Below are 72,089 nucleotides of genomic sequence, written 5' to 3'. Positions count from 1 at the left end.
TCTTTGATCTATTTTTTTTTCCTAATGTATTGAGGAATTTTTTCTTTCCCAGAAAGAGTGGGGGTGGGGAAGGGTTGTTTGAAATAATGCAGTCATTTTTAGAAAGCAAGAATATAAAACTTAAATGCAAGGCATACAAGTAATAGTGTGAAATGTAAGGTGCCAAATACCACTGACTTTCATTGGTTTGGGGGTATACTGCAATGAGTTTTCATCCTGGTATATATTTCCAGAGACTTCTCAACCTGATACAAACCTCAAGCACAGTAGAGCATAGAGGGCTTGGGGAACTTTTGTGTAGATCATTTTAAAGGTACGACTCATAAGTAGAGCCGTTTTAGAGTCCCTAAGAACTTTCTAAAATCAGACATGAAAAGAATGTCACACATCAATAAAAATATATTCCCAGGTAGACAGAGCAATAATCTGTGTCCAGATGCATGTATCTTGAAAGCTTCAATTAAAACAGAACTATGAACCCACCTTGTGATCCCTTAATAGGAAAAGAATTAAATAATACTCCCTCATAAATATCATGAAAATCAAATATACCTCTGATGGCATTTAAGAAAACAACTTTGTCTTGGTTTTCACATATGAGTTCTGTAAACTGATATACAGTGATATAGGGGGTGTGGATTCCAGAAGATACTATGGAAAACATGAATTCAGCCCCAAAGTGCCTTTTCTTAATTTCACAAAAAAAGAGATTAGTTTCTCACGTGCAAAGGAACATCTGAACTGACTAACGACCTTCATCTAGCCTCTGTGCAGACTCCTTTTGCAGATTATCTGTGCTCTACTATCCAGTAGACCGTTAGTTCTCAGATGCATTCTACCTTCTCACTCAAACTCACTTCACCGAACTGCTTGGTTTTAAAGATGAAGGAAGAGAGGTCTGATAACTCACAAGGCCACAGTTTTAACACATGCAGAAGTAAGCAAGCATCTAACATTCTCGATTTGCTAAAAATTTCCCCAATATCTCTTGATTTTGTGTCATTCATACTGTAGGGCCAGGCAAAAGTAAAATCATGATAGCTGATGTCAGTAGGAGAATAATAAACAACTGTATAGTTCACTTTGTCCTTTAATGTTTTACTAGCTCTTTAGATTTTATTTGGAGACAATTTGCAGATAGAATGAGGATTTTTGAGAACTTTGTATCTCAGCTCATTTCATTTGAGAAGGATGGTGTTTTACATGTTGAAAGCAGTGGCGTAAGAGAAGAGGCTATTGTTCTTACTTATTTTAGTATTTATCTGGGAGGCAGATGTGTTGTTTGACCTACTAAAGACAAAATCATATCATGATTTCTAAACTGCCTCCTACCTCCAAAAATTTCCTTTTAGGTGCACTGTTTACCCTTTGATATGCAATCTACACATCTTGGAGTATAGTTTTGTCACTATCCAGGACATAATCTTATTCTCTTATATAAGTAGATGAGAAGCTTTAAAAACTAGTGGAAATGTTTCCTGTTAGGTTTTTCCTAATTTTTTTTGGAAAAGGGTATTTATAAATTATCCAAAAACATAATATCTTCAAAGAGAGCAGCAAATCTTTTCACAAAAAAGAAAAAAAAACACCAAAAGCATATTTTAGGAAGTATTGAGAATCAAAAGAATCTTGTCTTCCCATGACTAAGGATGCTATAAAAAGAAGAGAAAGAAGTAGAAGCAATTGCTTTAAGGAAGGCTCTCCCTACATATCCTTAGCTGTTCTCAAACTCAAAACCCTTAGCATTTATGGAGTTCTTTTTAAAAGCAATACCTTCAAATACACCAAAATCTATCCACTCACTTCATACCAAGTCCAACAAGCCATTTATTATTTAACAACAAATTCAAACCATGTCCTCCAAAGACTATATGAAGAAATATTCAGCTCTTCCATAATCCCACAGAAACTGAAAAACAAAAAATGACACCCTTAAGCTGGCAAGAATCAGCGCCTTAATCACAAAGTGGGTGTAACCAATGCTCCTATCTGGTCATATTAACAGTATCCAAGTCATTCATCAAAATGTAAAACTTACTCCTTGTGTTCCTCTTACAAGAGGATAACCAAGCTAAGATCACAAGACACAAAGGAGGAAACAGTACAAGTTCCCCTGAGGGAAAGGATCAGCCAGGAAAGTTCCCAGAAAACTTGGTTGAACCAGAGTCACAATCCAAACAACATAGATTCAGGTTTTCTCTTGCTAATTTTAATCCATAAAAGAAAAGACACAGAAGTTTACTTTACTTTGCCTGGCACTACAGAACACAGAGATGTCAGGCAAAGAGAATGAGAACTAAGTAAACCAGGGTGGGTGGGGCGTGGGGCTTAGCAAAGCCTGTTCAGATTCTTGTTTGGGTCTCGGTGTCTTCAGACATACCACTCTCTTTCCTCTGGGTATATAGTTAAGGAATCTTTTCTGTGAAAGCTTCATGAATTGCTTGAGGAAAATCCTGTTGCAGACATAAATCTGTGGGTGAAGTGTTTGCAGAACAAGTCTGGCAAACTGAGTTTGAGCCCCCAGAACCCACGGAAAAAATGCCAAACAGTGCATCAAGCATACACAATCCTTGTGTGCCCCTACAGAGAGATGGGTGGTGGAGACAGGAGACTCACCATAATAAGGTCATACACTAGCCAGTCTGGCATATGAAGCTGTGAACAAAAAAAGGAACCTGCCTAAGACGAGGTGAAAGGCAAAGAATGACATCCAGCATTGTTCTCTGATCTTCATGTGTGCTCCCACTCGAACATACAAACATATCACACACATGCACTGCACACACACACACACACACAATGTATAACCTGCTTTAAGGAGAAAAGAGATTGATATTCATGCCTCTGCGCTTTCCTTAAGCATTATGATGTCATATTTTAGCACCACATTCCTGAATCTCAATAGTTAAAAAAAAAAAAATCTCTCCTTTAGTCACCTTTATACTGTGATATCTTTTACTTTTGATTCTCAATACTCCCTAAAATATGCTCCTGGTATTTTTCTTTAGGAAAAGATTGGCTGCTCTCTTTGAAGATATCATCCAAATGGATAATTTCTAAATACCCTTTCAAAAAAATTAGAAAAAAAAAAAGCTAACAAGAAACATGTCCACTGGTTTTTAAAATTTCTCATCTCATCTCACCATCTAGTCTTACTCTATAATGAGAACATCATGTTATGTGTACAATTTTATAACTTCCTTTTTGTTCAGTTAATGTTGACATAAATATCACTTTATTTCTTTAAATACTCTTTCACTCTATAAAGTTGAATAAATGCCTGTAGATGCTACTTGAACTGCATTTTAAAATTAATCTTAAATTGTAGATTTGGTTACTTTCAATGTTTTATAAGCAGAGTCTATAATATGGGGTTCCATGATTGCTAGACAAGCATTCAACCACCAGAACACATGCTTCTTTCCACATATATTTTAAGACAGGTGTTTTCTGATACTAAGTAGTATAGTCTGGTTTAAAACTTACTATATACCAGGCCAGTGTGAACCAATACTTTTCTCACCTCAGCCTCCGAAGTATCCAGAATTGCAGATATGCACCACTGATCTACCTTTTAAACCATATTTTTTAAGTTATGTCCCATTTTAATGCTCCTCATATTTTAAAGATCTCACCAGCTTAGGATTCAATATGCACATACTGGACATATGGCGCTTTCTTTCAACACATCACACATCTGGGCATACATTCCAATTATTTCTACCATAGACCACAGAAACAGAAAACTACTCAGTGAAAAATACAAGTTTTCACAGGTGGTATGCGATGTAGGTTAGGGAATCCTCCATAGAGGCCAGACAAGTTTGCCTGATCTGTTTTTGAAGCATTAAAACATTAAACCATATTTTAATAACTATTTTTATAATATACCACTGTATGGCCATATTATTCTTTTTCATTATTCTGTTTTATCATTATGTTACTGTACACAAGATAAATTTCTGACATCAAAGGAAATTAACATTTTCTGTATTAGTTTATCTTTTTCTAATGAAATACCCTTACAAAAGCAACTTAAGAGAGATAGAGTTTATTTTGTTTTACAGTTCCAGAAAAATATAGACCATCATGAGAGGGAAGGCATGGCAGCAGGAACAGAAGGAAGATGGCTGGTCACATTGCATCAAAACTCAGAAAGCAGAGAAGGAGCACTAAGTATAGCTATAAAGCCTCAGGTCTAGCTCCCAGTGAACCACCTTCTCCAGCAGGGTTCTACCGCCTAAGGTAGAGCCTCTCACATAGTGCCACATTTGGGGAGCACATTTCAGACATGAGTCTATAGGGGACATTTTACATTCCAATCACATTTCACTTTTGGGACCCAGAGTCTCTCATGCCCATCTCTTGATGCATATGACTTCAAAGGTTTCCACAGCTTTTAACACTAACTCTGTCCACAAGTCCGAAGTCTCTCTGAGATCAAGGTAATCTCTTAATTGTAAACAGGGTGAAAAACAAAATATACAATGCAAAGAGTACATATTCCCATTCCTACAAGGTGGTATGGATAAGTATCCAGGAAAGATCATAGCAAGCCAAGAAAGAACAAAAACTAGCAGGGAATATGTGATATCTTCCAGATCCATGTCTAGAGTGGAAATTTTCGGTTTCTTTAGAAACTCAGTTGTGTCACATGATGCTTCTCTGGAAGCTGGGGGTTTTGATAAAGCAGACATGTGAGAGGGCATGTGATATCTTGCTGGAGCATATGCTGAAGAAGGGGCATGATGTTTAGAAAGAGTATAAATGGAACCCCATAAACAGTAAAAGAGGTTCTTGCATTGACACTGGGCAATGTTTCACTGGTCTTTGATGGTCTTCACTGGTCTTCATTTGTCTTTGCTAGCCTTCACTGGCCATGCAATGTTCTCTGGTCATGCTTCTTTGCTAGTCTTTGCTGGTGTTTGCTGATCTTTGCTGCTCTTCACTTCATAGAGAGAAATGCATCAAAAAAAAAAAAATTCTGATGGTATTCCAGCTGATTCTGGCCACTTCTGCCGATTTGTATCAATTCAGCTGAGCCTTGTGGTTTCTCCTGGATAGTGCTATCACTAATTTGTTTTAGCTATTGAACTGGATTGCTGGTATCCTAACAATAAAGAATAGAATTGCCCCAAAGAATTACTTCTAAACAGGTCCACAACCTTCTTTTCCCCCTACCTCTCGTAGCTAGGCTAGAAGGAAGGTCGAAGCATTCAAAAACCTTAAATAAAGTAGGCTTTAAAAAAATCTAACCCTACACATGTCCAGCTTCTGGGACTCATAATAGAATCATCTCAGTTACCAAAAGCTTGCCTCCCCCAGCCCCCAGCTCTTCACCCTATAGCACATGCAGCCTCTCTCCTTATGCTGATTCCACACCATGCCTTGACCTTTTCTTGACAGTGTCCCGTAGTTCTGGAACCTTCAACATCCTGAGGTCTCAACTGCAACTTAAGCCTCATCTTCAAAGTTTTACAAAATGGTCTCATCTAGTTCAGTTGTGAGGAAAAGACTGATAAGATATTAATTACTACAATAGGTCCTCAGGAGGAGTAGCCTTGTAGTTGATATGTTGAGTTTTTAAAAGTCTTCAATAATTAATTTCCCAGGGACTTGTAAGTAAACTTACTTTTGTAACTTGCTTTGGTCATGGTATTTTACCACTACAGAATAATAACCAATATAGTAACATTTCAGAGTGAATCTCACTTGAGTCAGTAAATTTAGAGGCATTTGCATGTAATGGTTAATCACTATTATCAACTCAACAGGATTTAGAATCACCATGGAAACGCATCTCTAGATCTGTCTGTGAGAGCTGTTCCCAGACGTTTAACTGAGGTGGGAAGGCCTACCCTGGATATGGGCGGCACCATCCTATGAATCTGCTTGGCAGAATGAATTCAAAATGAAAAGGGGAGCTAAGCACTGGCATTTATTGTTTCTGATTTTTGCCACTAGATGAAGTTCACCAGTTGCCTCAGCTTCCTCTCTCCATGTTTTCCTGCCATAGTGAAATCTTAAACTCTAAGCCAAAGTCAATTCTTCCTTCCCTCATTCTTTAAATTCCTTTGCTCAGGTACAACAGAAATAAAAGTAAATAATACACTGTATGAGATCAATATTTAGAAATGTCAAGACTAAAGTGAAAATGAGTATATAATACCAGAAGCAGTGGTGCTCGGTGGCCATCGTACATATGTAGGTAGGTCGGTAGATATTGGTTTTATTAAGAGTGAGTTCCGTTGTGTAGCTCTGGCTGTCCTGGAACGCACTCTGTAGACCAGGCTAGTATCAAACTCAGAGTTGAGAACATTTTGTAAAACTTTGAAGATGAAGCTAAGGCCAGCCTCTCTGCCTCCTGAGTGCTGGGATTTCTAAGATATGTGTGCTACTTAAATCTGAGCAATATAATTGGATATCTTCTGTCTCTCATTCCTTCTCATTGCAATGTTTTGTTAGAAATTTTAAATCTTTATTTTATATATACTTATGGGGTTTAGGGGGTTATTTGTTTGTTTTGAATGTTCTTCTTGTTAGTTTCCACGACAACAGCAAGCTTGCCTTTCTGTTTTATATTCTGTTCAGTTCTTTGTATATTAATCAACTTCCTGTTTAAGACATGAAATGACTTAATTTCCAAAATGGTACATTAAGTCTGAAGTATGCATTGGTGAAGTTTTTAAATGAACATCTGTGAGTAGATTAAAATATCTACTGTGAAAGCAAAACCTCTTCACATCTGAAGCACTGAAGTTGGATGTGATCATTACTGAAAACTGCATCTTAAAATACTTCATTTTGGAACTAATAGCAAGGTTGCACTTTTACTCACTGAACAATTTGAGAAGAATATTCTACAGAATAAATTGAGTTTAATAAAAGTATGGTTTAAAAAAACCCTGGAGGAACATTTGTTAGAGTGTGATGAACTAAGACCTCAGCACCTTTTCTTTCCTCTCACATCTCACGCTTTAAGAGCTACGAAAGACAAGGTGAGAGAAAGTGAGAAGGAAACTGGGGCAGAGCCTCAGCTTCCGTGCGCTTCATCCTTCTTTAATGTCCTCTGCTTCCACCTTCATCTGTCTTCCCTCTTCGTGTATGTTTCAGAAAAAATGACAAGATAGAGTCTTAAGGCAGGGCCCCAGTAAAATTAATATGATCCTGAAATGTGGCGCAATTAAAGCAGAATGGCCTCACTCCTTGACTTATGTAAAGTTTATTCAACCTGCCCTGCTCTTCTGTGACCCTAGTAGTGTGTGGATTTCTTAATAATGTGCAAGTTAAATGGACTTTATCAAAGACTCAATAAGTCTGGAGTCAGTATGAAGTAAAGCCAAAAAAAAAAAAAAAATCTGTAATGCAATATCCTATGGTACTCATATAGAAAAACTTCTACACAATAGAAGTATTAAGTGAGACCATTCTGATAAGTATATTTCTCCTGGATAAAGATCCTGCAGCAATATCACAATTAAGTGTTTCCTATTTGCCTCCTTAAGTTCAAAATTAGAAGAAAGATCTTCAGTTTCTGCAGATATGGGTGTCAAAATCATTATGTTGAGCAGAAATATTCTAGTACAAATACTTCATTATACCTTTGAATACTAATGTAAATTAATTATGCTTGTGCGAATTACAGTATTAAAGAATGGCTTTTAAGTTTAAACAAGTGACAAGAAAATAATTAGGTAGTGGAAAATGATTTTGGAGTCAAATAGGATTATTGGCCACAAATGTTTTAAAAACAAAACAAAAATACTTCACCCAAAAACATAGGTAAGGATCAAAAAAAAAAAAATAGGTAAAGGATTGAAGCTGCATCATTTGGTAATATAAAGTTTTCTCAGTATGAATGAGGTCTTGGTTTACTTTCTAGCACTCCAAATATGATAAAAAATATGGCAGGGTACTCCATGAAAATGCCACGAAATGCTAACATAAGATAGTTTAGAGAGCACTAAAGATCAATTTGATGTTTAGGAAACCACAACGTGTCTTATCTTAGAAGCCAGATTCGTCACACTTTTTCTGCTTGTGTTCTAATTGTCTAGAATATAAACCCACTCACTGTTCAGATATTTTGTCTATGTGAGTCTTATTGATTGGCAACCTCCATTCTCAGTGTATTTTTTTCCAATCCTGCTATCGAGCCTGTAAACAGTTACCTGGGTTTGAAAACTAGAGTTTCCTTGTCCAGATGTTAGGGTGAGAACTAGATGCAAAAAGTAGTAGTCATAGCTGAGACTTCCCACCTGATGACAGTGTCTTAAGCACCTATTATTCAGCAATGAAGACTGAAGCATGGCCTTGCCACTTGTATTGCCTATGTGTCGTTGCTGCGACAATAATGTATGATGAAAGCACTAATGTAAGGAAGACACTATTGTGGATTACAGTTCCAAGCAGACAGTTCATCATGACAATAAAGGCATGACAGAAGGAACAAGGAGCAGATGAAAATATTGCAGCAACAATCAGGAATCAGAGAGTGGTGGATGAATCTGCTCAGCTTCAGTTCTTCCTTTCAATTTCTCAAAGATCACAGCCTATGCAACAGTGATGTCCACTTAAGATTTCCATTTTAATGGACTTAATCCAGAAAGATCTCTTCCAGAGATGTAATGTAATGGTTTAAATCGTGTCCCCTAGGCTCATATAGTTGAATAGTAAGTCCTCATTTGGTGGAACTGTTTGGGAAATATTAGAAGATATGTCCTTGTTGGAGGAGCTGTGTCATTGGAGGTGTACTTTGAGATTTCAAAAAGTAAGTGTGGCATTCCTGTTTTCTCTCTGCATCTTACTTGTAGATCAAGATGTGAGCCCACCATTGTTTCTGCTGCCGTGTCTTTGCTCTGTCATCATGAACTCTAACCCTCTGAAACAGTAAGCATGATTTAAAGCTTTCTTTGATGAGGTACCTTGCTTTGTCATAAAAAAAGAAACCCCAACTAATATATTTATGCCCAGATATTTGTTTCCATGGTGATTCTAAATTCTATCCAATTGACAAGATAAACCATGACCACACCCTTTCTCTGTAAAACCAACATCAGGCAACTTTTACTTGCCTGATGTAATTATTATTGCAGAGGTCTATTGCTGAATAAGCTCACACTTGCTAATACTTTCTAAACTCTGGCTGGGTAGTTCAACTCAGCTTTTCTAGCTCAAACTCTTCTCCAAGATGACTGATTCAATCACTCTTCTCTCAGCTTCTCACTGAATTGCTCTGCTTGGCCTCAAACTAACTCTGGAAATATATTCTAACCTTTGGACTTCCTATTCTCTGGCTTCAGCTGCCTCTGATGACCTGCACTGACCATCATGAACTCAGAATGAACTCAACTCCACTGCACTGCACTCACTGCACTGACTCTCAACTGACTAACTGACTCTCCCTCAGGTACTCTTAAATAGCTTCTCTTTCCTGTCCTGTTCTCATGAGAGTTGAGCATGTCCTATCTCTGGCTTATTCTATTAAATCTTTCTCTTATTTTTCACTTTGTCTGCCTCTCAATTAGATGTCATTCTTTGGGATTAAAGTGACATATCTGCTTTCCATCTGAATTACACAGACCTCAAAGGTCTTTGGATGTGATCAAAGTAGCCATGTTGCTGAATTAAAATTCTTCTACATGTCTCAGTGGTCACATCTTAATCAAGAACAGAGATATCTGGGAGCTAGGGAGATGGTTCAGTGGTTAAGAGCACTTTCTGCTCTTACAGGGGACCCAGCTTTGGTTCCTAGCATCCAGCTCAGTCTAGAATGCCAGTTTCAAGGAATCCAACACTCTCTTTTAGACTCTGAGGGTGGCAAGCATACATGTAGTTCACATATGTAGAAAAAGTACACACACACACACACACACACACACACACACACACACACACATATATTTATATATATATATATATATATATATATATATATATATATATATAACATATACATCTTTAAGAAGAAAAAGATTGAAATACCAACCCCAGAAGTTCCTAGCATTTTCCAAGACTACTTTGGGATTGGCCATTGAGACACTCAAATTAAAAGAATTTCTTCTCTGCATTGCTGTTAATAAGTAGTGTCAAGAGCCAAATCCAACCGTCTTCTACATGGAGAACCTAGTGTAATGTCATACCTGTGAAAATAGCCCTTTCTGAGCATCCTAGCAAGACACTCAATTCCTAAAGTTGTAAATCCTTGGTGCTCTTTTGGGGTGCTAGTAAATATTAAAATCACAATTAAACTATCAGAGTTAATTCTAACCTAACTGAATTTCCAGGATACTATGAAGGCTAGGCAAAATTTGTTGTCTTCACAGAAATAAACATTTTCTTCTGTATATATATTTGTCTGTAAAAGTTTTGACGTATGATTTATAAACTTTAAGATAGAAAGTTAAAATATAAATCAAAGGTATTTTTGTGTTTTTGAGATTATACTTTCATTTGTTTTCAACCTTTTCTTCCCTCAAACCATCCAATGTATATACTCCTCCTTACTCTCATTTAAAATTGTGTTTTCTCTAAGTTAATTGTTATTATATGCATATATATATATATATATATATATATATATATATATATATATATATTCCTTAGTCTAATCTGCTCAGTCTGTATATTGTTACTTGTATGTATATTTTCAGGGAAGACCATTTGGTGTCAAATACAATTAAAGTCGAATCTAATTCTACCACAAGAGAACTACAAACATTAGTTTCATTTTTTTTCCCACCACTGAAAGATACCAGTATTTCCATGGAATGGCTATTCAACTGCTGCTGCTGTACTTAAGGTCTAAAATGTTCCACGGGCAGTGTCTAGTTATAGGGAATAGATTGCTGTGGTCCTTGAGTATACTGGAGGCTACAGAGATGGCTCATTTAATAAGAGTGCTTGCTGTTCTTTCATAGAAATTGAGTTCAGTTCATAGCATCAATATCGCATGCCTCAACCACATGTCATTCCGGATAAAGGGATTCCAATGCTTTCTTCTGGCCTCCAAAGACATAGCACACACACACACACACACACACACACACACATTCATACACACACACATACATACACACAGAGAGAAAGATACATTTTAAAAATCTTTTCTACAAAGTACAGGAATGCTGTCCTTTTCTCTTTTCTTCTTCTTCTTCTTCTTCTTCTTCTTCTTCTTCTTCTTCTTCTTCTTCTTCTTCTTCTTCTTCTTCTTCTTCTTCTTCTTCCTCCTCCTCATCCTCCTCCTCTTCCTCTTCCTTTTTTTCTTCTTCTCCTTCCTCCTGCTCCCCTCCTCCTCCTCTTCTTCCTCCTCTTTCTTCCTCTCTCCTCTCTCTCCCTGTCAATCTTCCTCTTCCTCCACCTCTTTCCCTGCCTTGTATCATTAGGTGAATAATTTTGTTCACCCACATGCTCCCCACTGTATAAGGACCTCATTATAACCCAGAAATTTTGAAGTCAAGTAACCACAAACTCTGAAACCATGAGCCAAGAATCAATCTTTCCTCTTTTTGGTTGATTTTCCTAGATGTTTTGCCACAGCCACACAAAGTTTCTGACACACTTCCTGGGTCTTCTCCAGAAACTCTGAATCTTAGTGGCTATGCATTCAGCCAAAGTTCAAGTTATTTCAACATGTCCACATGCCTTCTTAGGAAAAGCTGGAGTTTTTAAAATATATCCTAATTAAAATTTTCACCTTCATGAGGCCTTCTAATAGATTTTGTATAGATGATTAAAAGTTCATTGCAAGTTTTATAAAAGAAAAACTTTTTATCAGCAACAGAAAAAACTTAAAATGGTAATGGGTAGCTAAGAAACCATAGTAACAACATCACACACACACACACACACACACACACACAAAACAGCACAGTATGTTGTCAGTTGTGGCAAGAGTTGTACCCATTCTCGGTGCTAAATGTACTAACTGGAGATGACCCAGGAAACAAGTAAATGTCTGAAAAAAATGGCCAAATTACTATTGTTTCACATTCTGTTATCAAATAGAAACCTGCTTAGATCAGGTCTAACAATTGTATTTCAATAATAAGGATAGAACAGAAACTCTAGAGAGTTGTCAGTGGCTGTCAATGACAATGGCAAGTCAGAACATTCTTATAGGAATATGGAGATACCTTCCAGTCATGATCATAATTTTCAACACACCCATGAGATGTTGCCAACATATTTGAAAAAAATAAGCTCTTATTTTTATATAAAAACATGAAAAATGTTGTCACTCTTTAGTCCAGTGATTACTAAGTGCTACCCAGAGTAGAATGTCTACTTCAGCATCTATTGGACCTTTTGCTTTTTCAATACATCCTGTTCACATTGGTTGATTCAAAATAGTTATTTAAAAGCAGCTGCTATTTCATTTGTGAATGAAAAAGCTTAATAGTCTTTTGAAATAATCCAAAGTCAACTGAGCCTAAACAATTTAATATATACTTTTCCATCTTTATCCTTCTCAAAAATAAAGAATTTAAATATTTAATAAACAGTAATAATAAATAACAACTAAATAACAAATTGCATGAAGTACCTAGTACATGATTGGCACTATGTTAACACATACTATCTCCTTTCTTGTATTCGTTTAATCCTTCCAAAGCTCAATAGGATTTTTTTTCTTTTGGTGCTAACTCTGTGAACACTTGATTGTAGAATATACATGTAACTGATCTAATATCATGAAAAAAGGGAAGAATCTATCTCAATTCCTGATGTTCTAAAAAGCACTCTGCTTGCTCCAGCATTCATAGAATATCTTCTATATACAGAATTGGAACCGAAATAATCAACATAAAAAGATCCCAGGCTCCAAAGATTCTTTAATAAGTGAGAAGGATGTAAGAAAAATTACAAATTCAGCTAATCAACTAATTCTTGGCAAAGTTCTAAAAGCAATTCAATAGATAGAAGTGAATCTTTTCAATAAATGACTATAGAACAGTTAGATATCCATTTGCAAGAATTAATCAAAGAACTAGAGAGACATATCAGTCAATAAACCACATTGCTTGCAAGCACAAAGACCTGAATTCAAAATGCCAGGACCCATGTAAGCCTGGATGTGAATATGGACACCTTTAGCACCAGTAACAACAAGAGGGGAGTCAGAGAAAAGTTGACTCCTGGGTCTCTGTGGCCAGCTAACCTAACCTACTTGATGAAGTTCCAAGCCAATAAGAGATGTTGCCTAGAACAAATGATAAAATGTACCTAAGAAACAATATCTGAGGTTCTCATCTGACCACAATATAAATGCACATACACATATATGCACACATGTACATACCTGTGCATATATGCATGCCTGTGCATACAGATAAACACTCATACACATATACACACACAATTGACAACTCATGAGAAGCATACCAAATTAACTTCTAATCTCCACATGCACACATATTACCTGTGTATGCACATGTGTATACATGCACACATACAATCATCTGACAATGGAATTCAATGTATAGCTCATTTATACATATATATATATATATATATATATGTATATATATCAATATTTTTCATAGGCATAATTATAAATCCTAGAGTATAAGATTACTAAAAAAAAATTCTTTGACTACTAAGGAAGGGTAGACACTGAAAATTACACTTTAAATACAATATGAAAATCAGCAAAACAACAATTGGTAGAGAAGACTCCATCTACAATTTAAAACCTTAACTCTTTAGGAGATTAAATATTAAGAAAAAAAACAGCTTCCAGCTGGAATAAATAATTGTAAAACACATATTTAGTTGAGGACTTTTATACTAAATGTATTTGAAAATATATAAACTCAATCACAAGAAAATAAACAACTCAATAAAAACAAATGGACAAAGTGATAAATCTGTCACAAACAAAAAAAAAGATGTATGGCTGCGAAATAAACCCTCAAAGAGATGCTAATGAAATTAATCATTAATGATATTCAAATAAAATCACCAAGAAGTGTCACTATAAACATTGTTAAATGGGCTACGTTAGCTTTACAATGATGATACTAGCACTTTAGAGAGCTACTTGGCAATTTCTTACCAAGTTAGACACATACTTAGGACTCAACCTTTCCGCTGTAGAGCCAGGTCTCTGACTCCAACACTTCAGAGACTGGGTCAAGACACCAAGGTTCTGCAAAATCAAGGACAAGTTAGGTGACATAACACAGTCAAGTACATCCTGGGCCACAGTGTGACCCTGTCTCTAAAAAACAATAGAAAAAAAAAAAGAGTCCCAGTAAGAGATATTTATCCAAGAAAAATGAAAATTACTTGGGTTTTCATAGTGCCAATTTATAAACACTTATTATATTTATTAATAGTCTCCCAAATCATAAAATATTAATGTCCACTGACTGCTAACAATTTTTGATGTGCTTAGAGGATGGACTATGATTCATTGATAAAATTAACAAATCACAAAAAGAAAAAAAACTCCTAGGAGTCTCAAAGCACCCTACTAAGAATCCAGGTGATGTCAGATTCTAAAGCTAAAGCTTAATACTGCATTCTGTGTGGTTCTATTTCATAAAAGTCTAAAAATTGAAAATGATAAAAATTACAGTTTATTAGTATCTCTCAGAGTCTATGGAGGCAGGTTGAGAAATTGTTCACTGGAAAGTGACACACTTGGGGTAATAGGTCAATTTTGGTAATGGTTAAATCTTCATAGGACTGTATGCATAAAAGGTTAAGATTTGCTCTAAGTTTATTGTATTTGATAAATCTAGCTTTAAATATTGAGCATGTTCAACACTGAGGATACTGTTTTCTAGAGTCTTCTTGCTCATTGATACTTCATCTTCTTCACCAGCAATGACTGAGTGTTCCATTTTTTATCCAAACATGCTATACTGCTTAATCTAACCAATGCTATCTTTTTTTCGCTATTACTACTGTTTAATACACTCCTTCAACATCCATGCCCATGATTGGATCAAAATTATATATTACATTGGTGTGTGTGTGTGTGTGTGTGTGTGTGTGTGTGTGTGTGTGTGCGTGCGCGTGTGTGCACTTGTGTGCATGTGTGTGTGTGCGCGAGCGTGCATACATGAGAAAGAGAGAGACAGAGACAGAGAGACAGAGAGACAGAGAGACAGAGACAGAGACAGCCAGAGGTTGACATCAGTTATTTTTCTTCCTTGGTGGCTATCAACCTTTATTTTTGAGACAGAGTCTCGCACTGAACCTAAGGCTCACCAATTTGGCTATATTGGCCCCAAGGATCCTCATGATTCTACCTGCCCAGCACCGGATACAGAAGCTTTCCTCTGCCCTGAGCTTTGTACATGGGTCGTAAGAATCTAGTCCATACTTGCATGCCAATTTCTTCACCCACTGAGCAGTTATCCCAGCCTCTGTTTGCTCTGTTTCTGTGTGAGATTTTCTATTTGTTTATGTATTAATTTAGGTGGTAGTCATTGATTAAAAGGGAACTCAAGGTCTAGAGATAGCCTCAGGCCAAATGTAGCTGTAGAGCATGCATCAGCAAAGAAACAACATGGTCAAAACAAATCTTATAGGGTGTGAAAGAGTGGGCATTTCAGAATATACAGCAGATAAAGTGAGATCAAGATGCAAGAATGATTAAAAAGATCACTGACCTGTATTTGAAGACCTTAATAAAGGCTTGGTAGGAAGTTGGCATTATTCATGGATAACTCTTACTCCTAAATGAGAACAAGTTAGTTTGTTTCATAGCCTGCTTTTATAGACCAAGTAGACAAAACAAAGGGATTTTGTACCATCCATCTTTATTAGTTATGCCTGGATAAGCATGGGGAGCTGAGGGTTTGGTCTAAGAATGAGGACTTTTGCTTTTGTTATTGTGTTTTCCTTTTGTGTATGTGTATATGTCTGGGCATTCCAAAACAAAGCACAAAGGGGGCTAAGTGACCCCTGGAACACCATTTGAATTGCTGTTCATCTGGCAAAAGCTGTTTCCCACAATAGACAAAGGAGGTAAGGACAAACACTAAGTAAAGCATTGTCCCTCACAATTTGGTGTTTGAGAGACTAGAAAGACTGCGAGACTCAACAGATGCTTTAAGTATGGAGAAGAGAAGCTGCTTTCCCATTGGATCCACGGCAGACCACAAGGATCAAAGAGCATAACATTCCTGAAGTCGTCTAATTGAAGATAGGGTCAAAGAACACTCCATATTCACAGGCTATCTATTCGTTTGTTTATTTGTGGAGAATACAGATTTTATTTGTGGAAGCACTTATTATCAAATGTTCATGCATAATAAATTTTTGTCATATTTTATTCATCTTAATTACTTTTTTCTTTTCTCCAGGATTAGAAATATGTCTATCTATTTTGGGAGGGTGTTATTTTTCATTCATTTTCAGTCAATTTGTTCTCATGACTTGTTCATTGGAAATGAACTCAAACTTACAAATCTATAGATTATTCATTTCAGTCAAATCATTGTTTGAAACAAATTCTTGAACCGAGAAGCTTGCTGAATTTTAATCAAATTACATCTGGTTGTGAGAGAACCAGTGACATTCCACTGCACAAATGGTTTAGGGAGAAACTGATTAACACTGATGACTTACCCTCATCATCAGCCCTGTGAAACTCTGTGGTACCCAGTGGACACATAAGCCAATGAGCATCTCAGCAAGTGACACTGGCAAGACTGAGGCCATGGGTGTGGAGCAGACACATCTAAATGGAAGTTCAGAATAAGCTTGATCCATTCTACTTCCTAGAGATCACCCAAGGACTTCTCCAAATATATGGAGGAGACTATATTAGAGATATTGTGATGGATAACCTTTACTTTTCAACTTGAGCAGATTTAGAGACAACCAGAGAATTTATGAGGCGTGCTTCTGGTTATGTTCCTGATACTGCTTCCTGGAATGATTGACACGTGAGTCAGTGAGCTGAGTGGGGAAGATGACTCTAAATATGGGTGGTACCATTCAATTTTCAGAGTGCTGAGTGGTACAAAAATGTGAAAAAAAAATGCATGCTCACACATGTGCCAACACTGGACTCTTCGTGAATAGGTGCATGTTTGCTGTGGCTGCCATTGACAGGCATCAGGTCCCAGATTCACTAGCTTTGGGACTTGGATTTATACCAGTGACTCTCCTGGGAGCTTTCAGATCACCAACCTCAGACTAGTTCTGTATAACTTACTTCCATATTCTCAGGGTTCCAGCCCCTTGGATCAAGGAGTTACTGGCTTCCCTGGCTTTCTACTTTGCAGATAGCCATTGGGGGATTCTCCAACCGCTGAGCATACTGTGTGCCATCAACTAAAGTCCCTCTTACAGTGTGTGTTCTGTACTTATGGGGAACCCTGACTAATATAGAAAATGTTATTCTCATCTTAATTCTCTCTTCATTATATTGTGAGTGTACTGGGCAAGGCTAGTTTATTCTCTGCAAGGCTCAATGCAAAACAAAGGTACAGTGCCCTTTCTGAAAGACAGAAACATAGTATAATTAAAAGCATTGCAATGCACCTGTCTTTCTGCTCCTTTCCCATGTGTTTTAAATTCCCATGGTTTTTACTTGCAGCTTAATGCCTCTGTAAGTGAATAAAATTGAGTTTACATTCTTAACATGGATTTTACAATTTTTTTCTTATATACAAGAACAGTTTTCAATGCTGACATAAAATTATACTTCAGTCAGTAAAAATTACACATCTTGCATTTTAACTGATTTTGAGAAGTAATTTTATCGTGGGAACTCTGACTTCATCAATAGATTAATTTATTAATGATTCGTAATGTGCTGAGTTGCTAAGAGATTACGGAATCTTAGGAAGCAGGGCCCAGCTAGAGAGTGTACTATTTACTTTTTTATTACTATAAAAAATACCCTGACAAAAGCAAATTAAGGGGAAATAGCTTTTTTGCCTCACACTTCCAGATTATAGTCCATCGTTGTGGGGGAAGACATGACAATGGGAACTTAAGATGTCTGGCCACACTATTTCCATAGTAGTGCCAACCACATTGGGCAGGACTTCCCACTTCAGTTAACCTCATACAGATAATCCTCATAAGTGAACCCAGATACTAATATCCTAGGTGACACTAGAACCCATCAAGTTGACAATATCACCCATTGCAAAGAGAACGAGTGGGTGTTTCAGGGTTATTCCCTTTCCTCCACCCCTCCTTTCTTCTCTTTGTTACTCAGTCACCCTGAGGGGATCAGTTTAGAAGCACTTGTAAAACAAGAGGACCTGAGTTCAAATTCTCAAAACCACACAAAACCTAAGCTGTCTGTCTATAACCAGCACCTTGGAGAGTGGAAATGGGCAGACCACAGGAGCTCACCTGCAGGGAGCCAAGCCCAAAAGGGTGAAGTTTAGGTTAAGTGAGTGACCTGTCTCACTGAAAAAATAAAAAGTCGAAGAATGATAGGAAAGATAACTAACTCTTTCCTCTGGCTTTTCCATGCATTCTTCTGGGCATGGACGTGGTCATATGTGCTGTGCTTGGCTAAGTTCAACACAGATACACATGTACATGTACCACCCACACATGCAGAAAGAAGTATGGGACAAATGTAGCACAAGATGATAGCAACATCTTGGTTCCCTTGTAGGAGCTTAACAAGAACTAGAAAAGAACTCCAGGATGATTTCCAGAGTCCTGATTGTGTTCTACATTTTGATTTGGCTGAGTGATCTACGTATGCACCTTTTATCTCTGTTCTGAAAGTTTATCCTTTTACAGTTTCCAACATTCACACAATGAATTATAGTCATTTTCCTCTTGGACACCTCCCTCCCTCTAGTGCCAGAGCCCTCCTTTTCAACGAATTCCCCCTTCTAATTTCATGTCTTCTTTTTTGTGTGTGGCTCAATGAGTTTAATTTGTTACTTACATAGGCATGGGAGGGAAGTTATTCAGTGGAGAAAGACCGCATATCTGTGACTACACACTTTCCCAGACAACGTTAGTTGATGACTCTTCCTCTATAATATACTCTCTAAATTCTACTCTGTATAAACATTATCTCAGGAAAACGTAAGATACTATAGATTTCTCTTTATTTAAAAAAAAATGTGAGTGGCCTAACATATTATCTAGGCAAGTTATAAATGAAATCCTATTGCAAAACACCACAGAGTGTATGTGGTGCTGGGATTAGGAAAATGCTCTATGGGTCTTGCCATAAGGACCATATCACTTTTATTACACTTGTCTCTGTGGAGAATTTTCACACTGTCACTAAGCTTACCTTTAGATTCATTAGACAGTGGCTGTTTTAATGTATGGATTGAAGATGTAAGCTGTCAGGAGTAGGAAACTTGAAAAAATAAAGGAGCTGGCAACATGGTAGGAGAGGTAAGTGGGAACTGTTCTTCACCAGAAGCTCCTGAAATAATCAGAGCAGTGATCAGGACTATCACATCCTATTATATAGGGTCTGGGTATCTCCTTGTCTTGATAACATCTGAGGTAACAAGGGTTCAGAGGGCTCAGAAAAAAAAGGCAGTGTCCCAAATCCAGTCCTGCTTCAGTTTCTCCTCTTAGGTTTGGGCATGTTACTTAATTTATACCTGAATATCAATCAAGTGCCATAATCCAGGACTGTTATCACTTAAAGAGCCTGTGGTCTCTAGTTATACTAAGTCTAATAGCCATGAGTCTAATAAAAAAGGCACCAGTGTGAGATGCTCAGCCAGGACCTTTATTATAGAAAATGAAACAGACACAAAATGAAGAACAGAAGTATAAGTAGAATCTTCCTGGAGTAAAAGAAAAACCCCAAATTACTGGTGAAGAACTAACCTGGCAGTTCTCCACATAGTAGAAATCAGGAGGTTCTGAGAAAAATCCCCCTTATGAGAAGATACCAGATTCACTCATTCCTTTTCCTTAGAAAAGGTAAACCAAAGAAGTGTTCACTGTAAAACCAAAGAAATGATATACACCATAACAAAAGCACTTAAAGAACATGTCTGTCTTTTTTTTTTCCTGATGCTAAAGGAAACAGACATTGCTTGGAGTTCCTACACCAGCAAGAGCTTGTGCCAGCATTGGAGTCCAGCATTGCAAGGACTGAGCCTTCTATAGCCCAAAGCTATCATAAGTCTCCATACTGAACCCTCAGCCTCTAAACATCCGCTAACTGTGAGTCTCTCTAATTTTCTCTAATTTGATGTTCTCTGTCCTTATATTGTTACTGCATTCAAGTACCAGATTGTTGGGGGCCGACTTTTAGCAGAAAGTGGCTATCAGCTTTGCAGCCATCTTGAGCCATATACCCTGACATGAGACTTGGATTTCAATAGCCTACAACAGCTGAGCACACTCTGATAATCTTGGTTTAGATACCTTGAGATTAAAGGTGTGTGAGATTAAAGGTGTGTGAGATTAAAGGTGTGTGACTTAAGAGTATGACTTAGAAGTATAGAGATCAGAGTTAGAGACAAGACCTAAGGGCATGATTAAAGGTGTAACTTAGAGACGTGGCTTAGAAGTGAGACATATAAAAGGCAGAGACAGAACAGATCAGAAATCAGACTATAGAAGGAGAATCAGACAGGAGACACTTAGAGGAAGAGAGACTAAAGAATAAACAGGATTGAATCACACCTTGTCTGGTCTCCATTCTTCGAGTCTGCCCTCACCCTCGCTCTTGCTGAACCCAGACCCGCAGACCTGAGCGGCAGCTTGGGCCAGGATACAGTAGCAGGCAAACGGGGGCTGCCCAGGCCTCAACATTTTGCCTGGGCTGCAACATTTATTTTGGCTGCCCCAACGTGGGGCTAGTGTGGACCCCAACATTATTTTGGCGCCTGAACAGGGACTCGAGCTTGGGCCTCAACATTATTTTGGCGCCCGAACAGGGACTCGAGCTTGGGCCCCAACACCAGATGACCCTTCTCTTTGTTCTTTAAAATCACAGCCAGTAGACAAAGATTAGGGTAACCATGTCAATCATTTCCCACATTATTCCGAAAGAAACAAGCCTTTCTCTTGCTGCCTATGGGGGCAAACGTCTGGGGACTTCCTGCTGGAATCCATGCTTACTCTGAGCTGTGTAAGTACAAGTACCTGAAATGTTTGACTTCATAACGGTTGACCCAAACATGGTTTCACCCACTTTCAATTAAGGAATAGGAGCGAGGCAACAAATTCTGAATTGCTAATGGAGATTGTTGGACAAGGAAGCCATTGACATGAGAGGGTCTATCTGGATAAGACAATGCAGCCATAATTCCTACTTCAGTTATCGTTGTAGTATTACTGTTGGATTTATGGGCAGGATCTCATTGCCCATTTGAGAAAACAGTGGGCTTTGGACAGGATGCAAGGACTCCCTGATGTGCTGTAATTATCCCTCCTAGGAGATTGTTCAGAGAAACCCACTCTCATTGTAGGTTTGCGTCAATAAAACGCAAGCACAAGTGATGAGCAGGGTGCTGGTCATTTCAATTCTTGAGAGATAGAAGAAGAAACTGTAATGTAAATTCTACTAATCTTATATCAAAGTATCCCTACAGTGCTCAAATTCGCATTCACATATATGAATGATGTATAGTACTTTTAAGTGTGGATTTGTTTCGGAACAAAAAAGGGAGACATTTGTAAAAGAGTTCAGAAAAGAGATGAAAAAAGAACCAATTGTAATGAAAATTAATCACAAGTCACAGATACAAATTTCCTCATCCCCCCCAGTCATGTTTAATTATTTGTGTTTGATTTGCAAAGCAGGATTTCCTCTGCTTCAGATGGAGTTGTTTTCCATATTCTTCTCATTTGACATGATCTGGGGAAAATGCATAGATATCCCTTAAGAGAGAAAAACAATTCACGTCATGAAAATGGGCTGCATAAAACCATAATAAATACATGTTCAAGGGCATAAATGTGTAGTAACACATTGCAGCTAAAAATCAAATATGTGGTAGAATTTCCCTAGGGTAGAAGCAAGCTGCATCAAAAGCAATTTACCCTCTCCCTAAAGGCCCCAAATGTCCTACATTCTCAATTCTCACTTCCTGCCTTCTGGACCTCTTTGACATTAAGAATCGGTAATATTTTCATGTGTTCTTGTTTCCAGATCCTAGTGTCACATCTAGGCAGGTAGGGCACAAGTTCATATCTCTTAGAGTAACAGCTATTGCCTCGCTTTCTCTAAATGCCCAAGATGGTAATTTACATCTTTCTTCTCTGGATGAACAGAATGGATTTTCATCTCCCACTGCAAATGAAGTTTTATCTTTCTGTCTGTGGTGACAATTTGAGGAAAGCCAAGACTGCTTTGCTTACATCTATTTTGTCCATACCTTTTAAAATACAACCCATTTCACAAAATAATTCTTTTGCTGGAAGTTGTGTTATAAGCGCCACAATTTTTCCATAGGGCAGCAACTTTTAAGAAAGCGGGGTTTAGCTTGGGGCCGGTGGGAAGACAGTGAAGTATGAGTTCTGAGACCCTTAGACAAAAACGCTAGACTTCCACTACAACGCATTAGAATCTTGAGGGTTCACAATTTTAGCTGTGCCCAGCATTCTTTCCTTTGACACTCTGACTTCAGAGACTGCAGCTAAGTGATGTGAACCCTTGCCTTTCCTACCCAGCTACATGAGACAAGTCAATCCCTGGCTAACAAGTCAAACTCTATGTCTCTTGTTAAACACAGGGCTACTCAGAGATAGAAGAGGGCAAAGTGCACAAGATCCCTTTACACGGTGCTATATAGTCACCTACTGTCACTATTATCTAATGCGTCTATTGGTTCACTATATGTTCTATTACTTCTTTAAAACCTTTTCTTGTTTCATTCTATATATTCTCACCTTTGCAAACTGACCTGGGACTGGGGAAGTGACTGAGTGAGTGAGTGCTAGAGTACTTGTTTAAACAGGAAGACTGAGTTTCATCTCCAGAACCTACATAAAGCTGGGTGCAGCAGTACATATCTATATTGCCAGTTGCTGGGTAGATGGAGATGCAATGTCCTGATCAGCTAATCTAGCCTAGTCAGTGAGCTCCAGATGCAATGAGAGCTGCTGTCTCAAAAGTGCAGCCAAGGGGAATGTAATTAAACAGATGACCTCTGGCCACCACGAGTGTAAAGGTTGAACTTGCAAAGACAATCTCACATACATACACATGCACACACAAAGCGAGAGCATTTTGATTTTCTTCATATTTCCAGAGTGCCCTAGTTAGTTTCAACTGCCATTTTTGACATAGCCTCAAATCACCTGAGAAGGATCCTAACTTATGTATTTCCCAGATAGGATTGACTTGTGGGGACGTCTGTGGGGAATTGTCCTGATTATTAATTGATGTTGAATGCCCAGCTTAATGTGGGCAGCACCGTCTATGGGCAGATGTTCCTAGTTCCTGTAAGAAGTGTGGCCAAGCACAAGCCTGAGCAAGCCAGAAAGCAAAGCATCAGTGTTTCTCATGATCTCTGTTTCAGAATCCTTGAGTCACTTCCCTAAACGTCACCAATGATGGACTGTACAACCTCAGAGGTGAAGTACACCCTTTCTCCCCTTAGACGCTTACAGCCAATGTTTTACCACAGTAATGTAAAGGAAACTAGGACAGAGGGGAAGGGAGATGCTTTCAACAGCTTCTCTCAGGCTTCATTTCATAAGACCAGCAAATCCCCATCTGACTTTCATTTCTCCATACTGCATCATCCCATAGGATGTCAGTCTTACCTCTTCACATGGAAATATTCAGCAATGCATAACAAATGTGCAAACAAGTGTATAAGTGTTTACATTTTTATTTCATCGCATGTGTTTTCTAAATAAAATAAATTACAGGAAAAAGTAGTGAAAATAATCAGAAATTAGAACGATGATGTCTAAAAATTTCTAATGCTTAAGCAGCAACAATGAAAACCAAAATCAAGTGGTTTGCTGAGAAAAATCAGTATGGCCTGGAGATGTGGCTCAGCAGTTCAGAGTACTTCCTTCTCCAGAGGACTTGAGTTCAGTTCCCAGCACCCATGTCAAATGACTTATGTGTAACTCTGGTTCCAGGGCATCTGGTACCACCTTCTGTCCTCTGTGGGCATCTAGACACACATGGGAATGTTCTTACAGCCACGCATATATACACATAAATGAAAATAAATTAAAATGATATGGTGAGCTGTAATAAAGGCAGCTTACCTTGGGGATATTGTTCAGGATAGAATCTGATCATTGTGGTGCAGGAGCCTGACTCACTGGTTAATTGCTCTAGTAGAATCTTGAGTTCTGAGAACTGAGGGTTCTCTTGTTCTTGCCCATAGTCTCGATAGCTTGTTAACTAATCTTAACCTTCCTGACATCAAATTTGGAGCAGCAAGAGCGTATTTTAGCCAACAAAACTATTGCAGTAGGGAGAGGACCCAGTGTAAGTGGAACTCAACTAGGCTAAAACAAAAGGGTAGCATCTGTAAAGGCACTGAGAGACATGAAGGAGAGTTTGTACACATGACTAGGCCATGGGAATTTTCCTTTTTATAACTAATGCTTATCTATAAAGGAAATAATCCTTTATTGTACTCTTGGAGTCACGTGGAAACAATTTGGGATTGTAATTTGACATCTCAAAAGTGAAAATGTGTTCAGAACCTCAAGGTAAATAAAGTTAATGCTTTAGAAGACAGTTGAGAACAACCAGGATAGAAGGAGAGAGAGAGAGAGAGATAGAGAGAGAGATAGAGAGAGAGAGAGAGAGAGAGAGAGAGAGAGAGAGAGAGAGAGAGAAGAGGCGAGGAGAGAGAAGAGAGGGGAGAGAAGGGAAAGAAAGGAAAGGAATGGAAGGGAAGGAGAAAAAAGCATTTCAACTGAAATATGAGGAAGGAATGGATACCTTGAATCTGCTATGAGTTCAGTTACAAATAGTACGAGGTGTTAAAGTCTTAGTCTCCAGTTTTCCAATATTGGGAAGTAGCAGCCACTTTTAGGAGGTGGAGTCAAACTGTGACCCTCTTAGATATAGGGAAATTTCACTTAAAGGGGATTATGGGATGCATACACACAAACACACACACTTTCACTTCCAGCTATTGGTTAAATGGCTTCTTCAGTTCATGGGGCTCTGCCTTGTCTTAGGCCAAAATTTACCAGTGCCAATTGACTACGGATGGAACCCTTCAAAACCCTGAGCCAAGTTAAAGCTTTCCTTTTTTTAGTCCATTATCTCTGCTATTGTGTTGCAGTAGAAGAAAGCTGGCTAAAGCCTTTTGTTTCATTTAGGCCTATAACAGACTGGCTCATAAACATCTACATCATGAGAGATAATATTAAGTCTGTCAAAAAAATTTAATTTCATCCTTTAAGGAAATCCTCAAAGTTACACCCAGAATGGTGTCGGACCGAATATCTAGGCACCCCATGGCCTAGCCAAGCGGACATACTATATTAACCATTATGAGAGCTTAACTGATCCTCATCAGATTTGAGAAAGACCAAACGAGCTCTGATGGTGACAGCGAGCTTTCTCATACAGGCATTGTAAGGGAAGCAGGATCTGGGACCATAGAGACCCAGTTTCATGCTGCTGGAAGCCACAGGGTAAGTTGGTAGTGTTTTGAGTTCAGAAGTTTGGACGAGGACACCATGTGGAGAGAATTATGCTCTCGAGTTTTATGGCATTTCCCTCTCAAATCATCCATCTGGGGTTTACTTTTGTAAATTCCTAATGAAATCATAAGGCAGAAGGACAGAGGAGAGGTCCTTTTTTACATAGTTCCAATATGCAGAACATTGTTACCGTGGTTTAGTTAAATAACACCAGTCCCCTAACACCACTATCTAAATTTCAATTTCCATAGTATATGCTCATAATTGCAAAAGTCAAACACTCTATTGCTAGATTTTTCTGTCCATGGATCACTATATAAGTAATTGATGTGCAGGAGTGTAAGACATTACCCCACCTGTTTCCAGGTGTGTCTGGGATTGGTCATTGAACGTCTGTCAGCCCAGGTCTCAGGCTTGCTTAATGGTTTCCGACTTTGCTTTCAAATGTACACAGTGACACCGTAAAGTTTGATAGGCAGGTTCTGTTTTCGAAGTGATGTTAACTGTGACATATCCTCATCAACATTGTCCCCAAACTTCTTCCAACGACCAACTCTTCCCGGAGACGCCATCAATCCTCCCTGAACCTACCTGTCCTGTACACTACCTCCTGATTACAATCTTTAGAGAATCACAATCACAGCTTTTGGACACCCATAGACACTTGACCTTCAAATATCGTTCACCACCGTTTACGCCAGCCCTCTTCCCTGATCTCCATGCAATGGCAACTCGCTACCTCGCCTTCTCTTCTGCAGCTCTAGAGCCTTTTCAACCTGTCCTTCCTTTCTCCCACAGCATGTACACTAATGAGAAAATTTCCAGCATCCAAATGTTTCCATTCCATTTGGATATTCCATCCAAATAACCATAAATTAAGATAGTCTGAGATGAAGGCAGAATGTGTATATATATATATATATATATATATATATATATATATATATATATATTCCAAAGTATTTTAAAGAAAGACAGTTCTTGTTTGGACTGATAGTGGAAGAGGACAACTGATTTTAGTGTGCTAGATTGTGATACACCCATTTAAAACTATTTAAGATAGCCTTTCTCTTTAAGGAAAATAAATACATGATTTCTTACTGGTGATGAATTTTGCAATTTTGAATCCAGCCTTGCTCAACGTATTTCCCCCCTACTACATTCTCATGGGATTTCCTTTCCAACATAGAGATGCCACCTTCCTAGGGAGATGCTACACAGTGAATACATAAAGGGCTCAACCCTCTGGAGGAGCACACACAGTTTTTTATCTGCTCACTCCAGTCTTTTTACTAGCCTTATTTTCAGATCACTGTCAGTCACTCTGAGCAGACTCTACACTAACTACCACATATGAATAACCACTACTCATTTGTTATGGTTATGGGATGTTTCATAGACTAGAGTCTTACCATTTCCCATATAGCAAGCCTCTATTGTCTTTTAAGTACAAAGGACACTGTGTTTTCTCTGCGCTTTTGTTTTCAATCATAGCATACCCCTAGAAATAAATAAATCACTGAACTATGTTATATGCTACCATAGGTAGGTGTGTGTGTGTGTGTGTGTTATCTATGTAATATATATACATACATACATATTAAAGCTTTGTTATAGTATGTTTGAAGTAACACTTTCTTTTTCCATTTTGACACCTCTGAAGTCAGGATATGTCTTATAGTAGCAAAATGTTATTTTACATAATTTACTTTACATAATTTATTTCTTAATGTCACATTAACATAATGGTACATCATACAATTAATGCCATCTTATACTAGATGAAATAATCCAATTCTTCATTATGTGTCTAATTTTCCTACTAGACAATGAATCTTGTAGTACTCTTATTTGTGAATAATTTGTGTATTATCAAATGTGTACCTATTAATTTAAAATGTCAATTGAGTGGCTGATACATGATCTAAAGCATGGCAGGCAGAAGGAATATTGAGATATAATATAATTTTGATGGGCAAAAAAACCTTAAAAAGCATATAATTTGTAATAATGTCAGTTTCCTATCTGTACTATTATACTATATTTATGAATCTTACTACTACTGAAGAAAATATGGTTAAGAATGCATGTGATTTTTTGTACTGCATTTTGCATGTAGGCAACAGCAACTTTCAGCACATAAATGTCAAATTATTATGTCTTTAGGTTACACTGCATCTCACTTTTAAAGTGTTGTTGCAGGAATTTGGGGTTGCAGCTAAGACAGAATTTACAATAATTTGTGAATGGCTCCCCTTTAAAAAAATGTTTTTGACACAGAACCCAGGGTGGCCTCAAATTCTTGATTCCTAAATTCTGGGATTACAGCTATGCACAGCCATGCCAAGCTCACAGGTACTTCTGTGTGCTTTCCAGGAATGAGAGCCTCCTGGTAGCTTTCTGGGCAAGGACAGTCTATGCTTCATGTTGGGTGCTATATTGTACGACTTGTATATAGGACAGTACACACTACAGAAAGTCCAGGGGCATGTCCTTGCCATAAATTCAACCCTTGCATAAATATCAAAGTTTTTCAATGTGTGTGTAAATCGTGCCATATGTTATTTTAGGTAATAGTGTGTTGTGACATGATATGGAAGGAGGTTACAAAATTGAATACTGGAGTTCGGGCGAAATTTAGCCACAGTGGATGGTTTCTGAACATAACAAAACCCAACAAAACTGATTCAAAAATTGAACCTATGCTGGGTCTGATGTCTTTGCAGCAAGGTCTAACCAGGGCACATCATGTGATGGCATTGCATTCTTGGCTGTGAACTCTCAAATCACTCTGCCCGGACCATTGGAGCAACACCAACAGTGCTTCCAAGAGACCTCAGCACAGGTTCGATTCAATCAACACAATGAATTTCAGGGTTTTGATTGTTCATACAAATATTTTTGCTCTTGCAGGAACATACTAGTTTAATTATGAAAAACAAAGCTTATTATTTTCCTGACATTCTCCTAAGAATGCAAGTATAAAACTAGTATGGCTTTTGGGTTGCACTCTTACAATGGTTTATTGTAATATTGAATGAATTTTGCTTTAAGATTGTGACAGAATAATAACTTGAAAATAGCCCTAAATGTCCTTCTTCCAATGTGTCCATGTGTTTCTTTGAAGTAGCAATTCACCATTGATAATTACAAAGTCAAAATATTGGTGAACTCTGAAAAGCATTGAAGATCCCGCAGAATCAATTATTCAGCCAAGATGTAATATTTTATGCAAAAATACATATATCCATCTCATTAGCATACAAATTTGCTCTTGTCTTTACTAAATGGCAAATTATATGTATGTTAGATAATTATTTTAAATTAAATAATTTAAATTTATTTTAATGATAGGTAATTTTTATTTTTATATTCACTCAATGAATCAATATACATTAATATACCTCAGCTCATGTAAGAACTTGTAGCTGAAAAGAGTGCCCAAGTTAATAAAAAGTCCCTGTATCAAATAAAGCATGTTTAAAATATTTCAATTGAAAACTAAAGAAATTATATCGAATATCATCAACAAATACATAAATGAAAAAATAAGTTATATCGGTAATTTCTCTGGTAGTATTCCTAAGAAGTGCTGCTGAAGAAAATGGGTGCAGTATCAACAACGGTCAGTAGAATAGGATGTCCTTAGTCCTACTATGACTTGATATCCCAGGGCAGGATGGTACCCAAGGGGAGCATCTCTGAACAGAAGAAAAAGGGGGGGGGGGATAGTAGGGGGACTGACTTTTAAGGTAGACGAGGGAGAAGGGAAGGGAGGAGCTCTGATCAGGATGTACAGTGAATAAATAAATAAATTAACAAAAAAGGAAAAAATAGTTTTAGATAGGCAGGGTTTTTTTTAACACACAAGTTAATGTCTGTGTGTATTTGGGGATGAGGTTAACATCTAACTCTGAGAAGCAATCAGGGTGTGGGTGTGCACAAGTGTAATGGACAACAAACCTTGCTTAGGAGACATGCTGAATTTCTATGATGTATTTATATCTTTTTATGAAATATTTATGTAATTTTGATGATCCTGTTAACATAGCATTTAAAAACAAAACAAATTTGTGCAAAATATCAACTTGTCAAACTCTAAGTCAAAGGCTATCCACACAGAAGGCTGAAAACATAACTAGCTTTTAAAACCTGTCCTCCCGACGATGCTACTGCACTTCCAAATGTGCTTTGTTGTTTTCTTTTAATTCACTAAAATTAATCTTATAGATGTAGATGCCAGATTTGCATTAATTAAAACTCTACTGTAGAAGCCAGGCTTAATTGCAATCAAATTTGCTTAATTATGCATGGCGAGAGATTCCCAAACGAGAAAGGTTTTAGTAAGGATTTTGGTTTCTTTGCATTGACAAAATAAATTGAAATTGTCATTTTTTTGTGTGTTTTATGTAACACTTGTAAATAATTTGTGGAGCACCTTAAGTCTTCTATGTAAAGCAATGTTATTGCTTAAGTAATTATAACAATCTGCATTTTTCATTGTTAATTGTGGGTGTCAGACTCATTAATTTTAATTTACAGACTGTAATGAAATTAAGAAAATTTTGTGCTGATCTGCTGAAACTTGTCTTACAGGAAGTTATTTAATACGACTAAAGTTTGGAAAAAGTCAAGCCTTATTGTTGCCAAGTGTGTTTTACCCAAGGTAACCATTCCACAGCCATTTCTCAGAAAACACTTGCTTTAAGACAGATGCCGATAAACTATGCACAGATTTCTAGGTGTCCTAAGTATAGAAATAACTAAATCTACATTTAATTTCAGATTATATTTTCTAGTTTAACAAACTGCTAGCTTTCAGACTGTCTTTTATACTTTCAATTTTATCTCATTTGTTTTCTTCAGGGGAATATATTGTTGAAAAGGAGAAATTTACTAAAAAACTAGACATAATTACAAGTCAATGTAATCATTGTTAGATCAATGGATGATCCATTTGTTACTTAAGAGTTCATCTTAGATTAACCGTAGTTACTCTGTCTCAGAAATCTGTGACAGCTTTTTATTTCTTGAAACACTGCATCTCTAAACTTGTCTGATTTTTCAAATATAAATTTAAAACAACTCATTACAACTTGGTAAAGTGTGCATTTGAAATAAAGAAAGCTATTGACAAAAAGCAAGGCTAAAATCTTCTTTTATTTTAATGTTGACATTACACCTTGTTCTTGAGGCCTGTTTCAACGTTAAGTGGTACAATTATTAATGTAAAAAATAATGGGAACAGAAAGTATCTTTCATGCTTATTTAGAAGCAAGTCAACTCTTAAGAGAAATTCGTGAAAGAGCCTTCACCTCAATTATTATTCATCTAATTAAAAATTCCAAAACAATTACTGTAATTCTGCTTAAAACCAAGCATGAAAGTTAGGTTGTTGGAGACACAGTTGTTGAAAAGTCTTCAGGAGAAAATGACAAAGCAAAGTTCATTTCATAATTAAGACTAACCTTTAATTACTGTTCCTTTTTGTAGCTGCTTATTCTAAAAAGATAAAATTATTCACCAAAAGGTCTTGGCCATGCATCTGAGTATTAATCATTAACCACAAAACATTGGTATGAGTCAAAATCTTTTTATTAAAAGAGTGACAGACACAATGGAAACAAGAAAGATCAAAATCTACAGTAAGTACCAAACACTTAAAAAAAAAAACTTTCTGTTAATTCACTCATAAATAGTGTTTAATATGTTATGATAGCCCAATGTTTAATAATTTCCCAGTGAAAACTCAGAATAATGCTGATTTACACCGGACTTCAGTTTAAAAATTACTTTTGCATTTTGTTTACTCTGATATTATTTTCAAAATGGTACATTTCTGTATTCTTCACAAAAAGTTTTGACCATCTCTAACAACTGTATCTTCCCCCTTCCTAGTTTCAACCAGTTTTAACCAGGGCAGAAGAACCAGGGACTCTAGGATATAATGAAAAGATCCCTTTGCTCCTGCATTTATAGGACCATGTACATGAATGGCTTAATTTTCTATTGGTTTTAATGCCCAGTCATAGTTACACAAATTTGTTTACCAGAATTTGTTTTCTGTTTTCCTCAGACTTTAAAATTATTTTCTCTTGACTATAAATTTCTGCTTAAGTGTTCGCGTTTACTTATACAAAAACCATTGCTTTATTCTCTTGCCTCTCCCTGACTGTTCATTCCTAATTACTCATCAGCTCTTCACCCCTTTGCTGTCATTCCTTGTTTCCCACCTTCTCTATTCTGTTCTCTGTCTCCTTTTTATCCTGTCCTCTCTGCCCCTGGTTTCACCCAGAGACGCTGTTACAGTGATTGATTTACACAGTGCAGAACATTCCATAGGTATCCTATTGCTATACGACGTACACACCCCATACAACAATAAATCTAAAAATAACCAGCAAAAGGAGCCATTTAAGTGGAGAGTTAAAAGTGCTAACAGGGTCAACTGGTGCAGTCATTGTGTGGATGGTGGTTTCACTAGCTTGGAGACAAATGGGCAAGAGCCAACAAAGCTGGGCACTCACGATGAAATCAGTAATAAATCAGATACAGAGTATAAGCATGAATCAAATTACTATACTCAAATAAGAGCGGGGAACAGGGTTTGAAAGGAAAATATGTCATTTCCTTCCCATTCCCGCCATCTCTCTTCCTTCCATCTTTCATCTCTTGTACTTGATATCTGTCTTTTTCATTCTGACCTTATTACTGTTTCCCCTATGCTAAAAGTTTTATTAAAAAGCAAGGTTCATATTAATTCTGAAAGGCTTCTGCTCCTTACTAGAAATAACAGAATGTGTTTAACAACAACAACAAAAAAAAAAGTTCTCGAATGTATCAAGATAAATAACATTGGTAATTCCTCAGTGAAATCTAGTTGACTCAAAAACAAACAGTAAGTCAACTGTAGCAGCAGAATTCCATGCATTGGGTGGTGGAGGCAGGAGTATCTGGAATTTAAACTCACTGTGAGTGGGAGCTAGCTATATAAAACCCTGTCTCAAAAATAAAAGGACGCAGCATCCTGATGATAGTTTGTAACCTTCTCCTCCACTCTGTTTAAACCCTCCATGGGTTTTCTGCAGCTTCTTGCTCTTGTTCTGTATTTTCTTAGGCCCACATAATTTCAGTTTGGTGACCATCCTCTGTTTGGGTCACGGCCACAAGTGTCTACACATTTATATGACTTGCGAGGCATACTAAGCACAACCTTAAATGGTGCAGCCGAAATACTGATTTGTGGAAAACTATAACCCCAGACGGAACACACCAGCCTCTCTTACACGCTTCTCTCACTTAAAGCTAATCCTCAAGCCAGCCAACAGAGTATAAACTAGGACTTAGACAATGTCTTCATTTTCATTTATGAACTTAAACTATTTTTATTTATAGAACACTTCACACAGTACTGCAAAGACGGCACAGTGGGTAAAATGATTGCTATACAAGCATAAAGATACAAGTAAATTGTAGGTTTCTTTTAATTGGCATTTAAACCAATTTTACTTGACTATTAATATTGAGATTTGATAGCACTTGATCCATTCTTTCTCCAAGTGAGAGATTATACTATATGTAAACTATTTACTAGAATGTTCTTCCTTTAACCTCTTTCCTGGGTATATCATTAAATATCTTCAGTCTATCAAACTCAAACGTGCCTATATGGATTGCTTTAGCCAATAAAAACTAAGCAGATGCTGCAAATGTCATTTTAGGAGCTAACACGTGATTTTAGCTGGTTCTGTCTCCTCTGCTGAGAACCTGTAAAATTCCAGTTAAGTCTGATCCACTAGGTACCTCCTCCAAAAACAATGTGAGCAGAAATGGAGCCAACTCTTGTGAATACGCCACATGTTGTCGACGTTAGAAACTTACCTTTGTGAAGTAAATCGGAAACGTACAGGTGTTTTAAAACCAGACCGTTAGTGAGAAAACACAACCCTCACTTTTCTAAGTTTAACAGTAATAAATGCATGAACTGGAGATGAGATAAATTCACAGAAAATATCTAGATTTTCTTATAATCTCCTCAGGCGACGCATCTGTCTGTTCCTGGATGCGTCAGCTCTCTGTTCACCTTTCCTCTGGGGCTAACAATACAGCTCCATGTAGATTCCGTGCCTAGCACGAGTAATATTCTAGATTCAATCACCAGTACCTTGTCCTACAGCCCGAGTAGCAGCACCCAACATTCGGCAGAGACTCTCTCTTCTTTCACTTATCTCATAGATTGTTTTCCAAATCATTCAAAACATCCTCTGAGAAGTAGAACAAATAAGAAACTCAAATCTCTAAATCAGACTTTTTCATTTTTACCTTACACTCTGAGATTCAGTGGTGTTGCTGTAGCTCACTTTGGCATGCAGAACATATTGTTAACTTTTCAGGAATTTTTAAAGCAGATGTCAAATGCGGTTATTATTCAAAAATAAATGAAATGTTTTTGGGGTTTTTTTTCCCCCGGTTACTGGCAATTGATATTAAGGCTCTCCTTCAAACTCGTGTTCCCTCTTCTCATTCATTGCTATATGTATTTGTATATACATATATTCTTAAATATAATAACCTGTTGAGTCGATATAATACTAATTGTATGTATGTTTGCAGAGCTGAACTGAATGCCCCCTCCATGAGGACTAGCATTCATGGCACCAGAAGGTATCACTCAAGCTTCCAAAGGAGGGAAGCAGCCGTCAGTCCTGCCTATCTATGGTGCTCACAAACTACATCAACGCCCAGCATGGCACAACAATCCTACAGGTGCTGTAGTGGTGTACATCCCTTGGAAGATAACCAACATCTCTCTATGGTCTTAAGACCCTCTTAACAAAAAAGTGACCATGTCTGGAACTGGAAACCTAGCTACTCAGTGCTGGTCAAGTCATGGCCATTGAAGGAGAATCTACAACCACTAATACTAGTATAATTTGCAACATGAATCTATAAATATTTGTCATTTTCGTACTTTTTATTTTGAGACAGCGCTTCATGAAGATTCCTTGGGTGTCTTTGAATTAATTTTATAGAACAGGTAGACCTTCAATTTGAGATTTCTTTTCTGAGACAGTCTCTAAGAGTAACAAGGCCCCAGACATGGGTTAAATTGTATTCTGAAGGCAATAGTAAACACTGAGAATAATTCCACTGGATTTTACTATTATCAACTCTCATAGACTAGGCGTCTGGCACATCTGTGTGATGGAAATAAGAGTGTGCACATAGACATCTCTGTCAAGCTCTGCATCTAGTGATGCACAGTGGTAGCTTGAAATCTGGGAAGATTCATGATGGATTTATACTACAGGCACACTTTACAGATCAGCACTTTGGTGTTTCATGTTTGCCAGTACCCCACCATAGGGACCTAAGTATTAAGTCTAAAGCATGAGTCTTGTATGGATGTGTATTTACAGAAGTATATCTTCTCATCTTTCACAAGGTCCCTCCCAAATCTCTACCACAAGGATTTGCCTACCAGCCATTTTGCTGCTTAAAAGCATGCCGGGCTCTATTGAAAACCCTGATATAACAATTAAACTACTTAGATTGATATAAGTCTGTTAGAACTAATTTACTGATCAGAAAAGGAGATCTGTAGAAGATAAGAGGAGATCAGATTTTGTAGGCCAATAAGATGATTGAATTTCCTGACAGGGTTAATTCATCTGCAGTATTGGAGAGGCTGGGGATTGTCAGAGGCAAAAGAGCTTTCACTGTATAGGGAGTGTTTACATCTCAGATATCTATTGCTGTGATTTCAATCTTTTTTAAAAGGAAAGCTTTCATAAGCTAATCACCTTCCTTATCTTCATATTCTTGCTAATTAGTAATTATAAATTGTCTATTTTAAAATGAGATCTAGGACACAATGAGAATTTTTAAAAAGTTAAATCAAGCTGGGCTGAATGCCCAGAAAAAATTAAAAATTTAGTTTAACACCCTTGGGATTTCTATGTGTATATCTTATGCTTCTATGGGTGAGTTTATTAGACATAACTAATTGAAAAGATAAAATATATGGAAATTAAACCTCAAATAATGTTAGTCAGAGATAAAGGATTTTTTAATCAAAGTTCATTGGACAGAATAAAGTCTCAAGTAACATAATTCAGGGTGTTACTATTTTTTTTGAGAAATACAAGAGATAAAACTTGGATTATATTTAAAATTAATGCATCAATACAGGAAACTGACTCTTAAAACTTAATGTTAAGAAACATGCTTTTTAGTGAACTGGAGAACGGAAAATATGTAGGAGAAAGAAATCAAGAATTCAACACTATAAAGGGAAGCCGAAGAGAATCACAAATAGAGATGCACAGAGAGGGAACACATTCTGTGTGTGTTTCAAGGGCTGTCTTTAGGCTGCAGGCACAATAAGCAAGCGGTCTGGCTGGCTGGTATTCTCAGCTGTTTCAGTGCATTGGCCAGGTTTTCTTTTTCACAGTGCCTAACTATCATGCCAAACATATTGTGCACACTACAATATATCATCAAATTAGTATTTACCCTAGGGAATTTACAGGCCCCACTGTGAATGAATCGTACTCGAAGAATGCACATCCTCTTCACAGATGCATACTCCTCTTAGATATTATCCAAAAAGGAATCCTATAAGAAATAGAGTTGGGTCTATTCTTTGTCCTAACAAAAATTGGTAATGTGTGTTCATAAAAACAACACAGTAGGGTATGGAAGTTATAGTCTACTGTATTTTCTATTAATGTTTATCTAGAATTTGTAAATTCTTCTCTAGGCCAAGTTATCCTCAAGCTTACTGTTCAATTGAGGTTGGCCTTGAACTTCTGATTTCCTTGCATTTACATTCCCAGTACTGGGATTATAAGCATGCACTATGATACTCTATTTTTTTTATTGAGAATAAATTTTCTTTCATACAATATATTCTGATCACAAGTCTCCCCTTCCTCATCTCTTCCTAGACCCTCTCCATTTTTCCACTGTTACACCTCCACATGTTCATTCTCTCTTTCTAAAAAAAAAAAAAAAGGCAAACATTCTCTTTAAGCAACAATGGGAATTGAATTCACAGCTTCATGTTTGAATGGAAACGCTCTACAGAGTAAACTATATCTTCAGTCAAACTATGTAAATTTATCTAGATTTACATTACCATTATCTATATTTTGTGGTGACTGTTTCTCAATCTGCTTTCACCAAGTTTGAGACAATGGCTAGGGCTATTTTTTTTTTTGAGCACTCTAGTAAGCATACACACTACCATGCCATGCCGTTATGGTGGGTCTTTACAGCATCATTGGTGTTTTAATATTCCAAGAACCATGCATGTATCAACCATCCAGACAGAGCTCCTTTGTCTCATAACATATCAAACCATTAAAATCAGTTATCCATCACTGGTTCAGGGAAATAAAGATAGTTATACCCTTCTACCACACATAACTAAGCTTTCAGGTCCCCATATTGCTACCTGTCCCTGTCTCTCCCTTGGACCAATAACAAAATGCTCTGCCTTTTATGTGCCCGAGTGTAATTGTATTATAGTCTGCAAACCAAGGAATCTAAAAATGCTATCAAAGAGTAGTCATAGGTAGAAGCCAGTTAAAGTATAAAAGATACAAACTTTTAGAAATTTAGGAGGCAGTTTATGTTAATGGAAACAGCATCATAGAAACAGGAAAATCACACCCTCATAGAAACACAAGGAGGGGGGATGGGATAAGGGGTTCCTGGGTGGTGGGGGAAATGGGATAAGGGGATAAATTTTAAAATGTAAATATTATAGCCAATTAAAAAAAGGAAAAAAGTTTTTAGAACCAACATCTTCAATAAAATGTCAGCCCTCTAAAAAATTATCTTGATACTAAAAGTTGTTTTGAGACTTGTATATTGCAGAATACACAGCCTTGGTGTATCTACTCATCAAGCAAACTGAGTAGACCTGCTCAATCCTCTGATGTCCTGGAATTCCATCTGGAAGCAATGAAGATAGAGTGTCAGAGGCTTATCAATTTACACTTCCCCCCACCCCTCTTCTAATATCTCAGTGCCCGTAATCAGCTTGAAGAAGTCAATGAAGAGTCAGTGCCCCTATTCCCTGGGCTTGGGGACTGAGGTGGTTAATATTGGGCTGTCTTTCTAGGGAAAAGTAGTGGTTTTGTTGGAACAGGGAAGATTAGCTAAGATTTATTGCATAGCCATAACCTATTGGTAGAAATCTGTATAATTATTATCAAGATGAAGGTATAATTTCTTAAATGGTACAAAATTTACTTTGATTTCAAATTTAAGGTTTTCATTGGTACGAGCTTCTTATTGATATAAAAGTGAGATGAATATTGATGCTCTCATGGGCATTGTACCTGTATAACACATTTAGGAATACAAGGCTTAGACCCAGTCCTTCTTTAACTTTTTTAACTGATTTGAGATGGTTAGCCTGTGAGTTAAGGGACTATAGCAAATTCATGGCTTTGAGTTTATTGATAGGGTGTTTTCTATATTTTATGTAGAAATAGCTGAGAGGAGTTAACAGACAACAGTACAGATTACCTTACATGGATAGTTGGTTTTCAAAACGTCAGAAGTCCATAGAATTGACGTTACAAACATTTCTGTATTAATGTTCATTTTGATTAGAGACCTGTCTGCTCCTGACAGCTTCCTGTCTTGGATTCTAAGAAGAAACTGAACATCTTTGGAGTTACTCTAGTTGTGGGGAGACAGCCACTAGGCAAGAATTGCCTCTTTCCATCTACAGACAAATTATTGTCCAGAAAAGGACACACTTGCAGAATAGTCGACTGATTATATCTGCCTAGACAGAGTAATCAGCCCTTAATAATTCTGCATCACTAATGTCTGTCAGATGATTCTGGGCCAGAAGGCTGAAGATTTGATGCTCCAACGTTCTATAGTATAGGGACTGTCCAGGTGTTCAGCGGTTTCTATAAATTGGCTAAGTTTTAGAAGCTATGCTTAGTGCTTCCCATAATTTCAGTTAACTCAGTCATTCTGGGTTTCTGACGGGGTTGAAGACCTATAGTCTCATAGCCAATCCTGGCTATTTACATTGAGAAAAAAGATCTGAATGGATGGTTTTCAGCTGACATTCACTCTAAAGCCGAGAAAAAAGCCAGGTTCAAAACTAAGTGTTTTAGTTAGGAGAGATGACAGAGGTTCTGGTTAGTCAATAAAATGATGTACTGGGTATTAGGACTATCTTGTACCTCACTGGTACAAATAGGAATAATTATACTCTAATTGTATTTTGAGAGAAAAGTTTTATTTTAACAAGAAGGGTATGTAGGATATGTAGGAGGAGCTAAGGGGGAAGGAGTACTGAGAGGAAGAGAAGGAGTAAGGAGAGGAGAAGAAGGAGAGGAGAAACTAGGTGATGAGAGAGAGAAAGAGAGGGTGGGGCATGGAGGCAGATGTTCACATGTCTCTACCAGTCAAAGATAGTTGATATATCTAGGTTGGGTATTGGGTTACACTTCTGATTGAGCATTACCAAACTTATAAAACCTTTGATTAACATTTTTAAAAAATGTATAAAAGCAAAAAGGAAAAAAGGGCATGAGATAGGGGTTCTCTAGGGAGGGGAAATGGGGAAAGGGGATGGCATCTGAAATGTAAATAAAATATACAATAAAAAATAATAAAAACAAACAAACAAACAAATAAATAAATAAATAAATAAAAGATACTAACTAACCAATGACACTATACATATTTATATGTGTTGATCTATATGTATATATGTGCCAATATTAAGTTTTCATCTTGACAATTAAAGTGATTTGAGAAGCCATGTGTATTGACATTGTCTCTCAGTATTATATTTTGTATACACTAATCAGGACAGAACTTCTAAAGGAAGAACACATACATTACAAGAGAGTCACACATTAGACTGCATTCTGTTGTACAGCTATGACCTCCACAATTTATCTTTAATCTCTTAAAACCTACCTTAATCTTCAAAGATCTCTAGGGCCAAAGAAGCATTTTGGTCTATTTTAGGAACCAGAGCTTCATGCTCATTAACAAGGTTGCAGCAACAACTATTATTTTTAAAACCCCCTTAATCTCCTTGAGCTTTAGTTCCTCATCTGTAAAACCTGAATAATGTCCCTGAGTCATTAGGGTAATAGAGATGACAAATGAACAGCAGTTAGTCTAGTTCTTGAAGCAGTCATCCCTAATTCATGGCAGCCACACTGTCAAAATAAAACTTCTGCTACTGGATGTAACTTAAGCATTCAAGGTATCTTTCACAGCTAGGTCTTTGTTTCTTCATTCAGCCTGAGTAATTCTCTCCAGTTGTTCTGCCTGCCACCTCTTGGTATACTGTGAAAGGAAAGGTTGAGACTTGCTGCTTCAAGTTCAAGCACTTCTACCTGTTCCCAAGATCCTTCCTAGATCCTTTTATCAACACCTCCACTCAGTTTGAAAAGCCACTCAAATATGCAATAGGCGGGACAGCCAAGTATTTGCTTCCCATGTTCCTTACATACCTCTGAATGTGTCAATCTTGTCTCACTACATAGCTTTGTTCTGTTTTTCATGTCTCTCCTGCCTAAACAGCCCTTAAAACAAAATTCTTCAGCCTTCAAACCCAGTTCAGTGTTGTGGCTTCTAACTGAACTTCTTTATCTCTTCCAGCCTGTCTCCAATTTATTCCTGCCTCTCCTCTACACTATCATACTTTGATACCACAAAGTCTTGAAATTTGTTTTGTGCCTTGATTAAAATTATAAACATGATTAAGACAAACATTTATCAATCCTTTTGGGGTAACTTGATGCTAAAACCTTTTATTTAAAAAAAAAAAAAAAATCTATCTGAAAACAAGAAGCCTAAAATAAATCTTGGCATTGATGGAGGACTTACTTTGTGTCCTGCACACACCTTTGTACTTTATCATTGCCCCCCCAAAACTGTCATGGTGGTTATGAATTGTTGCCATTTATAGATGAGGGCTCTGTAGCTTGTAGACCTGAAGTCATGCACCCAAGGCTACAGCATCAGTGGGCAGACGACAGCCACCTTAAAGGGACCTGCCTCTGTCTGAAGTTTCTGCCAAGGACACAACTGTTGAACGACACCATGTTCTTTCTCTCCCTTGGAGAACCCCAGTTCACCATAATTGTTCTTTGTTTCCTTCCCCTTGATAAGATCTTTCTCCAAACTTTGGTCAAAGCCTCCTTAAAGCTGAGATCTTTAATGTCCCATTATCTCTTCAGGAAGACTGGTCTAAAACACCTGAGCTACAATGGTCCTTAAGCACTTGCCACATTACCTTATTTAATCATCTTGTAACTCTTCAAAGGTCTGAAATTAGCCGGGCAGTGGTGGCGCATGCCTTTAATCCCAGCACTTGGGAGGCAGAGGCAGGTAGATTTCTGAGTTCGAGGCCAGCCTGGTCTACAGAGTGAGTTCCAGGACAGTCAGGGCTACACAGAAAAACCCTGCCTTGAAAAACCAAAAAAAAAAAAAAAAAAAAAAAAAAAGTCTGAAATTATCGGTAATTCTTTATTAGTTATGAAAGAATGTAAGCCTCTACCATTGCAGAATTCTATAGCTTACATATAGATAAACTGAAAACAGTTTTGACTTCTGTTGTTAAAGTGTGATTCTTAAAATTACAAACTTAAGTTACAGAAGTAGTGAATAACTCAATTTCAAAGGACTATTAACATTTTATTCATTCTGTTATTTGTCTTTAACATGTTCCTACTTGCAGCTCAAAGGACAAGTAAAATCCATTAAGAAGAGAGTGTGATATTGGTGATATCATAGGACTGGACCCCAGGCAGCAACTTCAGAAAGTCATTCCAGTTTTCCAACCCTGACTCCTGATTTCTTTGCCCTGAACATACAGAATCAGAGAGAAAGCAACTGTTCTCTATAAGATTTTACTTTTCTAAATAGATGGAGGGATTTCCATACTACTCAAAAGTCTTGGCTTAAAGCGATTTCTGGTCTCTCTACTGAGGCAATATTTTTCAGAAACAGATGTCATGAAATAGTTAAACATCAGCTATATTTTGTACACTTAAAAAAAAGGAGAAAACACTCTAAAGTGGACACAGTTAATGGCTCCGTTTCAAAACGGAAATCTAACTATAGGCGCATGCACAGTGAGACACAGCGCATCCATCAAGCTTAGAAAAAGGCGTCAGCACTGAGTATTGACATGCAGCGCAGTGCCAGCACTGCAGATAATAGAGCAGCCTTCTTCCTGGAGTGAGGTGTTAGCTGGGACTTCACCGATGTCTGCAAGGTTGCCTGCGAGGATATAACAGATCAAAAAGTCCTGGATTTCTAGGGCTTGTAGGGGATTGGTCTTTACCTAAACAAATTATACAGAGCTTTCCTAAAAGTCGTAGAATTTACTAATTCTAATTTTAGACCATTCTAAATTTTTTCATGTAATTTATCCAATTGGAAAGTTACTTATATACTTTTAAAAATTCTCTTGCCTTACCTACATTCTAATTCTCTTGCTACCTACAACCATCAACTTCCCTAACTGGCAACTATGCTAGTTCTGTACCAACTCTTCCTGGATATCTACCCATGTGAACTCAGAAAAAAAAAAAAAAAAAAAAAAAAAAAAAAAAAAAAAAAAAAGAACAAACAAAACAAACAAAAAACAACGATAACGACAAAACAAAACAATGTCCCCCCAACTAGAAAATCCAACTATAAACAGCAAATATGCTCACTTTAAAGCTTGTTTCATTATATTCTAAAACGTTTTGGATGTGAGATAACAGTATGTCATTTGTAACATTATATTCTGACACTGTAGAATGACTGACATTCTGGATGAGACCTTTCAAGGATCTATTTACTTCCTTCAAAGGGTTATATGTGAACCCAAGGAAAGGGTACAGGTGAATCCCTACCTACGTTTAAAACTGCTAGTTTGAACTGCTTTCACAGAGGGCAGTTAACCTCTCCACTCTGGCTCTATAAAAGACAGAACAGAAAACTTTAATAGAAACAGTGAGACATGGAGAGTATTGACACAAACCACATTTAGAAAACATAAAATCTGAAAAGTTGAAAGAAGAATGCAGCATCTGCAGGACCCACACAGTGGAAAAACTCCCAAAATTATCTCAACCATTATTCATGTACACACACACACACATGCACCAATGAATGTACACATGTCCACAAGCACATACTCATGCACACATGAGCACACACACACACACGTGCACCAATGAATGTACACATGTCCACAAGCACATACTCATGCACACATGAGCACACACACACACACACACACATGCACCAATAAATGCACACATGCACATAAGCATGTCCCTGTGCATGCACAAGCACACACATACACATACAAATAACAAAGCATGATATTTTAGAGCAGTACGCATGCTACCCAGATGTATAAATTTCTGAATGTTTGTGCTCTTTCAAAATCTCCATGTTGAGATCCAACCCCTCAAGGTGATAATTTAGGAGCTGTTGCCCTGGGGTAGTTAGTGACCAAGTCCTGTTGAATAGCACTGATGTCTTCTTTTTCTAAAGAAGAGCTATCTTCCCCCTCCCCCCACTGAGAGAAAGCAGGACTAGAAAACACAGTCAATGCTGATGTGAGTCTTCAGTGGACAGGGAAGTTGCTAGAACCTTGATTTCCAACTCTTAGCCTCCAGAACAGAGAAACTACACTTTATTTTAAAACTTCCCAGGTTAACAAACCCTTTGTTACACAATGGTGTCCTGACTGTAGGAGTTATCATCAAATAACTGATTTGAGCTAAGACCGACTCCATGAGAGTACATACCTGATGTTGCTTGGGTAACCAAGAACCTGAGACTAGACACCCTAGAAAACTAGGGTGAAACCAGATACTACTGATATTATAACAACAACAATACTAAAGGTTTTTAAAGTTACTCCCTATGACACTCTGCTGCACTCAGAATAGTGCCTTGCTCAGCCATCATGAGGGAAGCTTCCCGCTGCAGCCAATGGGAACAAGTACATAGAGCCATAGGCAGACATTATGCAGAGAGTGAGAGACCTTAATCACACAGCCCTAATGGGATATTTCCATCAAATCCTTCCTCAGGCCTCATGGAACTGTGCAGAAGAGGAGGCAGAAAGAGTGTAAGCCAAAGGGGATGGAGGACACCAGGACAACAAGGTCCTTTAAATCAACCTGGTCAAAGCTCATGTGAACACACAGCATGCACAGGGCCTCCATGGGCCTGTACCAGGTCCTCTGCATAAATATTCTGACTTCCAGTTTTATGGTTTTATAAGATTCCTGAGTGTGAGAACTAGTGGTTCTCTGATCCTTGGGATTTTTTCCTTCTGTTTTCTCCAATTCCAATGTATTATTTTTTTTGTTTTATCTTACTATATTTTGTATGATAATATACATGTATATTATACATATAATATATATTATATATTATACATTTCTCTTTGAAGCCTGTTTTTTAATGACAGAAAGAGGGTAAAATCTGATGGGAGAGAGGTGGGGAGAAACTAGGAGGAGTAGACCGAGAGAAAACTGTAATCAAGATATATTATGCATGGAAAAAAAATCTATTTTCAATAAAAGATAAAAGGGACAAATTAAAAGAAAAATAAAAAAGCAAACAAATGAAGTTCACAGGCAAAAGCCTTTTGTTGCTGAGGCTTGAATAGACTAAGATGCAGTGTATAGTCTTGTCTGGCTCCTTATTTGAACAAACCATAAGAAGAAAAATATTTTTTAACTAAGCAATTGAGAAAATTCAAATACAAGTGATGCTAGGTGGTATTAGCAACATGGTTTTCCGCCTTTCCCTGTGTAGGAATGGTGTCATTCCCCTGACCATGCTACCACATGTCTTCATATGCTTCAGACACACTGAAGTGTAGGCAAGCTAGCCAATAGTTCAGTAGCATACACCACGCAAAAACAGGCAGACTCACTTGTACTCCAGAAAAGTGCCAATAATTGTAGAAGTTAAGTAACGAATAGCTCAAAGGATTGAATTCTATTATCCTATTTGTGTGTATATTTCAATTTACAAAAGTAAAACATTTTAATTAAGTTAAAATATGAAATGTTGTTTTAAATATTTTCAGTAAAAATTAACTAGGTACAAGTTTTGTTCTCCTTGGATAAGCTATTTTGGGACCAAGAATACTTTTCCATTTTTAGTGAATAAAATAGAAAAATATTTTCCAAAACCAGGTTTTGTCTAACATATGATACTATTGTCTACAGAGTAACTGCAAAGCGACTACACTTGCCCACCAAAATTTTCAAATACTTTTGTAAAAACAGTTTTTCAAAAATAAATTTATATGGGAGACTACAATCTAAATGTTAGATTTTTGTCATGTATGAACCAGAAATTTTAAAATTATTTTTGTAAATAACATAGAAATGTCAACCTGAACCATGTCCATTGGCAGAGGTCTACCCTTTGTCCCTTATGAACAGTGATTTATGTGACTAACCATAGCACCATAGACAAGCTGTGGCATTAATAAGTGATTACTTTTGTCAAAGTAAGTGTAAGAGATATAGTGAAGAAATGATAAAATGCTACAGCACTGTGAAGCCTTAACACATTTCTTTCCATTTTTGACTGACAACGCTGACAAGAATGTTAAAACCGTAGATGGTGTCAGCTTTAATCCACAAGCACAGCAAATCCTGTATTCTATCAATAGGAAGTTCATGTTTCTTCCAACCTGGCTCCCTTGTAAAATTTAAAATTGTTATGAGGATTAGAAAAATTAAGGCACAAAGTCCCAAAAAGCTTTTTAGCAAAAAATAAAAATAATTACTTTTTCTGATCACAGTACGAACCAAGAAAAATATCCAAATAAAAACTAATAAGTAATAATTTAGCTATATGTTAAATAATAAACTGTCATAATTTTCAGAGGAGAAATGACATTTAAACAATCTCATCTAAGCCTGTTTACACAGACCTTCAATCTCAGATACTTGGGAGGCTGAGACAAGTGGACTACAAGTTCAAAGTCAGCTTGAACTCCTCAGTAGAATTCAAGATCAGTTTGGGAAACTTAGTGAGACCCTGTTTCTTTATAAAATATACAAATTAATACGTGGAAAAACAGTTCAGTGGTAAAGCCTAACTCTAGGATGTATACGGTCTAAATTCAATCTCTAATACTGCAAAAAAAAAATGTGTGTATACATATATATGCAAGTGTGTGTGCATAAATGTATGGATTATAATGAATGAGAAGTATTCATAAGAGGAGGATCATAATCTTAAATTCTTCTATTACTAAATAAAGAATAATGAAACCTCAATGCTCTGTATGACAAAATCAGTAAATTAAAAAATAAAAGCAAAAGAAAATTTTTAAAAATGTGATGTGCCCAGAGTGGTGGTGCATGCCTTTAATCCTAGCACTTAGGAGGCAGAGGCAAATGAGTCTTTGTCAGTTCTAGGTCAACCTGGTTTACATAGTGAGTTCCAGGACAGCCAGGACTACATAGAGAAACTGTGTCTCAAATGTCTCTAAAAAAAAACCAAAAACCAAAAACAAAACAAAAATAAAAACAAACAAAAAATCCAGAAAGAAATGAGATGTAACTTCATTTCTAAAAGGCACAAATTTAATGAATTTGAATATATAAAATAATAAAGAACAAGATTTGGCTCTTTAAAAACCTAACTCAATAAGTTATATATGGTAAGTCTAGTATACACTGATGCAAGTGAGATATTAAATATGTCATGAAATATAATCATAGATAAAAGTATTTGAAAAGATATAGAAATAAAATAGTATGTCAAGATGTAAAAAAAATGATGAAAATAAATTATTAACATCAGCCCAATTTCCATTGTATCTCATAAATGGAAGGTAAGAAAGTTAAAATAGTCTGTAAATACCAAGTCAAAATGACATCACAAGGGCCCTGTTTTCCTAAAACCTGATACTGCTTACCTCCTTAAGGGACATGTCATTCCTATTTGTGTTTGAAAAGATAGCTTAAAAACAATTAAAGAGTTTAGAAAGCACCAGATTTGTACTATAATGTTATCATTACCAAATAAAACACAACTCAGGAAAATAAAATCAATGATCAAACTCATTTAGAAATATAAATGGAAAATATCTTCCAATAAACAAACAAAATTTTAATCAAGAATAGCCTTTCATTTAAATTAAACATGAGAAAATTTTTTCCCAGAAAAAAAATAAACTTTTGTTTAATGAAAGATGTTACAATAAACTCAAAATTCAGCAGTACTTAGTATGGATTATTTCAAGAATGCAAGGTGGTTTGGTATAAAGTCTAGCAATAAAATCTATCATATTAATATGACAGTAAAAAAGTCATATGTTCATCTTGACAAGTTCCCAGAAGAGACTGAATAAAATCCAGGATTATACAACTACACAAGATTAAAATAGGATAGCAGTTTTATATTATAACATCAAAGTCCATCACAAACTAATATCCAGGACTCTGCCAAGCAACTTTATCACTACTGGACTCAAAATGATAGAAAATTACCCTTGAACAATTTAGAAGTTGACATTGCAGTGCAAATACTAAACAAGAAGGAAAAATATGGATATCATTCACAAGGTAGCCATCCTATTATTATGATTGTCTGGACTAATCAATAGAAACCAAATGGTACTTCACCACCGCTCTTAAGGAAGTCCCCCAAATCCCAGTAGTTACAGAATGATTACACCTATGGCCTAATTCCTTTCTCACTAGCAACAACCAACAAGAATCTGGGAAAGATGATTATATCATTAACTATAAAACCAAAGTCTGTGACAGAATGAATATATTGATGACACATGGTATATTTGTGAAGGGAAATAAAAACCTTTACCGAGGCACACAACATGGAACATAAATAAATTATGACGTCATGGTTCAATTATGAAGTCTGAATAAACTAGAGAATTTGTGTATAATTTAACATAGCCATTAAACTGTGATTAGAGATGAGACATTGGAAAAGACACTTTCTCTGAGTTTGATTATTCAGTTCTAAAATTGTCATAAAAGAAAATATCTCCTGTACAATTGATGTAGAGATTAAACAAAAACAGTTTATGTAAGGTTCTGGGCACTGTGTGTGGTCTCTGGTTAAATTTAATAATGCTAGCACTTTTAATTATCATTGTACACTGAGCCAAGGATGTTAAACATTCTCTGCAAGGGTCTGGGTAGTAAATATCTCAGCTCTTCAACTACGTATTTGTTTCTCATATTCTTCTTTATTCATCGGAATAACAACCTTTTAAAAGTCTAATACTAAATATTCGTTCCTGGTGTGTATACACTAGATGGAGCATAAAGAGTCTTTTGGAACAATTGGGGAAAGGATTGAGGGACCCAAAGAGGACGGGGACTCCATAGGAAGACCAAGAGTGTCAACTAAGCTGGACCTTTGGGGGGTTCCCAAAGACTGAACCACTTGCTAAAGAGAGAGCATGGACTGGATGGACCTAAGTCCCCCACATATATGCAGCAGACATGCAGCTTTTTCTTCATGTGGATTCCCCCAAAACTGGAGCGAGAGGGGCTGTCCCTGAATCTGTTGCCTGTCTGTAGATCCCATTTTCCTAACTTAGACTCCTTGCCTGGCCTCAGTGTGAGAGAATATATCTAGTCCTACAGTGACTTGATGTACTGAGGAGAGGGATATTATCCAGCAGGGGCTTCTCCTTAGAGGAGAAGGAGAGGCTGGCATCTTCAGGGGAGGATCTGTGTAAAGGGGTACTGGGAGGGGAGGAGGTAATATTGGGATGTAAAGTGAATAAATACATTAATTTTATAATAGTTCAACACAGTTTGCCTCCCCTACTTTTCCCAGTCTTATATTATCTTTAAAGATGAACCAGTTAGTCCAAGCTCAGTACAAAATGAATTTGTGTTTGTCATGTTTGTTATGCTTTTCCAGGAAAGATTTTCTCTTTCTCCCCCTCTCTCCCCACCTTCTCCCTCTCTGTTTCTCCTTTTGCTTCTGCCATCTGTCTCTCTCTGTTTCTATCTCTGTCTCTATGTGTGTCTCTGTCTCTGTCTCTCTCTATCTCTCTCTCCCCCTCTCTTCCTTCCTCCCCCTCTCTTCTCTCTTCTCTCTTCTCTCTTCTCTCTCTCTCTCTCTCTCTCTCTCTCTCTCTCTCTCTCTCTCTCTCTCTCTCCCCTCCCTCCCTCACTACAGCCCAGGCTGGCAATCCTCCCATCCATCAGGACTTAAAAGCATGTGCCACCATATCTAGCCTCAATTTCTTTGCAAATTCTGACAACATATGTTCAAAACTTTGGATGGGGGTGACTTGTTTCAAGCAAGACCAGAATAATCTGAGAACGAAACTTATTTTTCACCTAAGTTAATTAGCTCACTGATGTTTAGGTACAACTGCCTCTGTCTGTGTGCATTTTCTACTTCCAGTTGCATCACGGTATCCATTCTGCCCCCTTCCCTGTTCAGCAGCCCTTATTTTGGAACACAGAATACATAATGTATTGCCCAACGGACACAAGACATTTAAGTTAAATAGTATTCTATTTTTCCAAGACAATTTCTAGGATTTTTCACCCTTGGCTTGTAGAAGATTGATATACCTAAAAAGTGTCTGTTCAGTGGGTAGAGTTAAGGCAACATGATTAACTAAACCATCTTCAATGTGACAAACCCATGTAAAGAATTTTACAAAAATCTACATTCAGATGTTATCAGTGAATTTAATCACATTAAAAGATCTTATAAAACTTATATCTTAGTAGGGCCCTTTGAACCTATGCCTTGCCCTGGGTAATTATATCAAATCATTGCTAAAATTTCCCATAGAGTGTGTCTATGGAAATATGGAGCTGGTCGATTATATCATTGTTTTTGTAAAAATCACTTCTTTTACTTTTTGAGATTACAATACAATGACCCCAATTTCTCCCTTCCCTTTCTCCCTCCCACATCCCTCTCTTTGCTCTTTTGCAAATTCATGGCCTTTTTGTCATTAAGAGCACACCAAGGGGTTATTTAATGCCAAATGGAAATGTACTTGCATGTAACATTGAAAATGTACTTATATGTAACATTGTAGAGAGAGAGCAGGTTGTGCTCATGTATTTAGGAACACACACGCACACACACATCCACCTTTTTTTAAGACCTTCTAATTGTCAACCCATCTTGAGTTTCGTCTTCTGAGATTTCCTTATAGCCCTCCTTTACCTTCCTGACCATGTGACTTTCCTAGAAACAGCACCACTTTGGCACACAGGGAAGCATTGCAGTTCTGAATCCACTGAGACCAAACAACGGATCTATTTCAGATGAATTAAATGAGCACATCTCACAAGATAAGGAACAAGAATCCTGGAGTAGTGCCAGGCATAAAGGAGGGGAAAGCAGAGAGGCTGACAGTAGATTTGCCAAAAAGGACAGGCAAAGAGAGTGTGCAATGAGCAAATGCAAGCGACAAAGCTGCGAGACCTTTAGTTTGAGTTTTTGACGAGCAATCATATGCATGACCTTCAGAGGAATCCTACCTGTTTCATGATTTGTTGACAGGCCGCTCTGTGACATTTTGACTAAAGGACCTAGTTACATTGTGAAAAGAGGAAGGTACCCTTTAGGTAAAGAGTATAAACAAACGTCTTCAACTCAGACATTTTTGAAAGAGCTCTAGAGAGCCTTCCTAAAGTGCAGGGGTGACATCCATAGCTATTTAGACAAGAGGTTTCAGGACCTACGAGCTTGATGGTAAATTGTTTGGTTTTTTTTTTGTTGTTGTTGTTCAGATTTATAAGTAAAAGTACAATGGATGCAAATTGATCACTCACAGGATTGGGGTTGGGGTAGCCATCATCTAGGGACAGAACTAAAGTTGTCAAAGGGCAAGCAAAGCTCAAATTCTCAACTATGTTTTTTTCAAATATATAAAAATATACATGAAATGTCTATTCAAGAATAAAAATGACTGAGGGGGATGATAGCTTCACCACCCATCCACCTTTACTGTAAAAGACACTCAGGGCATCCTGCTTTAAAGCTACAGCTTAAGAAAAATTAGAATATATGAAAGAGATTGAAATCTTCAAGGAGAAAGTTATAGAACATCTTGAGAAAACTCGGCTTCTCTAGAGCAGCAGGAGTGGATGACATTCAGCAATTAACTCTGAGAAAATAAAGAAATGTGCATTAGGAAAAAATGCTGAGAGGTCTTCCATGCAACAGAGTAATCTATTTTGGCCTTGAACAGCTGTTAGCAGTTCCTTCAAAGTCACCAGCTTAGAGTCAGCTGAAAATTCCCTTCTAGCAGCCAAGTGCCTGCTACAGGTGAGTGGGGGGGAGAGGTGAGTTTCACACGTTATAAGCATGTGGTAGAGGGGTGAAGACGAGATGCTCTCCAGATTGTTGGATTCTAATAAAGTGTCTTAAAGAATGCTCTGCAGGTGTGACTTTGTATCTTTCATCTGCAAAGGAATGTGCCCTTGCTAGGTAATTCCGGTCCACACATAAACATTTCTGTGAATCATCAGATCATGTAAGAGGAACATCCTGGATATTTATGAATGAAATGACCTAATGGGTAATTCGAGTTCTCTTGCTAAATATTTTATCTTATATAAAAGGAAATTCATTAAAAGGAATTTTGTATTAGAAGCGTTCTCTCTATCAGAGGGAGGGAGGGAGAAAGGGAGAGAGAGAGAGAGAGAGAGAGAGAGAGAGAGAGAGAGAGAGAGAGATTAATTTAAGAGATTTATTTAAGAGATTAAATTTATTTAAGAGATTAAATAATTTAAGTTTGTTTATTGCTCTTTGCAAGCCAGAGCAATTATTAGTCAGCTAAGGTTTCCATGTTATCACAAGTCGAGTACTACAGTCACAGACATCTCAACTGAAGACCAAGCTCTGAACAGGAAGCCACAAAAAGCTTCTGACTATGATTATACTGGAAAGGAGATTTTTTTTAAAATGATTTTGCCAAAACCCGTTCCATTATTGAAATAAAAACTATTTTCAGCCATCATTTTTAATGAATATTGTCAACATAGTTCATTGTGGGTTCAAGTACACTACAAGGATACTTGTAGCATTCAAATATAAACCAAAGTAGATATTTACATTCTCTATCATGTAAGTTAACCATTATTTTCTCTGATTCTAAAGTCAGTCTGCTACAGTTATACCAAAACCGATCTAAACGGAATGGGTTGAGGGTTTTTATAAGGTATGCATAATGCTAAGAAGACTTTCATAAAATGTATCAGAACTTTCTATTTCATTACTCTACTAAAACTGCAGGTTGTTTTTCCCCCTGCCACCCTTTGCAGTCACTTCCCCATCCAATCAGCACCACTGTCTCCAAACTCTGAACCTCACACTCTTACCTTTTATCACACTCCTTTGGCAACAATCAATTAGCAAAACTATCACTTGCAGTATTTCTTTGGTAGATGCCAATCTTCCTGTCTGTCTTCCCCTTCTCTGTCCCTCTCTTGCATATCGTTTCCTGTACATGTAAGTTTTTTCATGAGTGTTTCTAAAGTGAAGATGAGTGACCAATGACCAGCTCTTTGTAGCACATAATACCATGTCTTGCACTCTGTGAAATGCGTTTCCAGAAGCTATTTAAAATGCTGTTGTTTTTGAAAAGTGAGTTTAAAACATTGACTTTTCATAGAAGGCCTGGCAGGTAGCTGCAAAGACTTAATCAAAGTGGTGAGCGAGGAGCTGGGGAATGGGAGGTGGCAGATAGCAAGGCAGTGGGGAATGAGGAACTTTGGCAATCTTTCAGGGGTATTGTGCCAAATCTTCCCCTTTCGACTGCCTTCCAAGGTCTGATGTAGGGCAACAACAGCTTTGGGAGATGGAAGTATGGGAGAAATTGTCACAGGTTATTCACCTACTCACTGTACCCCTACAGAGGTCACTGCAGTCTGAAAGAGTGCTGCTAAACCTCTCATCACATGAATGCCAAGCACATGAAGAATGAAACTTGGCAAGCCTTAGTCTCCTAGAATGTCTGCTGTCCACATTTTCCTTTTAATCTGGGAGTATTCTAAACGCCAGGCTCAATGATTGGACAGAAAGAACATGGAATTTCAATGATAGCCACTAGTAGGAAAAGATACTAACTGTCCAACGGGCTCTAATTTTACCTGGGACATCACCAAATATCTTTGACATAAAAAGCAAATGATATTTAAGAAATTTTAGAGAATGGTTTGTACCAAAACATATGAAGTAGAGCAAAGAGAAACAGAACTAGCAGAAAATAGTTGTAAAACCTACCCAAAAATTCCAGATCAGTTATGAGATTCATGTGTGCTTTGAACAGTACCTAAAGCTGTAAAAACGGGGAGGGGGAAATCTCATTAAAAGTGTCAATCAATAGTTCTAACATAAATGTAATAACACAATACAATATTGGAAACTTCATATTAACCTCTAAAGCACCAAAGAGGTGCTAGTAGACCTTAAATCAGATGCTCATAAATATTAAAGTAAGTATAAAACCATTAAAAATTGGTCTAATTTTCTGAGAATGAAGGATAAAAACAAAATCATTATTCAGGATCAATGATAAGTATAAATTCCAGAGCTAAGTATAAATACATCTAATAGCTATGTACTTTTTGTGCATGACTTCTTTGGAAAGAAAAGATCATTTTCCAAAATAGCTAACACAGAATTTCAATATCCAAAGATGCATATATATGAAACCTGCAGATTTTAATCCACAAACTTCTGATTAAAAAATCTTTGTTGCATATCACCTGCCTCCAGATAGAAATATCACCTGCCTCCAGAATACTGGGAAGAACAGAAATTCTCCAGCAACATGATTTCTCTCCTGAAGGCACAACTCTGAAGTCACAGTTAATAAACAAGGCTGCAATACTGAAAGTTGATTTTGAGTAGACCACATTACAACAGTCAAATCAGGAGCTTGCAGAGGTGTCCCCACCCTAGTCTCTTGAACTTGCGTGTGTTCTTACTCCGCAAAAGAGAATTAAGGCTTCGGGTGGAATTAAGCCTTCTAATTGGCTAATATTGAAGCACAGACATAATCCTGGATCATACAAGCAGGCCAAATGCAATCACAAGGGTTTTCAAAAGTGAAAAATGGTTTCAGGAAAAGCAATGTCAAGATGATGTAGTGTGAGAAAGACTGGCCAGGCTGTTGCTGGCTTTGAAGATGAAGAAGGTCACAATCGAGGTAGCTTGTGGAATCTGAGAAAGGTAAGGAAAGAAATTCTCCAAAATACCTCGAGAAAGAATAAAGTCCCATCAGGATCTTTGCTGTGCTGTAATGAGACACATGTCAAATATCTGCTCTTCTGAATTATATAATGATAAGTTTGTGTTATTGTGAGCCTGTAAGTTTAGTCATTTGTTTCTTCCACATAGGAAACTAAAACGATAGGCATGGGAAAGGGAAAACTGCCCTTCTGCTGCTAGTCTGAGGGGCAAGACAGATATACCTGTGTATCCATTTCTATTCTTGTTGCTATGACAAAAGCAACTCAAGGAAAGCACAGTGCATCACTTGGTGGGGAAGTCATGGTGACAGGATGTGACCAGTTATCCACAATCATGGGGAAGTCATGGAGACAGGAAGTAAGCCATGCTCTGCAATGTGCTTTCTCCTTTTAGTTCCGAAACTCCAGATCTCTCTACCATCCCTCCAGTCCTACTCACATTCAGGGTGGGGCCTCCCTGTTCTATTACACCTTCCTGGAAATATACACAGAGGCATGCACAGAGGTGTGTTTCCATGGTGATTCTAAATGCCATCAAGTTGACAATGAAGATTAGCCATCACAGTATATAACTTTCTCTAAGCAGTGTGTTCAAAGCAAGTAAAGCAGATCAATGTTCCGGAACTCTAGAAGCCCATTTATTTGAAAGGAAAATACAAAATAAGGAAGTAAATAAATCTAAGGCAAATCAATAACACACTTCAATAAGCACCTATCACACGCTGACAGGCTGTGACTCAAGGTCAAGTGTGTGAGATCAGTGTGTTGATGAGACAGTCCCTCCCTACATTCAACAGAAAATATTTGGTCTCATTACGACAGCAGAATATAAAAAACACCTTTAGCTACTACAACCTATAACTATTCATCAGCTGGAATTTTACAAAACGTAAATAACTAAAAGTCTGGCTATAATACCAATTACAGCAGCTTCCCTTATAAGAGAATGTAATTGCCATATGCTAAGATAAAGATCACGTCACAACCATTTTCTGCATCACTCTGACCAGGATTCTTCACACAGCATCCTCCTTTGTATCTTCTCAACTTGAAACCTGTAGCAGTGGATGCTAATAAGAAAAAAAAGTAAAAAAAAAAAAAAAACCATATTTCTTTCCTAAAAATCCATAGACAAACACTCAGTGTCAAGGACAGATTTTTTTTTCTCCTGTAAGTTTTGAGGACCACCTACAGCAGCCATGACAGCTGTGCTAATCGAAAAAGCAAACGAGGCCACAAAGGACTGTTCTTTGACCATGTAATCAATTTTCCACTCAATGCATTGTTCATTCTTGGAGACTTTAATGCCAGAATTGATTTTAACAGCCATTATAGAAATACTTAAGTCAAAGGGCTTGCAACCTTTTTTAGCATGACCAATGGAATTTTTTAAATAGATATGTGAATAAATCATTGAGTATGATTCATATGCTTTTTAAAAAAAGGTTCCTTGAGTCACTGTCCAGACACATTCTTTATAAGTAGTCAAGTGGACTAACTCAAATCCTATATTGAGAAATAGTGCATTAGCTCGGTTTATGCTTATAAAATTACGTCTGAAACCATTCTCAAACCATTTGTGTACAATTGCAGAAGCTCCCAGGAAAGCCAATAGATAATCAGTCAGCATATAATAGATGATCACTATTCAACATAAAACCTGAACAGGAAGTCATGTAAGCAGTGCTGACAACAGTAACAACAAAAAAGTGACCTTAAGGTGTATATCAGGCAGACTTTGAAAACCCCAGGGATGAGGAGAGATCATGAAGAAATGACTAATTGATGCTCAAGGTTACCAAGTTAGCAGTCATTCAGTATGGAGGAAAATGCTGAAAGAATTAATTACAAGGCTTTATGTGGTTTTTAAGTATTCACAATGATGTAAACTAGAATCCTTTGTTGCTCATTCTGATAAGAGATATCACAGTAGTCCGTGCCCGAAAGAAGGGATGCATGTGAATGAAATCTAAGTTATAGTTAACACAAAGAGAGAACTGGAAGTGGATGCATTCACATGCTTTTTACATGTGGAAGGTGGATACAAGGCAATAGGGCTTTCAGACTGCGCTCCTATTGTATATAAATCTCTGGTCACTGTCTGCTTAAATCACAACAGAAGTCAGATTCCCAATAAGAAACTGTTCTATGAAGAATGTTATAATTGAATTAACATTTGCCTAAAATAACACAGATTCTCAATCATATGAGTGGATCATATTAGGATCTCTTTATCTTACTTAATTATATTCCTCAATTCCTGAAGAACGTTCATTCCCTCCTCTGCAAGTTATTTAAACTCAAACACTTTCTCTGTAGTACATATATGTATGAGTTTGTGTAATAGACATTATTATCCATAAAGGGGACATTGTCATGGCAGTTTAAACCAGCAATCATCAAAATGGCCCCCACAGTGCCTGTTCTTAAGGAAATGTCCTCATGTGTTGTAGGGTGTGCTAGTGACATAGATATGACACCTTTGTTAAGATCAGCATCCTTATACGACATTATGAATACACCATAAAGGTGGTTTTAAACTCCGCTTGTAGGTTGCAAGTGGAAATAAATATAATGGTCAAAAAAAATGATGTCTTTGTTGTAGTTAAGATTTCCATTGCTGTGATAATACACCATAGCCAAAAGCAAGTTGAGGAAGAAAGGGTTTATTTGGCTTACACCTCCACATTGTAGCCCATCACTGAAGAAAGTCAGGACAGGAACCCAAGCCAGGCTGAAACCTGGAGACAGGAGCTGATGCAGAGGGCATGGAAGTGTGCTGCTTACTGGCTTGCTCATCATGGCTTACTCTGCTTGGTTTTTGTTTTGTTTTGTTTTGTTTTGTTTTGTTTTGTTTTGTTTTGTTTTGTTTTGTTTTGTTTTGTTTTTTAATAGAACTCAGGACTACCAGACCAGGAACAGTACCACTTGCAACGTGCTGGGCCCTTCCCCATCAATCACTAATTAAGAAAATGCCCTACAGCTGAAAGTTATGAAAGCATTTTCTTATTTGAGGTTTTCCCCATTGAACAGAACTTTAGCACGCCAGCAGTCTTTTTTTATCTTTGCCAACGTGAGGGTTTGATTATCACCCACTCACCTTCAGCTCATGACCTTCTCCCAGTGTGTCTTTTTAAACTAGAAACAAGACACAAATGGTTTCTAGGTTAATTCTAGAAAACCACAGTTTGTTACTTAATTTGAGCATGGCCAATAGAAAACACTATATTTATTAATTTACTATCCAATCAAACCTCAAAAGTTTAAGGATTTACCTCTGACACCGTGAAAGCTGCTGGCATTAGCAGTTCATTAAAGTCATTTACAGAAGACACTAAACAAAAATATTAAGGAAGAAAGTACTTTGGATTTTCTCTTTGAAGATAGAGAAAATAAATCAGCTTTACTTAGAATATTAGGTTATTAAGAGATATGAATAAAGATCTATTTGAGCAAGCATTCGAAGTGGTATCACATTCCTCCACAGGACCGCCTCTGACTCAGAAAGCAATCTCAAACTGGAACCTTCAGTACCCTTCAGGGAGTTTACTGGTGATTTGAAACTTGTTCCTGATTCTCTAAACAAAAGGCATGCAAAAACTGCCTTAACCTTCTTTGAGGACTAGTGTGGCCTTCAAAAATCAAAGATGAAAGCTTTTCAAGCAAAAGTCTCCTTGTACTCGGTCACAATCTTCCTTGCTGGCACAGTATAATTTGGGCTGCCTCTACAAAATATTAAATAAATACAGCTTTGAATATAATAACACCATTGAAAACTAGTAAATCACTGCTGTGTCTAAACAGAAGCAACACACATCTCGGCATTGGGTGATACAGGTTTTTTTGGAGTGGATTGAATATGAGTCTTGTGATAACATTTTTAAAATGATCTGTGAAGTTGGCTTCAGTAAGTGTTGGGTATTTAAGGTTATGGACTCAGGGTAACTATGAACAAGTTCTCAAGATTTTTTTAGGCAGGTGGTTAGAGTTCAGATGTCTGACTTTCAAATATACTTAATTTCTTGATGGGACACTTATGAGAAAATAAAATCATTAATGACATATAAAGAATGTTTAAGTGTTCTTAGTCCTTCCTATAAGCAGAGAGAAGCCAGGTTGTCTCTTTGATGAATTGGACTTTACTGAAGCATGTGATGAGGTGATAGAATCATGGAAGTCCAGCTACTTTTAGGAAAAGGGTATAATTGAGAAGGTGTAAAAGTCAGTTGCACGGACCTTTAGTTTATTCTTCAAGGATGCTCTCTGCAATTCCTACCTTAGGTTAAGCAAATTCTTAGAGATAAGTTTATTCTATCACAAACCTAAACTCGAGAACATAAGACCCCAAGTTCAAGAACAACATCTGATGCTTTCTGCATTTGAACACTTTCAACATGAAACCTTTTAAATCTTTACAGACTGAATCCTTACAAATCATCCCTTTGAAAATCAAGAAACTGAAGCCTAGAGAGGTTAGGCAACCTGCCTTCATACAGCCCCATAGCTCCTAACTGGTAAAGTTCTGACGGAGCCTCTGATTCTATGCTCTTGACCACAGGAGACTTGGAGACTTGGAGAAATAGAATGTCATTCTTTTTTGACAGGCATACCTATCTTCAGTTTTAGCATACACAAGTAAATAAAGTTGTTTATGCCTTGACTAGTCTCCAAAAGACAGTATAGCTATTAAAAACCTCATTTGAATTCCTATCCCTTACCCCATGAGGTCTCTGTCACCAGGAACAAGTTCATCTTTCTCATCTCTCATCGTATCTGACACAGATGAGGCTTAAAAATATCTTATATTTGTCCTACATAATTTGGGCTTTTGAAAGATAGTATTTGCCAGCCTATAATGCAGCCATGAATAAGACCCCAATGCAGCAAATGATTTCCTGTATTTCTACTTTCATATATCCATTTTCATCTAGAAAAAACTTATTTGTTCCTTTCCCCTTTTCACTGCCCTTACCTTGAACTGATGCTTTTTAAAATCTTTATACTGTGCTCTAGATGGGGGAAATTATCATCTTCCAGGCCAGAGTTACCTGCATCTTATTGAAACTGAACATCTTGCCATTCCTCTTTCTGAAGACCAGGAAAAACTAGACAAAGTAAACAACTACAGGTAGACGAGTTTAAGTCTGTAAGCGAACAGCACAAACCCTGAAGTTTCACTTGGTTTTAAAAAAAAATGCAGTAGCTTGCTGTAAATTGCCTTTATTATCTTAGGTATGTCCCTTATATCCCTCATCTTTCCAGAGCTTTTATCATGAAAGAATGTTAAATTTTGTCAAACACATTTTCTGCATCTACTGAGATGATCATGTTCTTCAGTTTGTTTACTTGGTGGATTACATTAACCAATTTTCAATGTTAAAGCATATGTTTCATCTCTGGGATGAAGCCTACTTGATCGTGGTGGATGGTCTTTTCATATGTTCATGGATTTGGGTCACAAGTATTTATTGAGAATGTTTGCATCTATACTCATGAGGTAAATTAGTCTCTAATTATCTTTATTGGATCTTCATGAAGTTAGGGTACAAGGGTAAACTGGTCTCAGAGAATGAATTGATCAATGTAAAAGTTTTTCTTCCTTCTTTTTTTCCTTCCTTCTGTTCTTCCTTCCTTCCTTTCTTTTATATTATTGTTGTTGCTGCTGCTGCTGTTGCTGTTGTAGTTTTGAGAAGACCTCACTATGTGGCCCTAGCAGTCCTGGAACTCATTATGTAGACCTGGATGACCTCAAACTCACAGACATCCACCTGCCTCTAGAAACAACCCTCCCCCGCCCCCCGTTCTTCCAGTGGAAGTATTTTCTCATTTTACAGCTCTTTAAAATCAATTGTGTTTGACCAATTCAAGGACCCAGGGAAACAAATGAATGAGGGAATTAGTACACAAAGAACATTTTAATAAGAAAATCTCTTGAAGTATCTATTACAGGAGTAGTAAAACATTTGGTTGTACTAGTGCCTTCCTCAAATACACGTAAGTGATTTTGTGAACTATTCTCTCTAAAATGCCTGTGTGGGGCTAGCATTGCTTGGTGGGTATACGAAGCGCTGCACCTGTGCCCTGTGCAGGCTGAGCAAGAGCTCTACCTGCTAGCTACACCCTCAGTGCTGAGTACTTGTATTTGCTTCAACGTTTCTTCACACATTGGAATAGGAATGAAATTACTCAGTAATTGTCATATGATTTTACTTCATTTACTTTTTAACTATTTGGAACAAAAGTTGTACCACAACTGTTCTGTTTACTGAATACAAAGTGAAATGCATTAAGCAATTTTAAAAAGGCCTGATAAGCTTAAATTGCAATCGCAATGTGAGTCATGATTAAATCCTTTCAGGCACATGGCGATACCTGTGGAAAATATGTCATCTGTAATCTTCTACCTAAAAGCAAAACATACTATCTTCCACTTTAAGATTAAATTAGGAATTTACTTAATTTTGTGATAGTTTTATTTTCTTCATTATGCATTTGTAAAAATTTCTCACTTTAACTTCTTTAATTGTGGCTTGCCTCAATTGCCTGTACACATATCTGCATTTCTTCCTCCAAAACGAGATTTCAGAGAAAAAAAAAATTGTGGCAAACATCAAAGTACAAATTGTTTCACCATTTCTTATTTCACAAATGTCTTAAAAGTAAGTGTGGGTTCTTTTGTCTTTTTATTATTATATTTTTATTATTTAAATTTTGATTTGAACATGAAGCCTGTCCTAGAATGGTTATTATACCCAGTGTCATTTATTGAAGAAAACTTATTTACTTCTTCCTACAGATACAAGTAATGATTCACTTTTTAACTTTTACCCTAATGGCTAGGTATTTGTTCATTTTTTCATTCATTCATTTTTAAGAATATAACAAAATAAAATATAACATGATAAAACAAACACTATGACTACAAAGTTAACAAGACAAACCAACAGAAGAAAAATATCCCAAGAGAAGGAGACAAGAATCTCCCTAAAAAGCACTACTAAACTGGAAGCTATCCTATTAATGCAGAAGATGTGATGAAAAGCCATGTAGGTCCTGTGTGTGCTGCTTTAGTCTTTGTTAGTTCACATCAACTTTGCTCATGTTGAGTTAGAAGGTCTTGTTTTATTGATGTCTTTCATTCATTCTGGTCTTTACACTCTTTCTGTTTCTACTTTATTGTGGTTCCTAACTCAAGATCCAGCTATATCACTCTTGGATATAAACCCAGAGGATGATTCATTGGAACAGAGAGACAGTTGATCAACCATAGTCACTTCTGCTCTATACATAATAGTCAGAAAATGGAAGCAACTTAGATGTCTCTCAACAGATGAGTGGGTATAAAAAATGTGGAACATTTACACAATAGAGTGTTACTCAGCCATTTTTAAAAGAACGACATCATTACATTCACAGGTAAGTTGATGTAACTAGAAAAAGAAATCATCCTGGGTAAAGTATCCCAGACTCAGAAAAATTAATGTAGTATGTATTCGTTTCTATGTGGATATTATTTGTGAAGTCAGTGATAACTGCAATCCATAGAACTATGGAAGTTTACAGTAAAGGGAACAGATAGACCTAGTAAGGAATGGAGCCAGAACAGCCATTCATAGGTACAAGGTACAAGAATGGGAGGATCAAGTTGTAAAGGGAGAATGGTGATCAGGCTATGGGAGGGAGTATAGGGAGAGACAGCTAAAATTCTGGGGCTCTTGAAAAGTAGTATTGAAACCTAACACAGTAGAAACTTCCTAAAATATATAAATATATAAAGGCAATCTGAATAAAGTTGTCAAATAATGGGAGAGAGAGAATCTCAACTGGCATCTAATGTCACAAAACCAAGCATTCAATACATTGATTGGTTTATAATCTAGTTAACTTATTGGCCAAAGGGGCCACACAGGAATTCCAAAACAACCTGGGCTGTTGACAAGTATAGTTTAGTTATAGATAGTAATAGTTTGATCTCCACCAACTGACAGTGAGTCCCCATTGCTGAAGACAATGCCTACAGAACTCATTACAGATGGAGATGATCAGTTGGTGTCTCATAGAGCCTTCACCCCTATGTTCCCACATCTTTGGTACAGAATTACAGATGGAGATGATCAGTTGGTGTCTCCATAGATCCTTCACCCCTATGTTCCCACATCTTTGGTACAGATACTCTGTATACTCTCAAAAGAGAAACATAAACACCAAAGCCTTTATCAACAAAGCTGTACTGCCTCTAAGTTATACCAGGGCAACAGTGGCACAAAGCTTGTGGGAGTATCCAACAAAGAACTAATCTTACTTAAGGCCCATTCCACAAGATGCACCCCACACCCAACACGTTTTAGGTGACCAAGAAACTAACACTAGATAACCCAGGGACCAAGAGTGAAACCAAACAATACTTGTCACAAAAAAATGTAGTGGTAAAATCACCTCTAATAATATTCTACTCTACTCATAGACTAGTGTCCTGTTTAGCTATCATCAAAGAAGATTCTTCCTGCAGCAGATGGAACAAATATAGAGACTCACAGCCAGACCTTACGTAGAAAGTAAAAGAATCTTGGAATACCTGAGACCTCGGTACACTAAGCCCTAAATGGGATGTCTCCATCAAATCTCTTTTCTGAGAGCTCAAATGTAAATGTTGAAGAAAAAATTTTGCTCATAATAAAATGGTAGAAAAATACTTTCAAAGAACAAACCACAATTTAAATTATTTTAATTGGTTTTATTGTTGGTTCTAGAGTAAGACATGTTATTCTGTTAAACAGAGGAACTGTTCTGATGAATCAAGTCGAAGAGACTGACTTTATAGTTGGAAAAGAACTGAGGAAACTAGTTTAGGGGGAAGAGCAAGCTAACTAGTAGTTTCAAAGTTACTTTTCCTTATATACCAGCATTAAAATAAACATCAAGTTATTTCAAGTTCCTCTTTTGGCTCAAAGATTACAACAGAAATAATTTAATTATTGTGACATTGAAACAGGTCTATTTGGGAATTTTGTCTCTAAACTTTATTTCTTGGAAGCTTAAAAAACTTAGTATCCATTATGTGATTCAGCGCTTTTGGTGACCCGAGCAAAAGCTTAGCTTCCCAGAGCTTCAGAATGCAAACAAATTGATAACCTATTCATTTGTTTTCACTTTGCTTTCTGCTTTAATTCTTAAGTAGTAAAATGTAGATGTCTCCCTTCTCAGTTTTAAGAAACAGATGATGTGGCTGCACTGTTACTTCTCTGATCCTGTAAATCCATCCTTGCATCCTGACTCCCTTAGTCTGCACACTTCGGGAGCTCACGGTGGGATTCTCCTCTGATGCAGGCTCCCATTGCAGTCAGTACCACCAATACTAACTCAGAAGCAGGTAGCTGGCATCCTGAACAGCTTTCTGTCCTTCCACTCCATCAACCCCTCATCATTGTCTAATCACACATGAGAGCATCCTTTTTCCATCTCGACTATTAAATTTTCTTTTCTTCTGTTCAAATTTAATTCCAGTATTATTTTAAATCGGGAGTGTCAGGATAATGAAGCATTATCACGCAGAGAATGCATGTGAATATCCATGCAGTTAGCTATGCAGCCAAACCACAGATGCAGGTGCATTGTGCAGGGCACACATTCTGAAAGAACTGGCAGTGTCCATGCTGCTGAAGTTCTGATAGACATCCACACTTCAAAGGTTGCCGTTCTCTCTGTAAATGAACAATTGCTGGATGACAGAATGAAGTTTTTGACAATACATACAAGGGTTTAAGCAGGAAGTGTTCACAGCAGAATCATTGTTCAAGCCTCTGACCTCTTCTTCCATGGTGGGAGGGGGTATCTAACAACCCTATCAAGGACAACTCATTTCTATTACTGTCTAATGAATCAGCTTAATTTACTCTCATTTTTTGCTAACTAGCAAATTCCTGCTCCTTCCCTCCCCCCTCCGCAAACAAGGCACCAGTCATTTGACTAAGAATTTTACTAAGTAATTTTGCAATCAGATCATTTTCACATTTTAGAGATGGAGAACAGAGGTATCTGACTGATCCCAAACTTTCTATCTAAAGAAAATAGACACTTGCAGAGGAATATGAGTCCTTCCCAAATGCTAAGTCTTCCAACATAGATCTGTGCTTTCTGTCTCTAGACACTAGTTCTTTTCCCTCTGCTAATATGGGAATCATAAATTTTACCTTGAAATACACAGGTACTCTTCTTTCCATATGAATGAGGTCATTATTGATTGGCCTAGGAAATGGACTGGAGACAAGTGTTCATTTAAACTCCATTCCCTGAGGAAAGTACATTTTCATAACAATAATAAAAATAAAAATAAAATATTCTAAATGGAGACAGCTGCGCATTTCCTCTTATCTCTGTCCTTTTCTGGTAGGCTCTTAAGCAAAGCCTAATAACTGGCTTTGGTTTTAAAGAAAATTAAGAAGCCTGAGGTCAAAAAAATCAATTTTGGAAGTAGTAATATCAATTTCCTTAGCAGAGTTGCTAAAATAGAGTTTTTATTGACTGCGAATCTCAGTTACTAAGAAAAATTAGTGATATTAGCAAATGGTTCTACTATGCAAATCCTTATGATAGAGTAACAATGGTTCATTGTTCACAGGATGGATGTGGAGAGCGTTTTTGAATAGCTTGAAGTGATATACATTGTTTTTTACAATGAGATTATGAAACAAAAATCCTTGATGATTATTCAACCTCTTCATACTAACCTGAGTATAAATTATAAATTATATTTACTTGGTGTGTGAACGTGTGCATCTATGTTTCCATGTTATACATGGTACATACTCATAAGGGTATTCCAGTGTCTTCATGTGTATATGAAGGTATACATGCACTTGTCTGTTTGTATGCATGTGTATGCATGCATGCATGCGTGTGTGTGTGTGTGTGTGTGTGTGTGTGTGTGTGTGTGTGTGCATCTGTGTGTGTAAAGATTGAGGCTAGAGTTTAACATCAGGTGTCTTTCTTGATGGCCTTCTACCTTACTTTTTTGAGAAAAGACCTCTCATTGGACATAGTTGTCTCTAATTCAGCCAGATGACTGGCCAATGAGTGACAGGTTTCTGCTTGTTGAACACCCTAATCCTGGAGTTATAGACACCATGACATGACTCATGTGGTTTCAGGGGAACTAAGCTGAGGTTCTCATGCTTGGGTGGCAAGCACTAAACCATCTCCCCAGTCTTTTTTTAAAAAATAGCTTCTTCTCTTTTGAGTTATAACACAGTTGCATCCTTCTTGCCTTCTCCTTCCTCCCTTCCAACCTCCTCACATACTCCTCCTTGCTCTTTCAAATTTATGGCCTTCTTTTCACTAATTGTTGTGCTACAGGAAACTAAGGAATCCCAAAAGCTGGAGAAATCACTCTCCCTGGGGCAGAGCACAGAAATCTGTTATCAAGTACCAACTTTTTTAGCTCAGGAAACATATGAGTAACATACAGACTGAGCAGGTTATATTTATGTATGTAGAAACACACGCAAAGAGAGACTTATTCTTATTTCTTTTTTAAAAGAGCCTGGGACTTACAATTATAAAAAATAAAATAAAATGTTTCTCCATTCAATGTACCATTTCTCTATCTGCATGCTGACAGTGAATGATCCAATAAACTTCCCACTGAGGCCTTTCCTCATAGGTCATTTGTAGCTGAGGAAGTAAATTATGGAAAACTTTGATCTAATAGAAATCATGTAACTTGCTATTCTTGATATTAATTTACTTGGTCCAATCACCATATCTGCAGATAACCGATCTTTGGGGTATAACTTACCAGGTGATTTTTGTTTGTTTGTTTTAATTTTTATTGCTTTATTCATTCTTATTTCTAATCCTTCAGAATTACTGTTATTCACTTCTGAGTTTCCAAAGTTTATTGCTAAATCCTTACAAAAGTATGTCTTTAATATATGGAGTCCACATGAGCAAAGAGTCTTTAAATCATTTCTAAAATATCTATATTGTCGTACTGTGTCACACTGTGGCCAGTGAGTCTTCCCACATTCTTGCCAGCGCTTGTGATGGCTAAGCCTCACTCTCATTGTAATTCACTTGAGAAGAGACTAGTAAATTTGTAAAAGACACTTTTGAGGTTATCTATAAGGATGCTTCCAGAGGGAATGTATTATAGTGGGTGGGCTTCCATGTGGATAACGTTTTCTACAGGTCAGTGACCTGAGTGGAACAAAAGGAAAAGAAGGAGGAAGGAGCCCTTCAGCTAGTTGGCTGCAATGAGGGAGACAATTTCCTTCCTTCCTTCTTTCCTTCCTTCCTTCCTTCCTTCCTTCCTTCCTTCCTTCTTTCTTTCTTTCCTTTCTTCTTTCTTTCTTTCCTTCCTTCCTTTCCTCCTTCCCTCCAGTCCTCTCTCTCCCTCCCTCCCTCCCTCCCTTCTTTCTTTCTTTCTTTCTTTCTTTCTTTCTTTCTTTCTTTTTCTTTCTTTGTTTCTTTCTTTCTTTCTCTCTTCTTTGCATTACAACAGATTATAATGTCAGATGATCAGGGAGTTTGCTGCTAGTGTGTATCTCCTAGCAGTGTCAGAAACTATGCCCACCAAGGCCCCTGCATTCTTTTACTTTGATGTTCCATCTCACTGCAACTTCAGAGATATGAAACTCAACACCATGGACTTAAATTATGAGCCAAAATAAGTCTTTCCTTTTTAAAATTTTCTCGCATATTTATCACAGTGACAAAATGAGACAGGCTATATGCCTTCTCTGCCTAACCCTTGCAGTGACTACCTGCTGGTTTAGAAGGGCATGCTTAGCTATGTGGGGTAAGTACATTCAAAACATGACCTTCTCATACTCCATAGTTATGGTGTATCATTATTGTCTAGCATCTTAATTTTCATAGAACACTATTTTTGCACCTCCAAAATTATATCCCCCATATGCCAAGCATTTTTTCTCATTTTACCCTCTCTGATCATATGATACTTTTATGATTATTTTATATAGATTATCATAAACATCCTACTAAATGATCCCTATCTATGGGCAGTCTCAACTGAGTCCTTCTCACAAGACAGAGTTACTCATTTCAGTGACAGTGGGCACATAATGAGGTACGCAGGCTTCTATGATGTTACACATAATTTTGATTATAAATATTAAATAGATCTTTTATGTTGTTTTTATTGGGCTACTTATCTATATTGCTCCAGAATCAGGCACAGTGCTTGATACAGAACACTCACTCAATATTTAGAGAGTGTGGTAGTTTGAATGAAAATGGCCCCCATAGACTCATAGGGAGGTATGGCCTTACTGGAATTCATATGGCTCTGATGGAGAAAGTGTGTCACTGGAGTTGGGCTCTGAAGTTTCAAATGCTCAGTCTAGGCCCCAATGTCTCTCTTTTTTCCTGCTGCCTGCCAATCTAGATGTAGAACTCTCAGCTCCTTCTCCAGCACCATGTCTGCCTGCATGCTGTCATGCTTCCCGCCATGACGATAATGGACTAAGCCTCTGAAGGTGTAAGCCAGCTTCAATTACACATTTTTAAATAAGAGTTGCAGTGTCATCATGTCTATTCACAGCAATAGGACACTGATTAAGACCGAGGGTGAAAATGATGCAGTCTGACGTACTTGCAAAATGCAAATTTCACTGTGAAGTCATGTTTTTCTTAGTTTTTTCTTTCAGTCAAGTATGTATTGAGCAGTGAATACTGTTGTGGTTCTTATGATCAATGGATGTTATCCTGTTTTTATTGTCCTTAAATTTCTTCCTTTGTATCATTTACATTTTAATCTATTAGTCATGTTTATAATATAAAATAATATGCCAATAACTACATGTGGTGTTTTATCAGTATGCCAAGTTACTGACCCATTAGAAGAAAAAATAATTTCGTCTTTTCAACTCCCAGATTCACCCCCACATGCTTTTCTTGTAGCAAGAGGATTCATCCCATATACAAACACCAAACCCAGACACTATTGCAGATGCCAAGAAGTGCTTACTGACAGGAGCCTGATATATCTGTCTCCTGAGAGGCTCTGCCAGAGCCTGACAAATACAGAGGCAGATGCTCATAACCAATGATTGGACTGAGCATGGGATCCACAGTGGAGGAATTAGAGAAAGGACTGAAGGAGCTGAAGGGGTTTGCAACCCCATAGGAAGAACAACAATATCAACCAACCAGACCCCACCCAAGAGCTCCCAGGGACTAAACCACCAACCAAAGAGCACACATGGAGCTACCCATGGCTCCAGCTGCATATGTAGCAGAGGATGGTCTTGTCAGACATCAATGGGAGGAGAGGCCCCTGGTGCTAGAAAGGCTTGATGCCCCAGTGTAGGCAAATGTCAGGGCGGGGAGGCAGGAGTGGGTGGGGGAGCACCCTCATAGATGCATAGGGAGGGGGTATGGAATAGGGAGGTTCCAGAGAGAAAACCAGGAAAGGAGATAACAGTTGAAATGTAAATAAATAAAATATCCAATCAAAGTAAAAAAATAAATAAATAAATAAAAGAGTAATGACTCTTGTGTTCTGCACTGTAGAACAGTGGTTCTCAGACTCCCTAATGGTGAAACCCTTTAATATACTTCATCCCGTTCAGGTAAATCCCCAACTATATAATTATATCATTGCTACTTCATAACTGCATTTTTTTGCTACTGTTATGGACCATAATGTAAATATCTGATATGCAGGATATATACTGTGTGACTCTCAATGACAGGGTCAAGACTCGCAGTGGAGAACTGCTGCCCTAGGACATAGCTGTGCCTCACACTATTTTTTGTGTGTACTTAGAAAATAGCATTGACTGTGTCGCTATGGCCATGTTAATATTATGTAACTAATAATATATGTAAGTACATTTTTGTTTATAAACACATTTATTGTTTCATTTGCTAGGTTTTATTGTTGTGTTTTTTCTTGAGTTTCTACTTGTATTCTTAAAAATTAGTTGCCTTTACTTTTCCCTTAAAACAGTAAAAACTCTCAACAATATTATCAATTCTCTGCATTCGTTTTCCTTACTCAAGCCATGCTCCCCGAGACTACTGCCTTCTTACTCTTATCCCCATCTGGACTCCCTGATCTCTGTTCTCATGCCTTTGGTCTTCAGAATTCTCTGAATTGTGCATCTTTATCTTTTCTGGCATAATCCCCCAGTGGTGTATTCTGAACCATTGAAGAGAGACAAAATTTTCTGGATCCTTCCACCTTTCCTTTGGTAAAGTACCAAAACATACATTTTTCTTCTCCCCATATTAAGTTGATTATCTAAGGATCCCATGACAAAATAATAATAATAATAATAATAATAATAATAATAATAATAATAATAATAACAGGTTAGTAAGAAAACAGATTTAGTCGTGTAAACTTATGATTTCATGAATATAGAAATAAAGACCAAAAAAACAATCAAACATGAGAACTTCAGTAATAGTTTGCTTAAAAACTGAGTATTGGAGAAATGTTCTAGGATAAAGAGAGCCTGACTTCAGATAATAAACTGGAGAACCTAGCAAGGCTTGCTTGTTTTTTTTCTTTTTTCTTGATGCTGTATGTCTTTTTCTTCAGGAACAAGTGAAATGCCTCTCATGCATCATGAAGCTCTTACACTGAGTTCTGAAGAAAGTAGGGGAATTTTTTTTTAGGTTTTCTACTACTCTGATGCCTGTTGTTTTATTTTAACAGGTTTGAGTTTTAGAAACTTTTATGGCATCTTTAGTGTTCTAAAATCTCCAGAAATATGGTTTCACATCTTGTCTTGGTTTTTCCAACCTGGATATTTTCCTTTCTTTTTAAGGACACCGTCTTTCATTACACTTTGACAATGCTGTTATCCGACTCTCTAGTCTATGTATTGATTCTTTATATATTTTTGGTTTTCTTATCTAACATTCCCACTTATCCTTTATCCCACTTCCTGACTGATCCCAAGGTCACTTCACTTATTAGATGCCAGTTTGACTGAATAACACACATTCAAAAATGAATCTAGTTAAATGTTGAAGCTGAAGTTCGATAAAGCATTTTAAGATTTTTATTTGGCATGAAAACATTTTTTACACAGACTATAGATAAGATGATTATCAATGATACCAATTATATCTTACTCAGTATTACTAAGCCTAATGTACACCAATTAACCAAATAGAATTCGGACCACCTTCAACCTGTACTTAGAATCTCTAGATTTAGAAGCTAAAAATATATTTGGACTGTATTTTTACTCTCAGATTTATTTTCCTCTTCTAAAAAATAAAATTAAACATTATTTAGCTCACATCTTAAAGAAATTCTCTTATCTATAGTTACATGCAGTTAATGAATAATATTTTCATCTTTTACTTGAATCACAGTATAATATAATTACTAAATATATAAAACTTTGAAGCTCCTATATTTACTCAGTGGCACTGACTGAACTCATGTTAAATAAGGAGAATCTTTAAGGCCATAGTAACTTGAATGCTAAAGCCAACAGGTTCCAGGATTCGGCTCTGTGAATGCACTTAATGCAGTCCAGTAAGAACCCCATTCAAAGACACCTTTCTGTGTTTACTTTGGGCCAGCTTACAAACGTGCCCCTTCTTAATGATTTTTAAATTATGAAATCCACTGGGGGGGTGGGGGGTGGGAAAGATGTTGTTTAGATTCTAATTCAAGCCAGATGCCCCAAAATAGACACTGATTTTCAAAATTATGTTCAGTGGGAAATAGATAATGTGATCCTTGTTTACAAGAGTTCATATTGGCCTTTAATCATTTGTTTACCCACAGGACTATTGATTGCCATAGAAGAACACTGACACTGGGGTCCGAAGCACAGTGCAATTCTGTGCTGGTGTCTCCTCCACGCAATGGGGCCATAATTCACAGCGTGATAGGTAGCAGAAGGTAATTTTATGGTTACTAAGAATGAGTTTGCATTTGTTTGTGTAGTTACTATATAAATTTATAGATGTATTTTGTTTGTATCACATTTTAAATTTTAGTGTTTGAACAGGAAGAGGATTGAAGAAGTACAAGGGATATGCTCGTGAAGTCCTTCTTAGCAGCCTCTTGTAAAGGTGGACTGTAATTCAACATGAAATAGGTCCCGAATGTTCCCACAAACTCATTATAAATCAAGTTGCTCCGAAGGTACGCTGTTATTAAGTTTGGTTTTTTTTTCTCTTGCCCTTCCTCCATCATCTTATCTAGAGAAAGAGTTTAAAGGCAGGAAAAGTAATTCAGCAAGCATCTACTGTTACTAGCTGAAATAAAGACAGCACTGTTAGATGCATTTCACTCTCCTACAATGTAGCCCCCAGAGCCAGGGATTTTTTTTTTTTTTTCTTATCATTGACTGACTTTGTCTTCTGTTCTCTGCCCCACCCCACCCCCAAAATGATAATGTAGCAGTTAACAGATGCATGCAAAATTCTGCATGCTATATGCTTTGGAAGCTGTGGACAGCTGTCACAAGAGTTCAGAGATAGTGATGAAATTCAACCGATAACGGTAATGCTGTCACAGTAGGTGCAACGAAACTGAAGACAAGGGTAAGGAAATATTTATCACTAGGCTAAGAGTATACATGGAGAATTAGGAAGCAGCGTGGGCAGCCATGAATTAGCTAGAACAATTTTATGACTTTGCCTATATGCTAGAAAGTTATTGAAAGTATAAATTATTCTCCTTTGTCTTTGGTCTTATTAACAATACATAGAACTGAACCTGGTAAGAGCTGTACCAAGTCTCCATCGAGAACAGTCCTGCCTCCCTAGTGAGCACTGTTTGAGACAGGGATTATGCCATCTGTGTTTTGATGGTTGATATCCAGTTGCTTTTCAATGTATGTGCATGGAGTGGGATTGGAATAGATGTTGGAGAAAATGTTTTTGTTAATGAATAATTTTTGCAGTGCTTGATAATTCTCAGTACAGAATCTTAACCAGGTCTCAATCATTTTTTTTCAGCCTGAGGCTGCTTTACCAGGTTTAGTCACCTCATGGTTTGTTCTTCTTTCTGATCTTTCAACCCTTATTGCAGAACTTGAAGTAGATTAGATGCAATATCATTGTTAACAAAATCAATCAATAAACACACGAGAAACATTTCATAGCCATAAGATACCTGAGGTTTAGAAACAGACTATTAAAGCATTATACAATATAAAGCTGTCTCCAACTGAAGAACTTGATTCTAGATGTTGTCCATATCACTCACTGTTTAGGCAATTTGTAAAAATATATTTAAAGACACATGGAATTAAACTGATATGGAGACACAAAACATAAGGGGAC

This window comes from Arvicanthis niloticus, chromosome 3 (assembly GCF_011762505.2).
Source record: "Arvicanthis niloticus isolate mArvNil1 chromosome 3, mArvNil1.pat.X, whole genome shotgun sequence".
In the NCBI taxonomy this organism is placed as follows: Eukaryota; Metazoa; Chordata; class Mammalia; order Rodentia; family Muridae; genus Arvicanthis; species Arvicanthis niloticus.
The sequence above is the reverse complement of the archived record's forward strand: the minus strand, read 5'-3'. Positions refer to the sequence as shown.